Genomic DNA, 72,089 nt, shown 5'->3' with positions numbered 1-72,089 from the left:
AAAGAAAGAAAATCCCTAACCCAGTAAATCATACTAACAATCCTCTATACATATATGTTACATTATAATATATTGCTCCAATATGAGCATGTTGCACAGATGGTCTTTGTGTGCCACTGGACGGATAACTTCGAAATCATTATGCAAGATGACTTCGCTTGTCTCCCTGTTCTTGGTTGGCCATGTCTTAGAAGGAGTCCATGTCTTAGAAGGAGCTACAGTTAAACAAGACAGTGACTGTGTCTGAGAGCATGTGTGTATATGTGCAGGCTTGAAACCTCTATGGGACAGGTCTTGCATGGGGCTTTGTATATCTGTCATTGATAATACCAGAGTGTCCTACCAGATATTTCCTAGTGAAGCTCTGAATTTATCTGTAGTGACAGGATGGAGAATACTTTATTCTTCCAACCAAGCAGCATTAAATAATTCCCAGCTCTACAATTCCCGTGTGCTTGGTCTCAAGGGGAGAAATGAAAGCTTTCTCTGTAACTCCCCTCATCAGCTCAAGATCTGCCAATGGCTTTGGCTGGTGCAGAATCCTCTGTTTAGTTGCTTGACAGAAGCATCTTCTTAATTGGGTTAATGAGGGGATCAGCAGTAAGGAAGAGGACAGAAAGATGGAGAGAGTCCAGTGTGGCTAATAAAAGATTCAAAATTTGAAGAAGCACACTATCACACGGCGACCAAGCTACTAAGTAAGCAGTTTTGTCTGACTATATCGAGAATAAGGGAGGAATTCATTTCCCAACAAATGTATTATTAAAAGAGCAAGTTTTTTTTCTTCCTTATAACAGGATACAATATTGTGTCTATGGTTAGTATCCTTCAGGCTGCTGTCTCTGGCCTTGACAAAAGAATCAGGAATTTAAGAAACTGGTATGTAAACAGAAAAGTGGGTTGGGCTTTAAATATTTTACTGAAAAAAAAAATTGAATAAAGGGATACTTTGTTACCAGACAATGTATACCTCTGGAAAAAAAAATAAAGCTGCAGATGAAATGCTTAAGCAAGAGGAATATATTCTGCCTTCTTTCTTCTTAGATGGACTACTTACATTCTAGGGTGTGGAGCTAAAGAAAGTTTTGCAATGAAGGAATGAAACCAATCAGCCTTTAGGTCTCACACTTCTGCAGTCATGGACAACACATCAGACAATTGTCTGGGTTCTGAAAACAATTAAAAAAAACAAAAAACACCAAAAACATTTATGAGATGATTATGGTAAGGTTTTATACAAGATTGCTAAAGTCTTCTGAATTCTGATGTAAGACCATCAGAACCTTAAGATTTCAGTAAGATTTTGTTATTATCAAGTGAAAGTTTGCAAAAATTTATTAACCTGATGGGGGCAGCATGCCTCTTGGGGGAAGGGGGTCTGGCATGCATTCTATACTTGCTGATTTCTTAATTAACTAATTAAATTATTTATTTATTTATCCCATTTCTTCACCACTCATCTCACCTAGGTGATGCTTAGCTGTTTATTTTATTACATTGCTATTATATTTCTAATAATAAGTGCTCTCTTAATGATTCACAAAATAGAGTTTAAAAGTCATATAATACAGATAGTCCTCGACTTACATCCACAGTTGAGCCGAAAATTTCTGTTGGTAAGTGAAACATTTGTTAAGTGAGTTTTGTCCGATCTTACAACCTTTCTTATTACAATTGTTAAGGGAATCACTGCAATTGATTCACCGCAACCCGCTTGTGAATCTGGCTTCCCTATTTACTTTGCTTGTCAAAAGTCTGCAAAAGGTGATCACATGACCTTGGGGCACAGCAATGGTCATAAGTATGAACCAGTTGCCAAGCATCTGAATTTTGATCACATGATCATGGGGATGCTACAAAGGTTGTAACTATGAAAAAATGGTCATAAGTCACTTTTTTCAGTGTGTTGTAACTTTGAATGGTCACTAAATAAACTATTGTAAGGAGGACTCCTGTACTATATGAACATATAATAAAAGATACTATAGAATCCTAAAGCAATTACACCTTCTGTAATGTAAACCCATAGTAAAAGCTACAGGAATTGAAAAAGTCAACCGGGTGACTTTGTTTCACCTGTGTCATGCTCTTCTCATAATCTGGGACATACTTCTGAATACTCCAGCTGAAAATTCTAGGTAATGGTGTACCAAACATACTTGGGAAGCTTCAAGTTGGAAAAGCCTGACTAAAAACACAAAAAATATGCAGAAGGACAGGAACATGACTTTTGATTCAATGTATGTTGAGATGATGATTATGACATCTACATTTTAAAAGAAAACTAGTCTCAACTTTTCTTCAGGGAAAAGGTGTGATTTTATTTTTAAATATTTTGAAAGCCAGCTGTATTATCAGTAAGATGGAAGATATAAAGAATGGATGAAATGATTTAAAAAGTGTCAATGCTTAAAACAGATCTATCTTTCAGAAAAGTAAGTATATTCTTTTAATTCACCTTATCTATACACTCTAATTGTTCATCATATCAAAAAAAGACTTTGGGCAGTTTCCTTGTGTTATCTTACTATCTTTCTCAGAGATTCTTTCTTTTTGTGGGCAGACCAATCCATTCTAATCTCCCATTAATTTATCCATAAATTCTTTATAAAATATTGCTTTATCTTCATTTTGTGCATAAATCAAATCGTGAGAACTTTTACCACCATGTACAAGATGAACATTTAATTATAACTGAAATAAGGATTTATGAAATTTGAATGAGTCTATGTAGAGAGGAACTAAACAAAGTTAATTAAAAGTAAAACTGTATTTTTTTCATTTTCATCAGAACTATTGTTTTAAAAGAGAGAGAGTTACATGTGGCTTAAATTTAACTTGGGATAAATAGAAATGCAAATCCCCCTGTAGTCAGTCCTTTGTTTGTTGTAATTTGGTTGTAGGAATAGAATAGATCAGAGGTGAGTTTCAGCAGGTTCTGACCAGTTCTGGAGAACTGGAGTGGAAACTTTTGAGTAGTTCGGAGAACCGGTAGTAAAAATTCTGACTGGCCTTATTCTCTGCCTCCTGAGTCCCAGCTGATTGGGAGGAAATGGGAATTTTGCAGTATCCTTTCCCTGGAGTGGGGTGGGAATGGAGATTTTACAGTATCCTTCCCCTGCCACGCCCACCAAGCCACGCCCATCAAGCCAAGCTATACCCATAGAACCGGTAGTAAAAAAATTTGAAACCCACCACTGGAATAGATGCGTGGCCACAGCGGAATGTTTTCTCTTCTCAATAATAGAAAAGAGAGTTCTAATAGAGAGAGCATATTAGCTCTGTCATCCATTAGCTTTCCTAAATCCAGCATGAATATTAATAATTAGATGTTTCTCTGGGGGGGGCAGGGTTGTTGGTAAGAAATATATGTATAATGAATGAATAAAGGAAATAAAAGGATGAAAAAGAAACAAAAGTGTTTGTTTAACTAGGAAGTGAAAAAACTTACTATAATTTCTAATATCCTATAGAATTATTGATAAGTAATTTGGTATATCTTAACTATTAACCTCTAGTGCCTCATATTATTCTCATTTCTAGTACTTCATATTTTTTTGTCAGATTAGTTGGCTATATGTGTTAGTATTTGCATTCTTCTGGAACTGTTTTAACTTTTTATAATCATTAACTGTTCAATGTGTGCATGGGGTTGCGTGCATGCTAAGACATGTGCATATGATATTTCATCACCATAACAGTAAGCATTGTGAGTGTTTTGAAATCCATGTGAAATCCAGTCTCTGGCTTGCTCTTTGTACTCTCTTGCTCTGCAATGAAGTTTGGCTGAACTTTTCGTGCCGATAATCCTGTCCATAGCCTCTCTCCAGACATATCTCTGTCTTTAACAATTCTCTTACTCAGGGCAATTTGGAATTTGGTATGGCTCTTGTTAGACATTGGTATTTACTTTGTCACTTAAGGGGTGGGGAATCCCATTCTAAGTTTTCTACACAATGCATAAGTAAATTATTCTCTTGCTATTGGCGTCAGTTGTCTCTACATATTGTTGAAAAAACAGTAGTTTAGACTTTTTTATCTAGTACATTTAATTCTATATATTACCATTTCAGGAAGCACATTAAATGCATTTCAAGTCCTAGCCCTTCTTATTAATTTCAGTACTCAATGAATCTGTGTTGCTTTATAGAATTCTATAAACATTATAGTTTTCAAATTCTGAACAAAGTGAATTTCTAAAACCCATCACTGAATTAGAAATTAAGTTAGTTTGGCTGTCTGGTGGCCTTAGTTTTATATTATTAACACTATCAACAGTAAATCTAATAACAATTGGTAAGCTAAGCAAACAAGAGACTAATTGTCATAGTGCAATTTAGTTTATCCTTCCTTTGAAAATGGATGTAGGAAACCAGTTAGGATTCTAAACCTATATAACCAACTTCTATTTTCATTTCCAGACTTTTAAGGGAGATACCACGTCATGACTTTTTCAAACAGTTTCTTGGCTACCTTAAAATGTGTACTAACTTCTTGGATTCTGTTTTCCTACAGTGCCATTCCACAGGGTCAGCTGAGTAAATAGATTGGTACAACACTAGCTCTGCAATTGAGTTTAATTGCTTTGGCTAACATACTCAAAGTTTAAATAGCTGCTATTATTTTTTGAGCTAAGGATTAGTAAAATTATTCAGGATTAAACACTGAACAAGCTTAATAAAGTCTGGGTTTATTAAAACGATGTAATTGGAACTTGAGATAATCACAGATCTGACCATTTTCAACCTCTGGCCATGGAGACTCCCTTGAAGGCTGCCTTGTCTTCCTAGTGGAAAGGTAGGAAATTAATCTAAAAACCTAGCTACAGGTATTTCTCAATTTATGATGTACCCTCAAAAGGTATCTTCAACCCTGTTCCAAAGTTTCAACTCTCCCAACCCTTCAGTCACATGGCTACATTTTAAGTGCTTGGCATCTGGTTATATTTATGGCAATTTGCAGCGTCCCATGTTCACATGACTGCAATTTAGGATTGTTTTGCCAAAAATCAGTGTTTACTTCCAATTTTCATAATGAAGAATAGGTTCACTTAACTCTAGCATTTGCTTAATGACCATCACAAAAAAGGTCGTAAAATGGGTTAGTCATATGGGTGACCTGCGTTACGACCAACACGATTTAAAACTGTAATGGGATGGCTCCTTTACAGTCGTAAGTCACAGACTACCTGTAAACATAGAAAATATTATCTATTCCTGAATAGATTGGTGGTTTTTCTCATTGATTAAACAGTTTATGTGAATATTTGTATTCAGAATAGATAAAAGTGGCATCTTTCTTCCATTATTCCATTTCAGAAAGGCATTAAACAAAACAATGTTCTAATGTTTTTATTTAAATTTAAGAACATGGTGCAAATTCTAACTAAAAGAGACCATCTGCCTGGTTTGGTGAATTAGTTCTGTTATCTGTAGAAGATGTTTTAATTCTTTCACTAAAACCTATTGGGAACATTACAAGCTTTAGCTACTTATTATAAAGGGAAAACTGTGTTGATAAATTATTACAAGGTGATGATAACTGTGTTTTCAAAGAATTTTACTGAATTTATACATAACTGATAATTACCTGAGCATATCAGATAGAAGTCCATTAACTATCTGTAAATCCCATTTAATATAATTGGTTCTGGAAAACTTAAATAAATGTGTTCAAAATTGTACTTCAGGATGTTTGACAGTCACACTAGATTTTTTAAAACTGGTAGGAGTGATTTTATCTCAACCATAATGTGTTTTTGAGGCTACATTATTTAGCCTCAAATGGTTTTTATCGTGTTCAGATTTGTGTGTTTGTGTGATTGTGTGTGCATGTCTTGATTTGGACCTATCAGAAATAATGTAGAATAGCAATAGCTAAAGCACTTAGACTTATATACCGCTTCACAATGCTTTACAGCCCTCTCTAAGCAGTTTACAGAGTCAGCATTTTGCCCCCAATAATCTGGGTCCTCATTTTATCGACCTCGGAAGGATATAAAGCGAGTCAACCTTGAGTCTGGTGAGATTTGAACTGCCAAATTGCAGGCAGTCAGTAGTCTGCAGAAGTAGCTTGCACTACTGCATTCTAACCACTATACCACCAGAGCTCATAATCAGCTTTGATATTCTTTAGAATTCTTGTATCAAATGTCGGTACACAAGATTGGTACTTGTGTAATGATGGCTATTTTTCTGAATTAGGGGGCATTAAAGTTGAAAAGAGTATATTTCCTAGAGGTTCCATTTCTTCCTATGATGCCCCTTGTGTAGATCCTCAGGTGGCTTGCTGAAGCCATCTGGAAATTTGGGAAGTCATGCTGCAATCTCAGACCCTTAAACTTTTCCTTTGCTTGTGTTAGTACCATAAAAGCTAAAACTTGAATTCAGATTGAAATAGTTGCTGCACTTAGTATAAATAAGTAATAATAACAATCTATTTTTCCTCTGTTCTGAAAACACAAAGCTTTCATATTTCATTATACATATTATACATATTCTTTGACAGAGTATAGTTGAAAGTAAAGCTAAAGATCAATGTAGGAAAAAAGAAGGGAGGGAGGGAGGGAGGGAGGGAGGGAGGGAGGAAGGAAGGAAGGAAGGAAGGAAGGAAGGAAGGAAGGAAGGAAGGAAGGAAGGAAGGAAGGCAGGCTAGTTTATGCAGTACTATATTTCTTAGCAACTACACAGAATGAAACCCTTATTATTCATAATCCATCTTGAGGTTACAAAAAACAACAACAACCCAAACAAACCACCCTACAGTTGCCAGAATGTTTTTGGAAAATCTTAATGTGGAAATGTGCTAAGTCATCTACTGTCATACTTACTGGCAAGATCATAACAGAATTTCCTGAATCCTCAAGTCAACACAGACTCTAGGTTCATAGCTGGCTTCAAGCTCACAGCAGCACAGCTAGATAAGAAACTTTATTACTAGGAAGAAGCCATTGAAACATTTGATTATCCTCTGTCAACAATTCCTTTTTATAGCCACTGAAGGTTCATCCTAGACTTCTTTGTCCTACCACTCCCATTGTATAATAAACTAACGTCTAATAAACTTTTTGTTCTATGGTTTTTGGCCTTGAAGTTGGATGAATATTCTTTGTTGCCACAATTGACTTATAAAAACATAGAAAACTGATGGACCCAGATTTTTTTCTTGGTTGGTTGTTTTTTATTTATTTTTAATTATTTATTTTTTTATTATTACTTTTTTATTTTTGTTAATTTATTTTACATTTTTTGTCGGATGATAGACATGGGTTTATCCTAGGTATAAACTCAGTAACAGGTAGTCCTCGACTTACAAACACAATTGATTCCAAAATTTCTGTTGCTAAGAGAGCTTTGCCCTATTTTATAACCTTTCTTGCGACAGTTGTTAAGTGAATCACTACAATTGTTAAGTTAGTAACACGGTTGTTAAGTGAATCTGGGCTCACCATTGACTCAGATTGTTAGAAGATTACAAAAGCAATCATCATAAATATGAGTTAGTTGCAAAGTGCCTGAATTTTGATCATGTGACTATGGGGATGCGGAAACATTCTGTAAGTATGAAAAATGGACATAAGTCACTTTTCTTAGTGCCATTGTAACTTGGAACAGTTCTAATTATGACCTTTTTGGCTGTATTGCCATTATTTAGTTTTCCAGTCAGATAAGCAGGTAATATGTCTGTCTGTCATCTGCACCTCTATAACTGTCTAGTTTGGTTCTGCAACCCAACCAGACAGACACAAACTTCAGATGATAATTAGAACTGCAGAAAAAACAATTGCTACCAACCTGCCTTCCACTGAGGACCTGTATACTGCACGAGTCAAAAAGAGGGCTGTGAAAATATTTACAGACCCCTCACATCCTGGACATAAACTGTTTCAACTCCGACCCTCAAAACGACGTTATAGAGCACTGCACACAGAACAACTAGACACAAGAACAGTTTTTTCCTGAACACCATCACTCTGCTAAACAAATAATTCCCTCAACACTGTCAAACTATTCACTAAGTCTGCATTACTATTACTATTAATCTCCTCATCGTTCCTATCACCCATCTCTTCCCACTTACGATTGCATGACTGTAACTTTGTTGCTTGTATCCTTATTATTTATATTGATTGTTTCCTAGTATGATTTGATTGCTTATCTGTTCCCTATGACTATCATTAAGTGTTGTACTTTATGATTCTTGATGAATGTATATTGTCTTTTTATGTACACTGAGAGCATATGCACCAAAGACAAATTCCTTGTGTGTCCAATCACACTTGGCCAATAAAGAATTCTATTCTATTCTATTCTATTCTATTCTATTCTATTCTATTCTATTCTATTCTATTCTATTCGTATGAAAAGATTGTAGAGGGTTAAGATTAAAAATTCATAAATGAGTTTAGCCCAGTGAATATTGTGAATCACTGCAGATCTTGCCGAGAGACCACCTTGCATGCTTCCAGCTTCTTTATTTATTATATTTTGATTCTTTCCTGATTTGGAGATGATCCCAGAATCATGTATGGCAGCAGTCTTTGGAGTTATTCTGTATAAACAACTCTGTAAACAGATAATTTTTTGCCTTGCAATAATTTCTAAGAACTATGTTTTTACTTTTGGCAAATACTATCAATTGAACTTTAACAATTTAAATGACTCTTGTGACTATTCTGAGTAAGTTAATGTTTTAAATGGACATTTGGAATTCTGTCCTTCCTTTCCATAGCTTCCATTTGACCAGGCACAGTTGACTGAAATTTTATCTAACTTTAATTAAAAAGTTTATGGAAGAGAGAAAGGAAGAAATTATTTTATTAAGATGATTAGGAATTTACAGGCATTTTGAAGGGAAAAAAGTGGAGATTGAGGATAATGAGATAATAAGGATAATGAGACTTGTGAGGAGATAATGCTGAATTTTCTGGTATTTACAAACCAAAAGATTTTAATTCTTATGATTGGGGGGAAAATCCAATTTTTGATGAACCCTTAACTTGATTTTGTCCTGCCTTTTTCTTTACGATGCATAGGTATTTTGTTATGTGGTTTTAAAAGAATTTCATGAAGATAAATGTGCAGAATTCCTAACAAGCTAAACAATTTTATTCCCATCTCTTGGAACCAAAAAGAGAAGGGAGGTACAGAATGAAATTGTATTATCAGTATTTGAATGTTGATGGGGAAGTAGGCCAAAATTCTTCAGATGTTCTGAAAATACATTTCAACAACAGAGCCTACTTTAAGAAATGTGTGAGATTTTTATTATACAAGGTAAAAGTGCTACATGGGATGGTTGGTATCCAACCTGACTAGGGAATAGTTTCTATGCCTTTATTCTGATTTGAGGAAAGAGTGCTTGTAATGTCAGACTTTTTTAGTTTAAAAAAAAATATCTCTCTGGCTGAGAATAAATTCATTAAAAATAGATAATACAGAGAAACAATCTGAATGTTTTCTTTGCTATGCTACACTTCTATTACTGTATTATGGAGAGAGGATGTAGCTTTTTAAAATAGGTTTTAGCACCACTGAAAGTTAAGTGTGTTAAGCTTTCAATCTTCTTTCTAACTGCTTATGAATTCTTTGTAGTTAATTTTATATAGTGTTTGTTTGTGATATAATAAACATGATGTTGTTGATAATAAATATAGTGTATTGAAGCACTTCTAGCTTCTCATTCCTGGAAACAATGAGTGAGAACTTGTGAACCAATATGTATCCAATAAAAATGAAAGGGAGTAAATTGGCTTTAGTCTACAAGAAAATACTTTCTCAATGCATATATGTATCTTCTCACTGATTTCTTATCAGTTTTTACTCACAATAATCTCATATGCTCATCTATTTGTTATAAATATGTACTGGATTGCATATGTGGAAACGAGATGCCACTGAAATGCTGAAGTCATCTTGTAAATATTAGTTTAATGCAGAAATAGTTTTGTGGAACTGAACGGTTCAACTCTTCATAAAAATACATTCACATATGCTTCTTTCTTACAAATGTGGCTGAACAATTTCTACCTTATGAGCAACCAACATAAGGTGTGTATTGACTAGAGATCCACCTGGATTATAATATTTTCTACAACCAAAGAAATTAATAATTGTGAATTAAATCCTAATGTTTTTACTTTATAGTGACATAGAGAGTGGTTTGTAAAACCTAAGATTAAAACTGGAAGTAGCCTCTGAATTGCAACAGTTACAGACGTCGGTTTCTATATTTTAGTTTTCTTCTCCAAAGAAAGCAAACAGTATAAATATCATTGAAAGTAGAAGTGATAGTCTTTTGACAGCTGCTGAAGAAAACCATTGGTTTAGCCACATATGACATAATAGAAAGCTGCCTGGCCTAGGGTGGTTAATTAAGAACAAAATAATTGGGATGTGAGTAACCAAAAGTAACTAGTGACAAATTCTAAGAAGGATTAGTATATGCTTGTACCTTCTATGTGCAGGTTTCTAGTACAGCAGGTCTGTTCAGAATGATTTGATCCAAAGTATATAGTAATTATTTAAAATGACGTATCAGTGAGATAGCCCATAGAAGAACACTATTTGTAAAACATGACTCACCATATTGGAACGGAAATACTTTCAAGTCTTCACACTTTACCACTGTCACAACTCACAGAATTTCCTGCTATGAATCAGGTTTTGCATATGTGCTGGAGAAGTGGGGGAGGGAAGAGGAGAAAGAGGATCAAAATTGAACAAGATCCAGAAAACTGTTGCAATAATTAGAAAGAAACATGCAACTTTAGAATATTACTAGTGAAATGTCTAGCTTTGTTTGAGACAGAAGCTGATATTTCTGTTGAGATCTAGTATTTCATAGTGTAATGGTTGATGGTATATCTTTTGTTACTGGAAGTTGATAGATATCTGCCTTGGATCAACAGTTGCTATGTAGAGATTAGAAGGTTGTATAATGTTAAGTCTTCACTTTGTGTTAATGTAACTATTGTCTCCATTTTTAAACTTACTCTTTGAATCCACTTTTTTTTTCTAAACCCAATGTCCATCCAAATATTTCTGTAGTGTGATTGTTTTCCAATAAACATTATTTTGAAAGTATCTTGGAAGTTATAATTTGGTAATGTGCTTCAGATGGACTAGGACTCTGGAGATTGACTGCCATTGCTGGATTTAAATTTGATATTGTGTTTTATGTTGGTGAAAATCACCTCTCTTCTTTTACCTGTGATCTCTGACTGAGGAAAGAAGCACAGATAGTGGCAGCAATACTAATCAAAGTAATCAGTGCTGTATTCAGCCATGGCTGCCCTGGTTAAGTGAGGCCTTATATCATAGTGTCCATTAAAGCATGGTATTACACGCAAGTGACATGAATTATGTGATCTGTATCATTTGTTAGCACAGTCAAGGATGTTAAAATACCATGATATATATTTCCCCAAAGATCAGAATCGTGCAAGAATACTAATTCCAATGGTACTGGATTCTGAAGACGCAACATAGGAAGAGTATTAATGCTTACGAATGAAGGCGAATATATATGTCTCTGGATAATGTTGCAAGATCCAATTTGGGTCAGTCATAGGGACCAGAGGAACTTTTCCCTAGCTCAAGAATAGTTCTCTGAAGATGGGTTGCAGCATGAGTCCAAAAACTCAGAAGACAAAACCGCTGATCCCTGTGACCGACCCAGATTGGATGCTGCAGTATTAATGCTTCTTAATGTTTAACAATGGAGAAGGCTCGTGAAAAAACTGCTAGGAGCCAAAAACAAAACAAAACAAAGAATCACCAACCCAGAGTTCTCAATCAAAGCACAAATGAACAGTCTCAAATTATCTACTTCAGACACCTTATGTGAAGATCTAACTCTCTGGAAAATGTCTTAATGTTGAGAAAGCAGGAAAGAAAGAGAAGAAGCAGATAACCATCAGCAAGGTGAATGGACTCAATTATGGTGGTAAGCAGTACATCTTTGGAAAATCTGAAAGACCAGGTTAGAACAGATTATCATGGAGAAAATCTAAGTGGTCGAAAAGACTCAGTAATGACTTGATATTATAACTCAATCAATCAATCAATCAATCAATCAATCAATCAATCAATCAATCATTGTGTCATGATACAAAGTTGTTTCCCTCACCCCCCTACCCCCCCATGGGTGCTTGTTGAAGCAAGCATATTAGAAACATTAAAAACAAATTCTTGATACAAGAATCCTGCTGCAAGATCAGTTCTGCAAAATTTCGTTCATTATTTCTCACACTGTACAGGAAAGTGTGATGATTCACCAAGTTTCCTGTCTCAGTAGAAATTATTCATACTTATGATTTCTGTTACCCCGGATACACTTTTTGCACAAAAAGCACTGCACCCTTTAATTTGCTGTAATGAAATTCTTTGGTTATTTTTCTATTATTAATCAGATAATTTTGTACATTAATCAAGCAATCAATATTTTTCAATAACATTATTTATGTTTATCTGTAATTATTTAATATCGATTGGAAAATATGTAAGATAATGCTTGTTACTATTGTTACAGTTAATAAAACTCTTTTGTAATAAACACAGTAAACACAAACATTATATTACAGATCCCATTTAGATAGAAACTCCTTTATCTAAAGCTATTTTATTTCTATTTATTCATAGAAAAGGTCAGAATGCTTACCTACCTTTCATAGGATTTTGAAATGTTTTCAAAATGTTACCGTATATTTTGGTGTATAAGATGTACTTCCCCCCTCAGACATGGGTGGAAATGACTGTGTGTCCTATACAGCGAATGTTACCGAAGCCCCGCCTACCCGCCAGCCTCCACCCTTTGGCCTCTGCTTCCCAGCAAACAACCTCCTTGCAGCAAACAACAAACAGCCTAGACAGCTTCAGCACAGCCTGATTTAGCACAAGCAGCTGATTGGCGGTTGGATCAGCCTCCAGGAATACCACCTATCAGCTGTTCCAGGGATTGATCAGCTGGAGGGATTGCCACTGCCTGTTGCTGTCGTCGCCCCCGATCGCTGCTGTCACCTAGCGCCACCTCTGCACATCCCATTTTTGGCCTCCGCGTGCCCAAATTTTTGGCCTCCACGCGTCCAGTTTTTGGCCTGTTCCAGGCGGCGAGGATAGGCAGCAGTGGCAGCCTGGAATGGGCCAAAAATGAGATGCGTGGAGGCCGAAAATGGGGCATGCCATAGGCAGCAGCAGCGATGGGCGACGACGGCGACAGGTGATGGCAATACCCGCAGCCTGGAACAGCTGATAGGCGGTATTCCAGGAGACCGATCCAATTGCCAATCAACTGCTTGTTTTCTGTTTGCTGCAAGGCTGTAAATTGCTGGGAGGCAGAGGCAGATTTTTTCCCCCTTGTTTTCCTTCCCAAAAGCTAGGTGCGTCTTATACTTCAGAGCATCTTATATTCTGAAAAATACAGTAATAATCAAAATGAGCTAAAATCAGATTCTGTTAATTCACTACAGATCTTTTTAAAAAGTTTTTCAAATAACTGAATTTAATTTTTTGCTCTTTGCAGATTGTTTGCAAAATGGAAAATCCTGATTCCAGCATGCAATCCTTCACATCTACACACACACACACACACACACATATACATACACACGGGGTACAGGATTAGTTAGAGTTAGATACTTCAGTGGCATATTCAGCTGATCTTACTCTTGATAAATGCATAGAAAAATTCTCACTCAGTTAATCCAGAGATTTGTTCTTTGCTGATATGAATTGCAGGAAAGTATGGGTCCCTTCCTAGGGAATCTGTTAATTAGCCTGTCATAGCTAAGAAGATTAGTATAATTAGTTACTATTCTTTTGTTTGGTCTCTGTGCTTATCTTGCATGCGTTTACATTTTGAATAAAAATTTAATTTACTGCATCTCTTACACATCATGACCTTCTGTTTATTGCACAGATACATATTATGACAACTAAGGAAAAAAGCAATGTGTTCTAAATTGAGATATAAATCATGAAATGCAAGCAACAAATATTTCAATGCTACAAGAGCTTCTAGAGACATTGTAGGAGAACAGTCTGGTTGCACATTTTTATAGTAAAAATATTTATGAAAAAGTACAAGCTTTCATGAACTAGTTGCTAGACTTCAAAATAATAGATTAAGCTTGAGATAATTGGCATTGGTTGCAGTTTTGGATGATGTTTGGCATGAGTGAGATTGGGAGTTGTGCATCCATCCTTGTCTTACTTGACCTCTCAGTGGCTTTTGATATGATCAACCATGGAATCCTTTTGGATCAACTCAGAGGATTGGGGGGGTGAGCCAGTGTTGTGCTGATTCACCTCTTTTCTCCAGAATCCATTCTCACAAATTTCAGTTGGTGCTGATTGGGGAAGAAAGACTATGCCCTTGACCCTACGGCATGGGGTGCAATAGGGATCATTGCTCTCTCTGTTCTTATTCAACCAATATCTATTGAAGGCCACTGGGTGAGGTCGTCCATTGCCAATGGGTGAGGTATGGATAGGATAGGATAGGATAGGATAGGATAGGATAGGATAGGATAGGATAGGATAGGATTGGAATAGGAATAGGAGGAGTAGGAGTAGGAGTAGGAGTAGGAGTAGGAATAGACTAGACTAGACTAGACTAGACTAGACTAGACTAGAATAGCTTTATTGGCCAATTGTGATTGGACACACAACAAATTTGTCTCCAGTGCATAAGCTCACAATATACATATAAATCTCAAATAATAGGTCATAGATCATAAATCATACTTACAATCATTAATCATCAGTTACAAACAATTGATAAATCATAAGGAACCAATTGGAGAAGATAGTAGGAAAGATGAGAAAATAGGACAAATTAGAGAGTTCTATGTTCAGCAGAGTGATGGCACAGTGGGGGGGGGGCAGATATCTTTGTGTCTAGTTGTTTTAGTATGCAATGCTCTATAGCAGCATCTTGAGGGGAGAAGTTGAAATAGATTATGTCCAGGATGTGAGTGGTCTGTAGATATTTTCTGTCCCCTTTCTTGTTTGTGCAGCATACAAGATTTTCAATGGAAGGCAGGCTGGTTGCAATTGTTTTATCTGAGGTCCTGACTATCCGTTGAAGTATGTACCTGTCCTGTTTGGTTACTGTGCCAAATCAGAGTTATTGAGGTACAAATGACAGATTCAATAATTCTTCTGTAGAACTGAACCAGCAGATCCTTAGGCAATCTGAACTTTCTGAGTTTATGCAGGAAAAACATTATTTGTGTGCCTTTTTAATGATGGGTCTAATGTTAGGTGTGCATTTCAAGTCCTTGGAGATAATAGAATGTAGAAACTTGAAGGTCTCTACTGTTGATACTTTGTTATTTAACATTGTAAGAGGTAGTAGAATAGAAGAGCTTCTTCTAAAACCTACTATCAACTCTACCATTTTAAGAGTTCAGCTCCAGATTGTTCCGACTACACTACAGGGCCAGTTGATCTACCTCTCCTCTATGTGCAGACTCATCATTGTCTCAGATGAGACCAATGACTGTTGTATCATCTACAAACTTCAGTATTTTAACAGAGGGATTTCTTCCAGTTTTTCTTTTGTGTACCTTTTATTTTTTGTTTGAATGTTTAATAAAATTACTATTAAAAAGAGAATTTCAGGATTCATTGTGGATTTACTGAGCAGATATAGAGTTGCTTTGATGTTTGGCATCTGTTGCAAACATAAGGATTCATTTCTCATATACTGGGCTCAATCAGTTAATCCTCCTGAGCTGGATCAGATCAGCCAGAAACAGCAGGGCATGAGAAAATGTGTAGCTGCACGCACCATCCTGTTCACATCATCAGATTCATGCTGAAACTGATCTTACTAAAGTGGACCAAATAGGCATTTTTATGTATTCATCAATGGAGGCACCTGGCTCTGCATCAAGACATGCCATTTTATCACTGCAAGTATTTTACACACACTTTACAGATATGTCACAGCATCTTTAAGGCTCCATCATCTCATTTATTGGGGAAGCTGTTGAAGTCCCTGAGCCACATAAGCTCTGCTGAGTGATTTTTCAATAATGAAAAGAAAGACTATTACCTTTATTACCACTGGATAAGCACAACAATATACTCTAAGCCGTGTTCAATCTTCTTCATAATGAGATTTAAATAATTTTTCCAAATCTTATTTTAGAAGTGAGGAATAAAATATAGTATCCATTTATAAATGTTTATCTGTAGTGCGATCATCAAAATACAAATAAAGAACCATACAAGCCTTACCAAACAATTAACAATTGTTTCCAGATTTAGTTTAGCAGAAAGTGAGATTAGGATAAAATATTTAACCATAACAAAACCAACCAACCTTGGAACAGCAGTTAAGACCATTGTTTGGAAATGAATAACTTACTTTTAATTTACAAAACGCTGCATTCAAAACAGTCAATACTAGCCTGTGGAATTTTCTCTCTCTCTGTTACCAGGCTAACAGAATCTATTAAGTCCACCATAATTATTCGTGTTTTAAATACTTCATTACTTCATTAGTTGAATAGTCTGGAATGTATATAATGAATTTCCTGGCTGTCTACATGATTCTGCACTACTTTTGTTTTTGCAGTAACTTGTTTGTTGCTGACTTTAAGTATTTAATTACCTCCTGCCTAGTCAAGCTGCTTGAATTCTTCTCAGTTGTTTATCAGTGATAGTAAAGGACAGGTAAACGGAAACACGTTCTGCTACACATAACAAACCAATAGCTGAGGTTTGTATGAATCCTAGGGAAAATCAATGGCTAGGTAAAAGTGTATCTTTCATTTCTGTTTATAAAGGATTATTTTAAGGTATGGCTACTTAAACTGTAAGGAGAAATATACTAGAATTTTTCTACCAGCATATAAACAGAAAGACTGAATCTGAAAGTCTGTTTGCTACTGAATCAGGAAGAAATTACTGCATTTTAGAAAAAGTTCAGTCTCCTACAGAATTTTTCTAACAGAGGATGGCAATTATAATATTTGAAAAAATTATGAAACAAAAATATAATGGTAAAATTATGAGTAAAGTATGGAAAGGGTTTGCTTTGCCCCATTTTTCCCCAACTTTCTAATCTAAACCACAAGTCTAATATTCCTGGTTTGTGTCTCATTCAACTGACATTGCTTGTGACTGTTCTCAATTAGGTTCCATGCATAGACAATGATGGCCACATCTGTTTCCATCCTGTGAGCTGTCCAGAATCATTGACAGCATACAGGTTTAATAAATAAACTATTTATTAAAGTTTAATAAACTACTATAAGCTGAAACTGAAGGATGAATTAAATAAAAGAGGTAATAGAATGCTACATGCAACAAAGCTCTTGGAAGGCACAATACATAAAAAACAGCAATCTAGAAAATTTTAAAAAATGGACTAACAAAGCTAGAATCAAGAAACAAGCACAGAATTTGAATGTTTTATTTAAGACATCTTTAAAAAAAAAACATTACATGTTTGGTTATTTGACACAAATAGATGCATAATAATGGACCTGGGAATCATGAGAGTTGAAGTCCATTTCAATTTACAGAAGAAAAATGAGATTTAAATGTAAAAAAAAAAAAGTATTTCTTAATGTTGCAGGGTCCATTTGTCTTTGAATTGCACTCACCTACCTCTTATAGAGAAGCTATCAAAACATGATGGGAGAAGTGTTATCAGCCAATTTGTTGCAGGATCTCACACTAATTAGGGCTAAGGGGGCATGACTGCCCAAGCTTTCCATTATAAAGGGAACACTAGAATCTGGATCTTTTTGTTCCTAGCAGGCACCTCCCCAAAAAATAGAAAAAAAGGTTATTTACTTAATGTAGCATATAGAAATGGCCTTGCAGATATCTGTGTCTTACCAGAGAGATGGAAACATATAAACATATTATATTAACAAAAACAGTTCACATATTCATATATAGGTGTAAAGATCTGAAAGTACTGTCTCTGGTTGGCACTGAAATAAAGATTTGTAGTTCTGGGGAAACAAAAGGCAAAATGGAGATAAAATGGTTTCACACTTTGTGCTAAGCCATGATTTGTTGATCTAGTGGCTAGGCTCACATATCAAAACCTGAAATCAATTGCATTATAGTCCAATGTATAATATAATCCAACAAACATCCAACAAAAAAAAGTGAAGAGTACACTAATCTCAACAGTGTTCTGAATTATAACAATATGGAGTTCTACACATAAGTGAAGTTTGACATTGTTGATGAGATTCCATTAAAAATACATTTTTATTTTAACTTCATTTCTAAAAATAGAGGCAACATATCTCAACTCACTGAGTTGGCTAGAGTGGGGAACCAAGCCTCCTCAGTCAAAGTATTCAACTCTACATTTGTGGTAATGCACTAGCCGTTTCCAACAACTACATTTTTTTTGCTTTTATATTCTACGGTTTTATATTCTATGATTAGAGCTCACAGGCATTTCCAATTGGATGGATGTACAAACCTATACAATAAAGTTAATCCTAATCTTTCACATTATGATAAAAGTTTTTTTTCTTTCCTTCAGCTTGAAATGAGAATAAAGTGTTTACATAAAAAATCTGGAAATAAAAAAGAGTAAATTAATTTTGTTATTTATATTTACATGTTTAATACATAAGCATTACTGTAGTGGTGCAGCATAAATCTGAAGCAATTCAAGGACAAATAATTCAGGAAATAACAGATAAAATGTAACTGCTTATTTTTATAATTGTCTTATAGTATATAAAAGGCATATTATGCTATCAATATACATATTATAACTTAATTTATTCCACATTAAAGAACCCTAAACTAATTTTCAGAACAGAATCAGAAAAATATTACCTGTATAATAGCTAATTGCATAATACTGTTGGAAGAAACATCCTTCTAGGTTCTGCTCCAAGTGGGGAAAACAGACACTGGGAGACTGCTTGGAAAGATGGTTTAATGGTGGACAGGATCACATGGCTTGAGTTCCTGAACAGAAAAGGGCTGATACAGTAAATCTTCGGGTTTTTATGCTCTCTCTGGCTCTGCATTTCTTGGGGCCACGAAAGAGTATCCTGATTGGTTGTCAGACTCCCAGGGGGTGGGAGTCTTGCTGGCTGATGCAATCTTCCCAGGTGCCATGTGGTGAGCCTCGTCTAGATGGGTCCCATTGTGTTAGTTTCTGTTGCTATTGTGTTGCAAATGTCCTTTGACAAAGGATTGGGTTTCTGCCTCTGTCCCATTAACAAAGGGTGGGGGGGCAGGAAGGTGGGAGTTGCTTCTCCCAGGGAACATGCTTCTCCCAGAGAAATATAATATTCTGCCTTTTTCATATTTCCTAAAATATTTCACTCTTCCAGGAGAGGGGTGGGTGCTAACTTCCTACAATACTTACATAGTCTTTTACAGCTAACATCTGTTTTCCCTTCTCTGAAAATATTACTTTAGGAGGATTGACGCTCTATGCTCTAATCCAGGGATAAGAAAGGAAGCATCAAACTGAAGAACTGACCCAGAATACAGCAAAGTATTCTGAGATTTGGTTGACGTTTTTTGTTTTCAACAAAAAGAGTAGGTAAGTAATTCTGAGCAGACTTTTAAAAGAACTTACAATAAGTTTGAAATATACCTGAATAGGAGACACAAAATCTGTTTAGACATGACTGTTTTAATACTAAGATTAGTTTCTTTAGTGTTTTCTACTAGGAAAATCAAGGGTACATCTTAGAACACATTCATTCTTAAGTACCAGTCTTTGGTCATTGACTGTAATAAACTTGACTTGACTCTTAAGTACCATAATTGGTTATTTGCTCAGCCAGTTACTATTCATTATTCATACCTTCAGCTGTATCTTGAATTTTCCCAACTCTGCTACTAATCATGAAAAAAGCAACACTGCTCTTTGACTAAATTCTCTATGTTTAGGGCAGAGCTCAAACTAATCATAAAACATTAAACACCAATCCCATTGTAATGTTTTCATATATTTGGACTCTTCAAGTAATCTCATGGAGGAAATCTTGTTGAAACATCCTTGAATCATATTCACAGTAATGGCTTCAGTCCATGGATCCATAACATCCGTAGGGCTTTTCCTTGTTTCCCTAGAAACAATGTCAATGAAAGCCACATGTAGGTTCTGTCACATCACATACTTGCTGTTGTATATTATCCATATCCCCTCTGCCAGCCTTGATTCTAATACATACTGCTGCTTCTAAATAAGGCCAAAAAAGCAAAATACACTCTTGTGGGGAAAGATAAAGTTGGCAAAATCACAGAGTCTTACTCAAGTGGCTATTTCCTTTGTAAACATAAGTAAAGGAAAAAGATAAAGTACCAATTATTGTAACCTTGGAACATGTGGGTAACTATCATTTACAAATCAGGATTTTTAATAACGAAACAACTTGAAAAGTCAAGGTCAGCATATTTTAATATAAAATAGAACTCATTATCTTTGAAATAATTAATATAGCTCTGAATTGAGCAAAAACAAATCTGCAGATACTTTATGTAAATAATATTGTAATTTGAAGTTTCAGTGAAAACAAATTCACAGTTACCAGGTTTACTGGCAAACCTGTTCATAGTCTTGATGGTATAAACCTGCAGTATGACAAAAAGGTTATCTTTGGAATAGTTAATTTATCTATTAAACACGCTTTCTCCAAACACAAGACTTTAACAAAAGTAGATGAATTTCTGTCATAAATGAGAACTTGAATCATGATATATTCCCCAATGAAATCTTTGTATGTACTGTACATAGCTAAGGCACGAGGATCAAATCTCTTCTAATAGATCACTGAAGTCACATGAAATTTATAAATAATGAAGTATCCGAAGCCACAATACAATAAATTACAAAGGAAATACATTTGCAGCAAAGCCATAGATAGAATAATTTAAAAGGAACTTCTTAGTGTTCCTTTAATTAGAGCTTTTCCTTATTAATAAGTATGCTTAAGGGTAAATGTGCATTTTATATATTCATACTATCTTGGCATACTATTCAGTCTTTAATAATGTAATAATATCCATATATCTTTAAAAAAATAGATTTATTTAATGGGTGCTATTTCCACAGTTTTTCAGTTTTAGTGATACATTATTAATATAAAACAATACATTGTTTTGAGAGTAGTACTCTTCTTTGCCCACTAGCACTGTGAGGGAAAATTTTTCACTCCCACTTAGCTGTAGCTGCATGAAGAAATTTCACAACTTAATTTATATTCCAATCCTCTGGTATCTTCTTGCAAAGGCATGCAGAAATAAAAATTAAATGAAAAAATTAAAATGAGGCATACTTACTTCAACTGGGAACTTCAAAAGAATTCCTTTAAAGCTGGTTGAACTTGCTGTTTCTCACATACAGCTTTTTCTTTCAACCTGTATTTTACCTGTCAAATTACAGTATATGAAAAAAATGTCAATGATTAATTAACTGTCCAATGGTTATTAAGCCTTGTCAGCATGATGGCAGTAAAAAATCCTACTTTGGGTCTAACTACCAAGCAATGGTATAAAGGTAGCTGATGAAAAAAAACAAACAAACCTGGAGACAGAAGTATGTTGATACTTTCAGTTAAGAGTCGTTTGTGATAAGATCTTTGTAATGATTGGTTTCCTCTTGAACAAACAAATATTTGTGAAACTGATAGAATGAAGAAAACACAACAGATAAAGCCTCTGGCTCTTGGATATAATTTGATTAATTCAAATTGCAGTTGGGCAGGATGTGATGAGCATTAACTGCAAATAAAAGCTTGGTGCTTTATTTAAAGGATTTTTTTTTCTAATTTTGGATTTCTGAACAAATAAGAATTCTCATTAACATAAAATGAATGCATTTAATAGCTCTATTTCATTCAGTTAAATAAATCCAATTGGGTTTAGAAGCACTGAGATGGCTGCCAAACTAGCATATTTAATTTTAAGATGGTTATTTTTTTATACTTGGGATAGTCTGATCAATTTTCATCTGCTTTTAATCAATGCTCAAATTTATTACTTGGGATAATTTAAAAAAAATCTGCTTTCCCTGTACAGCAGTTCCAGAGTTTGAAATGGCATGAACATTGATTTGTTTCTACTTTTTTGACTGGATAAAGTCATTTTGCCCAAATTACTACTTTGGGGGAAGGGTTTGCGCTGACAAATGACAGGTACAAAAAAAAGTCCTGGTTTTCTTCTTCACTGCATTTTTTCTAATGACAAGTTCAGAAAAAGGAATTCTTATCTTGATTTCTCTTTATTATGGCTACTGCACTGAGATAATGAATTTGCTAATCTAATAAGAACATGAATGTTGAAAGATTCTGCCTAACGAAGAAACAAATATTAACTTCAAGACAAACTGCATGGGTGTTAGCAGGTGAAGTACCGGCAGATAGGGAAAGAACTTAGACCAGCTAGAGTGCCTCCCAGAAATACAATGTGCTTTGAATACGTACTTTGAATAGTTTTCTTTGATAAAGCAATCAATACAATGTTTTTTACTTGAGTTCTCTTTATCTAATTTACAACTTGTATGGAGAACAGATCACATATTATGTTATGTTTATGCAGAAATATAGAGAATTCAAAAGTTCACAAATTTTTAAACACTACTCTGCATTTAACTGATCATTTTAAAAAGTAAGTGCCCACTTCTCTACTCTTATTAACATTAAAATCCAGAGTTTTCAAGCATTGAACTCAGAAGAAGTAGGCGGAATCTCTTTTTTTAAACTATCAATTATTTAGACTTCTTTTTGGAAGTTAAAATGATATGGTACAACTAATCTTTGATGGATGAATGAATCTATTTTTGTTTTTTTCATTCTGAACTGGAGGAATATGCCTTTTTGAATTATATGGAACTTGCAATAAGAGAAGTAAATGAAATACAGGTAATTGTTAATTGAGGTAATTAAAACATTCTCAAAAAAAGACAGTCCCAAAAGTATTGATATTAAATTTATAACCAACTTCCTGACCATTTATAGCTGATAAATTAACACATTTCCAAAAGCAGAACACTTTTTTAGAGTTAAATTTCAATTTATGAAAGTATATTCTGAATGAATTATTTAGTTTTCAGCTCAAAAGTTGGATACATGCTATTGCTGAAGGTTTTATGGGTATCTTAAATAATTCTGTAAAGAATTTCATCTTTATTTGAATAATGGTATTTTGGGTTTATGTTCCATTATTTTCTAAATATACAAAGTGATCTTTGCTTATTGAGTCTAATTGAACCAAAACTCCTTCATTAAAGTGAAGTGGATATTAAGTTGAAAAACAATGTGACTATGCCACTTAGCAATGGCAATGCTAGCAGTATCAGTTGTTATGATTAAACAAAGACCACATGGGTCGTTAATTGAAGACTTCATATGACCACAATTTAGGACATCCTGTCACCTTCCCCATTGGCATTGCTTATGAGAACCTGGCACAGAAAGTGGCAAATTGCGATGATATGACTATGGGAAGCTGCAACATCCTAAGTATGAGGTCTGGTTATAACTTTCACTTGTTCAGTGCTGTGCTAAGTTTGCATGATCACTGAACAAATGGTCATTAAACAAAGACCCTCTGTGTTTCTGTTATTTAGGTTTACTTTTTCCTGAGATATAGACAGCAGTATCTATGTGAAGTGGGGAGAAAACTCCAAAAAAGATGCTTTCAGATCTACTGGTCATAGTATTATCACATTTAAAGTCTACATTTACTGTTGTTTTAAGAGTAAAATAGCTCTAATCAATGGATTGAGAGCCAGTTTTTTTTTTTGAAGAAAGTTTTTTATTATATATTGTAAATGTACATTCTCTTATCCATAATTAATCCCACATATACATATATTTTCTAAAGAAAAAAAATTAAATTATATTCGGGGTTGCTCTTCTACCCTTTCTTCTCTCTTATTTTACAACAATCCTTTTTCTCCTTCTTCTTTCTTTCCCTTCCCTGCCTTCTTCTATCCTCTTCTACTTTCTTCTTTCCTCCTCTCCTTCCTCTTCTCTCCTTCCCCTTCCTTTCCCCTCCTTCTCCCTTCTTTCCCCCCTTTCTAACCTTCTCTCCTACTCTTTTTCCTCTCCCTTTCTTCCTCTCAATAGGTTCTTTTTTTTTTTTTTTTTTTTTTTTTATTGCAAAAGTTTTACAATTACATTTTCACCCCTTTTTTCACCCCCCCACCTCCCTCCCCAAACTTCCCATCCACCCTAACCCTCCCTAACCCTCCCCCCCAGACTTCCCTATTACATACTCATAACTAATAACACTAATATATAAACCTGAACCCATCCCTCCCCCTATATAATTTTTCCTCTTTGTCTCTTTACATAAAAATATTTCTAATACATTATTTTCAAATAAAAGCTATTTGATACTTTCTGGTTTGGTATTTGTTCTGAACATATTCTATCCACCTTTTCCATTCCCATTCGTAAGTCTCTTGTGAACAATCTTTTAGATACGCTGAAATCTTCGCCATCTCTGCAAAGCTGGCCATCTTCAAAGTCCATTCCTCGATAGTAGGCAAAGCTTCATTCTTCCAATATTTACCTATCAACAATCTAGCTGCTGTTATCATATACAATATTAGTTTTATTTCACCCCGTGTAAAACCCTTAACTATACCCAATAAAAACAATTGTGGAGAAAATTGAATTTTTTTCTTCAAAACATTCTGCATGACCCACCAAATTTTTATCCAAAAAGCCTTAACTTTCCTACAGGTCCACCAAACATGATAATATGTAGCATCTACACAATCACATCTCCAACATTTTGGCTGAACATTAGGGTACATACATGACAACTTTTTAGGATCTAAATGCCATCTATAAAACATTTTATAAAAATTTTCTCTCAGGTTTTGCGACTGTGTAAATTTAACATTCTGAACCCAAATTTTTTCCCAAGTTTCCAGCATCACTGGTTCTTCAAAATTCTGTGCCCACTTAATCATACAATCTTTAACTAATTCCGTTTCTGAATCTCTTTCTAACAAAACATTATACAGCCTTTTAATATGCATTGGACCTTTCTCTCTTATATGTCTAACCAATTCTTCCTCATGCAACATAATACCAGTTTTTTGGTCCTCTTTCCATCTCATTTGTAATTGATTATATTGTAACCAGGTTAAATTAATCCCTTCGTCCAACAGTGTCTGCAATGTCTTCAGCTGCCATCTGCCCGCATCTGTAAAAAGAACCTCTTTGTATAAAAACCCCCCGAGTGACATTATATTTGTATTCCACAAGGTATGACCAAGATCCAGCCATAGCGGTATTTTATAATCCCATTTGAGTCGGTGCTTCTTCCAAACTCTCATCAAAGAATCTCTGAGTATATGACTTTTAAATACTTTATCAACTTTATCATCATAAAATAAATAAGCATGCCATCCAAATTCAAGATCAAAACTTTCTGCATTCAATATTCCAGCCTTTTTATTTCCAAACCAGTCACTTGTTAAAGTTAAAGCTGCTGCATCATAATATAACTGTAGGTTTGGGAGTTTAAGGCCTCCTCTTTCTGGAACATCTTGCATAATTTTCAATTTCACTCTCGGCTTTTTCTCGTTCCAGACAAACTTATTCACACCAGACTGCCAGACTTTCAGTTGTTTATCACTTTTAAGCACCGGAATCATTTGAAACAAAAACAGAAATCTTGGCAAAATATTCATCTTAACTGCTGCTATTCTTCCAAGTAAAGACAGTTGCAGCTTTTTCCAGATCTCCATGTCTTTCTGAACCTCTCGCCACAACACCTCGTAATTATTTTGAAACAATTTCATATTTGATTCTGCAACCTGAATTCCAAGATATTTTACCTTAGGTACAATTTCAAAACCTGCCCTCCTTTCAAGCTCATGTTTACGATCTTGTGTCATATTCTTAACTATCATTTTAGTCTTTTTTGAGTTCAGTTTAAAACCTGAAACTCTACCATAGTCTTGTATAATGTCGTTCATCAGGATTATTGATTCCATTGGTTGTGATAGGGTAACAACCAGATCATCTGCAAATGCCTTTATTCTATAATCCTCTTGCCTTATCACTATACCTTTCAAGATTTTTGAGTCCCGTATTATATTTAGCAAGACTTCCAATGTTAATATAAATAAAAGTGGGGACAACGGACATCCCTGTCTTGTTCCTTTTTCAATTTTAAACTCTGTCGTCAAACTTCCATTAATAATAATCTGTGCTTTTTGCTCTTGATAAATTGCTGAAATCGCCTGTATAAATTGGTCCCCAAAGCCCATCTTTTTTAAAGTCTTTAGTAGAAAGTTCCAATCCACTCTATCAAAGGCTTTCTCCGCATCCAAGAAAACCAGCACTGCAGAAATCTGTTTATTCTTATCAAGATATTCCAATAAGTCTATTACTTGCCTTACATTATCCTTCATATATCTGCCCTCAATAAATCCCGCTTGGTCCTCATGAATCACTTTTTGAATTACTGGCATCAACCTGTTGGCTAATACCTTCGCATAAATTTTATAGTCTGTATTCAAAAGAGATATTGGTCTGTAGTTCTCTGGTTTTTTAGGACCAACTTGTTCCTTTGGTATCAAAGATATATAAGCAGTTGTCCAAGATGGGGGTATTTTACCCCCTTGTTGAATATTACAAAATAAATCTCTAAGTTGTTCCACCATTTCAGCTTGTAAAGTTTTGTAATACACTGCTGTCAAACCATCCGTGCCAGGCGCTTTAGCTGTTTTTAGCTGCTTAATTGCTGCTATTATCTCCTCCACTGTTATAGGGTAATTCATTCTTTCCTTTTGTTGATCAGTAATTTTTGTAATTCTCTTATCCTTTAAATATTTTTCTATAAGTCCATTCTGCACCTCTTCTTTGGCATATAATTTAGTATAATAATCCACAAAAGCTTCTTTAATTAATTTTTGTTGAAAAATTTCTTTCCCTCCAATGTCAATACTATCAATAGTCCGTATACTTTGTTTTTTCCTCAGTGTGTAAGCCAACCATCTGCCCGGTTTATTAGCATTGCAAAATGTATTATGCTTTGCGTATTGTAAACTTGTTGCAACTTGTTCCGCCATAAGCATTTGAAATTGGTCTTTCAAAAGTTTTATAGCACTTCTTATTCTTTCATCTGTTGGGTTTTTAATAAGTAACTGTTCCTTATTCTTTATTTCCATTTCCAACTCAGATCTTTTCTTTTGTCGGAACAGTCTGTGTTTAGAATTCATGTAGATAAGTACCCCTCTCATATAAGCTTTACTAGCGTCCCAAACAATTTCAATTGGGGTACCTTTATTCAAATTTATTTCAAAAAATTCTTTCAAATGCTTTTTAAGTTCTATTGTATTTTTTTCATATCTAAACAAGTTCTCATTTAATCTCCAAGAACGTCTCTCAACCTTATCCATCTCAATTTCTATCCATACAGGGCTATGGTCAGTCAAAGTTCTTGGAAAAATCTTTGTTCTTTTTGTCTTAATAAGTAAATCATTTGACAACAGAATAAAATCAATCCTAGAAAAGGATCTATGTCTATCGGAAAAAAAAGTGTAATCCAATTCATTCGGATTATGTATTCTCCAAACATCTTTTAGTTCCATATCTTCTTTCATGTCAAAAAAAGTCTGCGGTAGTCTAATTCTAGACTTTGCCAAGCTCTTTTTATCTAATTTAGAATCAATTACTCCATTCCAGTCTCCCATAAATAAAATAGATCTATAGTCCCATTGCAATATTTTAGTATGTAACATCTTGTAAAAACAATCCTGTTGTTGGTTAGGAGCATAAATTCCAATCAAAAGAATTTGACCATTTGCTGTAAGCAATTCAATTGCTACAAACCTACCATCTTGATCTACTTCTATAATTTTTGCTGTTAATTTTTTATTTACATAAATAACCACACCATTCTTTTTCTGCGAAGTTGAAGATATATAATGCACTCCTAATTTTGAATTTATCAAATATTTCTGATCTTGAGTTGTAATATGTGTTTCTTGTAAGCAAATTATATCATTATTAAATTGTTTCAAATATGTAAATATTTTCTTCCTTTTCTGTGCTGAATTCAACCCATTAACATTCCAAGATAGACACTTAAGGATCATCGGCCTGTTTCTGGAGCGCAGAGCAAAATATTTGAAGTTCATCCAAAAGCTTCGATCTTGCTCTTCCCATAGCTCCACTCTCTTGTGGGGTACTCTTAGCTGCCATCTTGTCTTGTCTTTCCTGTTGTTGTTGTTGCTTTTGTTTAAGTAGCTTGGATTGAGCTCTAGTTATACGTTGATCTTTAACTTCAGTCAGCTGAATCAAATCCAAAATTGGAGAAGAATCCAGCAAGGGCTCACTCAAAAAACCTCCTTCTGCACCTTGCACATTTTCTAATTCTTGCTTGGGCTGTTCTTCCGACTGCCTCTCTTCACTCTCCTTAATCTCCAAAACTGTAGATGTACGTGGAGATGGTGTTCTTTCCTTAAGAATAGTACTATAAAAATGTTGTGCCTTCTCCACGGTATTCAATCGATATCCTTCTCCCTTATATCTAAAAATTATCCCAGCTGGTGCATCCCACCGGAAGGGTATCTGTAAGTCTTTCAGTTCCTTAACAAGAAAACCAAACTCTTTTCTAGCTTTCAGCATTTTAGGAGGTAATTCTTTAAAAACTACAAGTCGTGAGCCCCCCACTTCTACAGAGGTGTGAAAAGATTTTTGGAGGATTTCATTTCTAATTTCTCTCTCAGTAAAGTATATGACCACATCTCTAGGCAATTGTCTTTGTCTGGCCACCCAAGAGTTGACTCTGTAAATTTTATCTATTTTGTGAAATACCAAATCAGGGTTAACTTGTAAGATCTTAGCCAGGGCTTCAGAGCAAACTTGTCTCAAATCCTGTCTCTCCTCCTCTCGAATTCCCCGAAGCCGTATGGCAAATTCCATCGCCCGGAATTGTATCATGACAATCTCATCTTCAATTCTCTGCATTTTATTATCAGCTTCTTCAATTTTATAGTCATTATCTTTCATCCTAACATTAACTTCTAATTTGAGTTCTTCAACTTTAAAATCAACTTTCCCAATAAAATTTGCCAGGCCAGACGCCACTTCTGATATTTTTTTGGTCACCATATTTTGATTCTGCTTCACCATATCTTTAACTTCATTAATTTCCTGCAGAAATTCCTCATGTGATTTTTGAAGTTTATGATCTATTTCCTGTTGAGATTCTTGAAATTTTTCATCCAAAGTTTTAGCAATAAAGTCTTTTAAATCTCCCACATCAAGTTCTTTTTTCTGAGTTTGTAGTTGTTGAGCAGGGGGAAGTTGCGTTTGATGTTTGTGTGTGGGGGATCCCCCCCCTGATGCCTTCCCTTCCTGCTTCTTTGAAGCCATTGTGCCACGTAGGCTAATTTTTCTAGAGAGGAAAGTTCTTTTTCCTTTCCCTCTTCCACAAAAGCTTCTAAAAAAGTCCCCCAAATTTAGTCAAATAAAACTGAAGTAAAGCAAAGTCAAATTTTAGCAAAAAGAAATGTTTTCCTTTAGGTAAGACAACTTTGTAGCAACTTTTCAACTTTGTAGCAAAGCAGAGAGGCTTCACAAATTCACTTTCACTAGCTCGTTAACTCAAGCGCTGGACGCCATATTTTTTCCAAATCACTTTCACTCGCTCACTTTCTCTTGATTTAAAAAGTCAATAAAGCACTAATACTTGCAATTTTCAGGTTTCTGGATTCAAGTTGGTATTTCCGCTATTTGTTAGAATTAGTTCCTCTCACTTTAAGAGTTTGCTGCTGTCGGCTTGTTCTGCTGAAGGCAGAATCGTCCCACGCCGCCCGGAGTCTCCGCAGGTTGGAAGGGAGCCGCTCCTGTTTTCACCCCCAGAAACAATTCCCTGGGGGGGTTACAGGGGCTCAACCTGTGCCCTGCTGTCTCTGCTCCTGCAATCTTCAAGATTTCGGAGTTTTCGAGCCGCTCCTCGTTCGCGGGGCGGCTCTACAGGCGGCGGGGCTGGCGGTCTTAGAAAATCACCGCCGTCGCCGAAGCTCGCAAACCGGAAGTCGATTGAGAGCCAGTTTGATATAGTAGTTAGTGTAGTAGTAGTAGTAGTAGTAGTAGTAGTAGTAGTAGTAGTAGTAAGGCACAAGGCTAGAAAGCAGGAGAGTGTGACTCCTCATCCTGCCTTGGGCATGAAGCAAGCTGGCTGACTTTGGGCCAGTTGCTCTCTTTCAGTCCTAGAAGGAAGCAGTGGCAAACCACTTCCAAAAATCTTGTCAAAAAAGATGCCCAAGCAGTCACCAAAAGTCAGTATTAGCTGACACAATAAATCATGGATCCATGGATCAGAATTATGATATTGTCCAATGCATAAGGTTTTGGGTTTGTTCTCAGCATCATTAAGTGCCTTAACATTTATCAAGCGTACTTGGGACTGCTCAGTCCTACTGCAGAAATGATTTTTCCCTTTGATCTGACAGGAGATCTGTTTACTGCCACAGCTTTGTTTCATCTTTCTTTCTACCAAGAGCAAATCACTAGATATTAAACATTTGTTCTTGGAAAAAGAAAACTGAATCTGTCTTAACTAATTTCAGGTTACAATGACATGTAAACTAAGAAAAAATATTCTTTTAATCATTAATTTAGAGAAAAGCATATGGCAATGATCCTTTGACAATCTTTTAATGGATCTTAAAAATACATTTTACACTTGGATTTTTATTTACTGTCAAGTCAAAGCTAACTATAATTGCCAATATTTGTGTTTATTCTTTGAGGAAATATTGTAAGAACTCAGCCAGTTATAGTTATTCAGTAGATCATAATTAGGCAGATAATGACTTAGTGTTACTTTGCTGCTCTGTACTTTGCTACCCTTATATTTCTCAGATTTAGATAACAAGGCATGTTGGTCTGGAACATCACCAGTCTTTTCTATATGCAGTAGGAGGTAGGTTACTCTTTTAAATAATATACTTAAGAATACTTTGTACTGTTCCTGAGCTTGAAAATAGATTATTTGAACGTAAATGCTTAGCATTTCAAGGATGCAAACAAATGTTCACTGTATAGTAACTTTATGAATGACTATGAGAGTTCAGTGAGACTTCCATCCAAGTGTGCAATATCTGAAGTGTCAAAGTAGCTGGAAGATATCCAGTAGTGCAATTATGCATATGATATGAATATCATAATATAATGATATGAATATCAGTTTATGAATATCATAAACTGAATTATCAGTAGCAGCCTATCAATCCATGGGAACCCTTTCTCAAGTTTTTCTGTCTGTCAATCTATATAGATATGGATATAGAGATTATACACACTAAATATAATTAGCAGGTTAAAAGATCTGATAAAATGAGAATGATAAAACAATGAGGTAGCATCGGCATTTCCAAATCAATTTATCCTTTTGGAGTGATTTAATTTAATTTAACAGATTTAGAAATGTATTCTCCACTAATCTGCACTGCTAGTAAAATTCATTAACTTATATACAGTATAGTCACAGTCTATTTTTAAAATCCAGGAATAGTTGTATACATTTCAGCTTTATCATATTAACTTGAAATATTTTTGATAATGAAATCATGAATGCTACTCTACAATAAAATCATACAAATATGTATAAGAGCCTTGGTAGCGCAGCAGACTAAAGTGCTGTTAAGTAATACCAGCTGCCTGCAATTACTGCAAGTTCAAATCTCACCAGGCTCAAGGTTGACTCAGCCTTCCATCCTTTTGAGGTAGGTAAAATGAGGACCCGGATTGTGGGGGCAATAAACTGACTTTGTATAAAAAAGAACACCGCTTGGGGGGGCTGAAAACCCTACTAAGCAGGTGTATACAAAAGTATGAAGGCTATTGCTTAATGCATTGTAAGCCGCCCTGAGTCTCCAGAGAAGGGCAGCATATAAATTGAACCAATAAATAAATAAATAAATAAACATCAGCTATTTCATCTCAATTTATGAATCTGACATTCTGGAGTTTATTACAGGCATTTTTACCTATGAGTAAGGTCTATTGAACACAATATTGGTGGGCCACTTTCATGGCTTTTTGAAAGAGTTTTAAGACTTGACTCATCTGTAAACTTCCCTAATCCAGCTGCTAGAACTTGCAGATGGCAATCATATTTCATAGACCTCTAGAGAAACGATAGAACTGTGGTACTAACAGTCATACAATATTAAGAGAATTTTCTTTTTCTTTAATCTTAATATTTATTTGCTCCATATCTATTTGTCTGTCTGTTTTATTTATATAGCCACCCATATAAACAAGTCACAACAAGCGACTCTAGGTAGTGTATATATTGTCTGCATCTTTTCAGATAAATGTTTGCCGATTTAGTATATCTCCATAGGTAGTTCATGAGAAAAAATGAAGGTGTTAATACAGTACTATACCTGCTGCCTTGAGCTCCTACAGAAAAGGTTGAATATAAATGTAACAAATAAATAAAAATTGAAAGAATTTTTTAGTTTTAAATCAATACAGTATATTGTTCCATGTATACAATGTAAAAATGTGTAAAAACTTTGCCCAATTGGACTATTGCAATGCACCCTACATGAGGCTACCCTTGAAAAGTATATAGAAGCAGCTGTGCAAGCCATATTGGTGCCCAAAGGGCACATATAACACCTTTGCTCTGCGAACTGCGGAGGGTGCCAGTTTGCATCCAGGTCCAATTTATAGGTGTTAGTTAGGTGTATAGCTATAAAGTCCTACATGGCATAGTACCAGGCTACCTATATAACTGGCTTCGCCCCATTACAGCAGCCTACACTGCTGTATACTGTATACTGTAGACCCTGTCTGGTGGGGCGCCTAGGAAGAGAGCCTTCTCTACCACTGCCTGCACTTTATGGAATATTCTGGCCCCAGAGATGAGGAAAGCCCTCAATCTGTTGCCCTTCCACAAAGCGGTCAAAATTTGCCTCTGTGCCTTGTATGGAGGAAACTAAGGCCAACACAACTGTGGGGTTGGCTGGCCCAATGTGACTCCCTCCACCTGTATTAACAACTGCTAACTCCCCCATCATGGAGTCTTTCACCATTTGAAATTTTATATTATTTTCATAACTTTAAAACTTTTAAATCTTAAATTATGATTTTAATCTTAATTTTATTGATTATATTCTACACTGCCCAAAATCCTTCTGTGAGGAAGATCGGTGATTAAGAAATATGAAATATAAATAAATGTTACTGATTAGAGATAGATTAGATAGATAAACACGATTCAAAGTGCACTAACAATGTCTCCTCAAATGGTGACGTAACGTTACAACCAAATTGCCAAGCTTGGAGCTCAGAACAACAGTTAAGATAGATAGACAGACAGACAGACAGACAGATGTTACTGGGATATTTTGCTACAATAAAGCCCACAATTGTTGCTGTCGATAAAACTGTAAACAATGTAGTTGTATCAGAACAATACAATGCAAACAAACATACCTCTACCTCTATACAGGGATATCAAACTTGCGGCCTGGATGCATCATGTGTTGGTCACGCCCACCCCTGGTTTAGTGAAGGGGAAAAAGTTGCAATACATCACGTGACAATGTGTCGTCGCGAGTTTGACACATCTGTGGTAAAGGATCACAAACCACATAGTTGGAAAGAGATCAGAGTAGCAAACAGGTTGTTCATTTGATTTGTTTTTCTGAGACTGAAGAAACTACAGCAGTGATGGTTAACCTTTTTGGTGCCGAGTGCCCAAAGTGCATGTGCGTGCGAATGCAGGAGCATGTGCACGAACCCCCAAAATGCAATGTGAGCATCCTCCATGCATGCGCGCATGTCCCACGTGCATATGCCCCATTTTGGCTTCCAGGTTGGTGCAGGCGGCTTTCCAGGCCCAAAATGGGGCGTGGGGGGTGCACACACACAAAACCCCAAATTGCAATGCGAGCGCCCTGAGCGCATGCACGCGCCCTCTAATGCACCCCAACCCCATGCATGTGTGGCAGAGACCTGAAGACCAGCTGGCTGGTGGGAAGCGTGCACGCTTGCACCGTGGAGCTGGGCTGGGGCAATGGCTGGCATGCCTGTAGAGAGGGCTCTGCATACCACCTGTGGCACGCCTGCTATCACGGAACTACAGTAAGGGCAACTCCTTCCTGTTACTAAAAATACATGGACTGTTGATGAAATCACCAGGCATTAAACACAACATCACCTATATTCAGACATGAAGTGATCTTTGTAAATTTTGTTTTTAGGCAAGAATAGGGTTAAATAAAAAAGGACAGAATACACAATTAAAAACATCAAATCTCATACCTATATGGTTATCCTCAGTGCTAACAGAACAGCCATAAACATGCTTACTACTACAGAGGCAAAGACCCACTCTGCTCCGTAAGTTTTGGTCCACAGAAATAAAATTTGAGATTGTTGTTCCTGTTTCCTTAAGAAGAACCGTGGATTTTGTACGCAGGCAGGCCCCAATCTCTGCAAATTAAACCAAGGGTTTTTCCTCAATGCCTTATCTTTTTGCAGCAGCAAAGAGTAATGCACCTTAGTTTGAAGGAAACTCTTTGCCAAGTTGTAAAGGTCAAGGAGTGGCAGTTTATTCTGAGTCAGGATATTCCCCGGGACCTGTTTTTGAGTGCTAAAGGTGATTCTGAGAAAACTATAAAACGCTGTGTAAGCGTTGAGTCGGAGGTCAGCGCTTAATGAAACACGGGTCCTGAGCAAAGTAATTTGGAAGGATATTTGCCCTTGGGTGCTGCCGAGAGTGACATGGGGAAACAAAGTAGGGAGCCGGGAGCCCCCCCCCTTCTCTTTTTAGGCAGCTTGGCTCTCTGCTTCTGACCAAAGGCTCTCCAAATTCTCTCGCCCCCAACAGCTACGTGCGGAAAGCAGCGTCGCCCTCCTTGAGGCCTCTTGAAAAGCTCGTTTCCCGCGTCTCCTCCGAGGCGCCTCTCTCCAATGGGAACTAAACCCACTGCGGAAAGGGGGGGCAAGGAGAAGCGACTGCTCCCGTCACCCTTTCACTCTTTCAGTCTCCGGGACCAACGAAGCCCGCCCTTTTACGGCTGAGCTCCGCCCTCTTCGGCCCGTTATAGAGCGTGAGGGGGCGGGAGCGCCTGAAAGTCCAGGGCTGGTGAGCGCCTGGGGGGAGAGAAGCGCCGCGTGTCTGGGTGGCTGCGTGCAACAGGTATGGTTTGGCTTGGCTGGGCTGGTTTAGCCGGCCAAGCCGGCGGGCGGACGGACTGACCGACCCACCGGTCTACAGGGAGAGATTCTCCTAGTAGTTTCCCTGGAGCCAGTTCCACGTGGCGGCAGAAGACCAGAAGGAAGCCCCAAAGGCGGTGGGGATTTCTCCCACGAGAGACATAGGAGCCCCTTTTTGGCTCTCCGGAGAGTAGAACAATGAAGGGAGATGGAGCAGGATGGAGAAATAAAGGGAGAGGGCCGAAAAGGGAGGGGGATGCCGGCAAGGGCCGTGGGAGGCGCGTGTCGCCCCCCCCGCCGCCGTTTAAATAAATAAATTGCCGATCTCCCGGCGATTTACTAATAAGGTCAGCAGGCCCGGGATGGGCGGCCATCGTGCCACGAGGGGCCCGTTGGACTCATTCCTTTAAGGATGATCGTGAGATGCTTTTTAACGGCTGGGTGTTTGGGTTTGGGCCATTCGGTAATTAATAATGATCCTAATCGTGATCATTGTGGGGAAGATCGGATCCGTCGTCTTGTTTTTAAATCCATGTTGGAGGCGGAGGAAGGAGGATTGATGGGGTGAACGAATGAATGCTCGTTTCAAAAAGCTTCGGTTGTGTGTGGGTTTCGTCAGCGCACGAGCCTTGTGGGTTTGCAAGCCGTTTAAGTTACAGGCTCCGCGATTTCCTTCCTTGCACGTGTGCCTCTCAGTATTTAAATAATTCATTTCCCCTTATAAAGGTGCCGGATGATTTGTCAGTTTTTCTTTATACTGGAATTGTTTTGTGTTACTGTATTGTTCTGAAGTATTCTAGGATCCCATTCGTCCAATGCATCCCTTAGAGGTTTTATGGATAATGCAGACATCTTAAATGCAGCTTAAAGTGCTTTGCAGAAATTTGCTAAATGAGCTGCTGTCATCTTACTAACATTAAGGTAATACGAGACAATAAATGGAAGTAATGTATCTATCCGGCTGATGAGCAGTGTGTGTGAAGCGCACTAAAGTCTAGCCAGTGTTTACATAGTGTGGAATGTAGAGGTATAATGGTACTTGCGATAAGGAGTGAATGAAATTCTTAATAGGTACCAGAACAGTTCACAAAATTTGGTACAAACAAAGCAAAAACATTGCTTTTTGAATTCATTCTGTCTAATTTTAGAAAAAGAACAAAATTGATGGCAGTAAATCTATGTCTTTTTCTTGGGGGAGGACCTAAGTATTACAAAATGGATGGGGGAAAAATAACTCTTACTGTTTACTGTCTTTTTAACAATGAGCTTTAAAGGGTGCTGATATACAAGATGCTGAAACGAACTTAAGTATATGAACAATTATCCTCTTATTTTCTTTAATTCTAAATATGCTCTTTAGTTAAAACTGAATAAATAACATTTCATTCTAAGCTTCCTGAGACTTTTTTTCAAATCAAGACTTTCAGTTACAGTTCTGAGTACATTGCAACAAACTAATATTTGAATTGCAAGCACTGAAATAGATTTCCAAAATAGATATGTAGATAATTTGCCTAATCTGGAGTCTATGTAAGCCTCAGTTCTATATAATGAAACTACTATGTATTTCTACAATTTCCATGTTATTATTTTCCGAAATGTTTTTAGCAAGGTATCAAAAGATAAATTTGCAATTGTATGAGAACTTTCATCTTTTAAGTATTAGATTGGGTTTCTAATTCTATCACTCTTCCTTGTCTTACTGGGGAAAGGAAAAAAAGTTTCTTTGAATTATTTCATTGTGTATTGTTAATGCAGGTGTGCACTTTTGTGCTATGATGATTATCTAACGACTTTGTTTATTTTTAGAACCATCACTTATTATGTGTGACTTGGTTGTGGCTACAGTTGAGTTGAAATTCTTCTATAAAAATAACTGATCAGTTACAAATAGAATGAATTATGAAATGTCACTAGAAAAAAGTTGCTGGGAATACAATGAATAAAATTTGCTTTTTGTCAATGTTAAATTTTAATAGTAATAGTCATTATAGACTATATTCTAGGGCAAGGGGTATTTAGCTATTCAGTACTTATTTTAAAAATTATACAAATGTGCTAGTATATTTTGCATTCACGGGTTTTTTTTATTAAATTTATATACTGCCCTACTCCCGAAGGACTCAGGGCGGTGAACAGGCACAAAATAAAATACATAGATACAAAAGGTTTTTTTTGTTTTTTTTTTAAATTTTGATTTATATGCCACTCTTCTCCGGAGACTCAGGGCGGCTTACAGTGCGTTAAGCAATAGCCTTCATACTTTTGTATATTTTATACAAAGTTGGCTTATTGCCCCCACAAACTGGGTCCTCAATTTACCTACCTTAGAAAGGATGGAAGGCTGAGTCAACCTTGAGCCTGGCAAGATTCGAACTCACTTTAATTGCAGATAGCTGGTGTTAAATTGCAGTGCCTTGTCTGCAGAGCTATCCAGGCTCCTAAAAAGTTAGAGACATAATTAAAACCAGATTAAATAATTTAGCCCAAGACAATTAAAAATCCCAATAATTTAAAACAGATTAAAATTTCGATTTAAAAGAATTTTAAAACGGGGGAGAAAATTAGGCCAGGCTGACTTGCTGGAATAGGAGGGTCTTAAGAGCATGGCAGAAAGTGCGCAGATCCGGGATCCTCCGTATCTCTGGGGGGAGCTCGTTCCAGATAGTGGGTGCCCCCACAGAAAAGGCCCTCCCCCTGGGGGCCGCCAGTCGACATTGTTTGGCTGATGGCACCCGAAGGAGCCCCTCTCTATGAGAGCGTACCAGCCGGTGGGAGGCTGTTTGTGGTAGTAGGTGGTCCCGTAAATAACCAGGTCCTAAGCCATGGAGCGCTCTAAAGGTGGAGCACGTAATATGTTTACTTATAAGTTTTTTTCTTTCAGCAGATCTTGACTAGATTTTTCTTCTATAATGGCGGAGGATTTAATTGGAGGAAAACTATATAGTAGCATGACAAAATTAAATACTGCAAAATAAATTTCCTTATGTTGAAGCTTATATTTGGAAATTTGCTGATTCAACAAAATAACTACATATTGTAAATCGTCACTGACTTTAGCCACTTAAGAAATGGCATGTATTTTTCTTTTTCATGCATCGTTGCTCCGACATTCTTTACTCTTGGGACATCTTCACTTCGATTGGATTTCACTGAGTGCTCATCACACTTTTTCTCCCTCTGCAGCCTAGTTCTGCCTCCTCCCTCTGCGCATTTTTCTTTCTCCATATGTATTACTGAATGCTTTCTGTGCACTTTCTGTGATCAAGAACATATTGGAAGATATGAGGAGTTGCAATCCCATTTCTAGTTGATTAGGAAGGAAATAAAGTTTTCAAATATGAAAACAATGAAGTATTAAAATTGCGTAATGCTTGAATCTGGTAATTTTTACAGATTTCAGATATCTATACTATTAGGTTACACTATTTAGTGTCATTTATGTAATATGGACAATATTTTGGGGAAGAATGATGAAACTGGTAAAGAAAAAAAAAGCAGCTTTACTTTACTTAAGCTTTTATAATCTTTCTTCTACTGTCCCAGTACTGTTTATAACTTTGTGGCTACAAATGTGCCTCTGCCAAAAAATATTTCAGTTTTTACTTTAGCTCGAGTCCAGTCCAGTACTTTTTTGCATGTTTACTTAGAAGAATTATGTAAAACTACATTTTAACAGAACTTGTTTACATGGAAAGACCCAGTTGCATTTTAATTTGTAGCCAGTTTTGATTGATGATAGAAAGCTAAGTAGTCTCCTAGTCCACTAGGTTACTGCTTGGCTGGGAAACCACCAGAAAATCCGAAGGCTGTAGTCTAAATTGGGAAGTAAAAAAAAAAAAAATGGGAGGGGGGAAGAATGGACAAACTACTTATAAATTCTCAAGAAAACTAAATGGTGTATCTATGAAATCATCAGATACCAATTTGCTTCAAAGAAGAGATATAAATACCCTGTTTCCCCCAAAATAAGACATCCCATGATAATAAGCCCAATCAGGCTTTTGAGCACATGACAATAAGGCCAAGCACTTATTTCAGGCTTCAAAAAAAATATAAGACAGGGTCTTATTTTGGGGGAAACACGGGTATTAGACTGCACTTTTAGAGAGTATATGCAAATCAGGTGTAGCTTTTAGTAATGAGGCATGCTCATTCAAGCTAACTCAAGATAGGATTGAATCTGAATTGCATGTTACTTTGGATTTTTGAATCATATCCTTTAAGGATGTGTATGCTTTTGTATGTGAAATAGCAGGAATTAAAAAAAAACCTATTTCTGAATTTATTTGCATTATTGTTGGTAATACCATGAAAACTTTAATACCCTAACAATTATTTTTCAATATTTGGCAAAGCTATTTGAAGTTCGTGATAAAAAAGGGTGTTGACTGCATTTGTTGTTCTTCTCATTATAATTTCTCAGCTTTTGTTCCATATTGCCCCAGGAAAAAAGATTACTGCATATTTTCTGTATGTGTACAGAAAATTTGTGTGTGCACTTTCCATCTCAGAGTCATATTTTTAATTTTGCATTCCACACATCATAATGCTGCATATCTTCAGTTATACTAATTCATCGAGTATATATTACTTGACTTACAACCAAGAATTTATGTTGCTAAATGAGAAATTTGTTAAGTGAGTTTTGCCCCATTTTATGACTTTCATTGCAACATTTGTTAAATGAATCACTGCAATTGTTAAATCAGTGACATGGTTGTTAAGTGAATCTGCCTTCCCTATTGAATATTTGCTGGTCAGAAGGTGCAAAAAATGATCATGTGAACCCCAAGACACTGCATATCATAAATATGAACCAGTTGTCAAGCATCCAAATGTAAATTATGAGGATGGTGCAATGGTCATAAAATGGTCATAGGTCACTTTTTTTTAGTGTGGTTGTAACTTCAAATGGTCACTAAATGAACTCTTGCAAGCCAAGGACTACCTGTAATAGTTTAGTTGTGATAGCTACCGGTAATAGCTATGGATTAGTGGAAACAACGCCAATGGTCCCCAACCTTTTGGGCACCAGGGATTAATTCTGTGGAGAAGGGTTTTTCCCGCAAACCAGAAGGGGCGTGGTTGTGTCTGCTGCCTGCATTCCACAAATGGGGCTTTGCTTGTTTGCATGGCCCAGTTGCTGGCATGCCCGGGCCTGGTGTTAGGCCATGGACTGGGAGTTGGGGACCCCTGCTCTATGCAAAACATTACTAGAAAACTTTAATGAGATGCCAAGAGAGTAGTAACTAGAAAGAATTTGGATCAGACTTAAAAGGGAATGTTCATTGCTCTATATTAAGATGCCTCTTTTTCTGAAGAAAAAAAAAAATCAGGAAGTGTACTCCCAAACACAGACAATCTGTACAGAACTTAACGTGTCGGAGATACATGAATATGTCATCATTTTCTTGGCTAGTATGAGTGCAAGGGCTGAAAAGAGAACGAGAGATTAACTTTCATGCTGCTTTTCTGGTAATTTTTTCCCCAAACATTTGGCAATTGACATTTTGAGAATCAGTTCAAAAAGCCACTTGGGTCTTTTATAATTTGCACTAATGTAGAAGAATACTGTAATAAGTATTTAGATCAGAAAGACAGTTTAGGAAATTTAAGAACTTGATTTGAATAGTTCCTTTGCAATGGCAATACATTGAAAAAGATGTTGGGACAGTGAAGAAAGAACTGAACAATTTCTTTTCCTATTCACTTCTACTTGGACTGCTGTTGTGCTCTTATTTCTGAGCCAATGTGCAAAGGATACACTGAATGTTTAAGATTAAGTACTTAAACATTGAATTTTGTCTTCTTCAAAGACAATTCAATTCAAATCTGCTCGGTGGTTGGGAGGGACCTGCATTCTGTTATTAGGACTGCGTTCTAAAAATGCTATATAATCCTGCTCAAGATTTCCATGCTGAATGCTTCTGTTCTACTTGCTTCCTGTTCCTCAATCTCATCTCATGTTTCATAGCTAATTTGTTTGAGGGTTGTAAGGAATGTTTGTGAATAAGTAATAGCACAAGTCTAGATCATAGAATCATGTTAAGTGAGCAAGGTTCCTTGTTTCGTAAGTTATTTTGCAGTGTAGGCTTGACAAATCATTGAATCCTGCTATTAAAATCCTTTTTTATATATTTGCCTGTTTTCCATTTCTATGCATATTATTTTATTTAAGTACACTCATATTGTATACTGTTGACAATATTTAGGCTATATCCCACAATGTAGTAACTACTGTATTTAGAAGATGGTCTACTAATTTGCTAATATTCTGAATTTGAGACAAAATATCATTTTGTGCATTTTACTTCCCAAAGAAGACTACCGTAAGTTTCTGTTTGGAAAGCCTATTCTCTCATGCTACCAAAATTACTGTAACGTTCGAAGTTACTGTATATCAAAAGTTAGTTAATTAAAATAGGATAAAGAGAGTCAGTCTGGTCTGGTGGTTGAGGAACCAGCCTAGAAAACCAGAGACTGTGAGTTCTAGTCCCACGTTACCCATGAAAGCCAGCTGGGTGACCATGGCCAATCACTTTCTCCCAGCCCAACTCACCTCACAGGGTGGTTGTAGGGAAAACGGAGAAAGAAGTTGTGTTGAATATGTTTGCTGCCTTGATTTATTGTAAAAAACAGTAAATATGAGATACATATTAAATAACTCAATACAGCAACTGATAGTATCCATTTGAAATTTATCCATATCAAATACTGGTTTAAATAATAACAGCATGGGATGTAATAGAGAATATGTATCTGAAAAAATACATTTAAGGTATTGTAACAGAATTTCCAATAAAAAGGTTAAAACAGAGCATGAATAAAAGCACTCATCATTTCCAGCCTGACAGACATCTCAGAGTAAGATTGTTTTGATATTATAAAATGCCAGGAGGGTGGGAGCTGCACATACTTCCATGGAGAGAAAATTCTGTGTGAATTTTGTTTTATTTTTAAAACAAAATTATTTTACAGCTTGTCTATCTATCCCAAGCTTGTATATTTGTATGAAAAATACATGTGAGTCTCAAAACTTATATTTTGCTGTGTAATGGTAAAAATAATGTAGAATCATCCAGTGCTATCTCTTAAATTGTTTCTACTTATCTGCTATAATGATTGCATAGCTTGGTTTTAATTAGAACTGACAGAGTTTATCTCTCAAGTAGCAGAATCAGCATATGGCATTCACATTCTATTCTTTCAGACAAATGTCCTGTAGTTTACAGATGATAAAACAGAATATCAACATAGGTTTAATCAACAAGATTTCTCTATTCAACAAGGTCTAAATTCTAATAGTTCAAACTGAACACTGGTTCAATTCATTATTTGACATAGTTTGTCAGTTCCAGAATTATTTATTCTTGAATATCCTAGAATTTACCAAATCACTCATTTAATTGGTCATTCATTTTGGTTTTAAGAAACTTTGAAATTTAATTCATATGACTTCAGCATTCTTTATAATGTGGCCTAAATCAGTTTGTTTGCTGCTCCAAACATACTGCATGTTTATACTTTATTTTATTTATAAGATGCATTTAGATCCTGCAGTTACTGTTAAAGCAACTTTCTTCAAACTAGATGATCTTCAGATGAATGGACTTGGACTCAGAATTTTCAGAAAATGCAAGACTAATTGAAAATTGAAAATTCTGAGAGTTGGCCATAGCTATGTAAGTCCCGCCTATGTACATCTTTGCTCAAATCATGAATTCTCAATTGCCTGTCCCAACTTCTGTGCTGTTCAGCATTTTTGGCAGTAATTTGGATGAGGTTGAAGGGATGTTTACACATTTGTTGGTGACACTAAACTGGAAGAGGCTACCTAGTGAATAGACTTAAAACTTTCGAGGCATAATTCATTCCACATTCGAGGAATAATGTGTGCAGAAATGAATAAAATAGAATTTAACAAGAAATGTAAAGATCTATATCTGGCGGGGAAAAATGTAAGATGGAAATACATAGGAATGGAGAGAAAATCCTGGTAGAGATAAGCTTTTTTTATTTTTGTTTCATTTTAGAAAAGTGTGTTGGCATTTATTCTTATTAAGAATTTTCTTCTTTAAGTACTTAAATAAAAAGTATTACTTACTTTCCAGCTTTTTTTCCCCAACTGATCCAATTATCAGAAGTCTTGAATGTTTTTTTTTTGTTTTTTTTTGTTTTAGTATTTAATAGAAAGCAAAGTGGCACAGTTCCATTTGGAAAGTGCACATGGACTGATAAAAGACATTTTAAGAATTCTGATCTTTGGTATAAACTAGTTTTGGTTAGCAGAACTTGGTAATTAGTTTGTTAATAGAAAAACTGTTTTACAATAGGAAGGTAAATTTGTTACTAAATAATGTGTTTTAAATATGGTTTGCAGTAGGTCTGATACTGCTGAATTGGTATATTGTAAACAGTTAGTGTAATGTCATAGTGCAATTCCTACCATTAAGCTGTCTACCCAATTTGGACATTAAACTGACTCCATTGGATTTTATAGCTTGAGATAAAACAAAATGTGCCTATTTATATCCTTAAATCCTTTGTAAGAAAAAAATAGACATCTTCTAACACAAATTCTTTGTAACTCTTGGACTGCTGAAATGGAATAAGGATAAAGGATTTAAGCTTGCTGATTTATTCTCATTCATTTATGTAATACACCTCTCAGAGGATCTAGTAACAATGTATGACACAATGAAAATATACTAGTATTGCATAGGAAGTACCAATCACTTAATTAAAAAGAACACACTGCTCACAAAACATAACTCTTTCCTCCTTATAGTATGACAACCAGTGGTGAAATTCTCTGCGGATTGCCACCGGTTTGCTGCCTGTGCATGCGTGCTACATGCCAAACGTGCTATGTGTGAGCATGCTCAGTGCTCACCAAAAGCACCCTACATGTGTGCATGCACAATGCGCACCAAATTCATGCTTTGCGCAGAAAAAGTAAGCTTGAGAAGGGAAGTAGAACAGCGAGGGGGGGAAACAGCTGTGCCACCTGATTTAGCTTTGCTAGAAAGCAGGATTTCCTGCTTTCTAGCGAATATAAACTGCGTGGCACAGCTGATAGTTGGAAATACCAGTTCAGATGAACCGGTAGCTTTTCTTAACTACCCGTTTGCCTGAACTGGTAGTTTTTATCACTACCGGTTCACCTGAAACGGAGCGAACCAGTAGCATTTCACCCCTGATGACAACATATAATAAATGAATAAACTGATTAGTATTTGTCACAAATAATATGATGACAAATATGAAATGTAAATGGGCCCTGACTTTGCAGTAAAACATGAGGAGGGACTTAGGACAATAAACTTGATTCCCCCCCCTCGCTGTTCTACTTATTTATTTATTTATTTATTTTAGTTGTAACCTGGGTATAGATATTCAAGGTTCAAAATGTTCCCTCATTATACCCAGAAATGAGAAATTGCACATATCAATTTGTAACATACTGGGATTTTGAGGGTTAAGATTTCTCCTGTCTCTTCTCTTCCTTCACTGAAACAACCTCAACTTAATGATTCCGTGTTCTCAGGGATGCTTTTTTGTATGATCCTAGCCAGGAATAGGCAGGTGATATCAAAGTAAGTTTACATGAAAAATCATCATTAATAGTGAGAAAAAGAAGCTGAGAGATTGTGAGGAGGCCAAGAAAGAAATATAAGGAGCTCTTAGATATAAACAGTCTGAGTTTCAGAAATCCTGGCAGGAAGAGGTTCAAAACTTTAAAAGGGACTCCACCTTAAAGAGCTCATAATAAAATAGATCTGGATATTCCTATTGAAATATATAGAGTCATAGGGCTGGAAGGGACTTTGAAGTGTTTTTAGTCCAACCACACCTGTCCAAGACCAACTGCATATCCATCTGGTAAATAGTACTGTCTATCCCACATCTTACCAAGAAATAAGCTGTGGTTTTATTAAATGCATTATTGAAATCTAAGTATAATATATCTACAGCATTTCATTGATCTACTAATTTAGTCACTTTATCAAAGAAGGCAATAAGTTTTGTTTAGCATGACCTGTTTTTAACAAAATCATGCTGGCTTCTATTAATCACCTTGTTCATTTCTAGGTGCTCACAAATCTGCTACTTGATTGCCTTTTCCAGGATTTTCCCAGATACTGATGTCAAGCTGATTGGTCTATAATTTCCTGGGTCCATTTTTCTTTAATTCCAGTCATGGGTTCCATCCCACCAAGTTTCAGTAATAGTAACAATATCATACCTGCCCCTCATGTATGAGGACTTCGTTCTCTCTCTTTGTTCCCTGTACATTGAGCATTTAGGCATCTCAGCCCTTAATGGCTGATCTTATTTGTTACATTTCCTGTTTGGTATCTGAATGCCCTTTCCTTTTTACCACTTCCTTTCTTGTCAGATTTATTTTTTGGGAGATTATGCTTTGGGTTGATTCTAGAAATTTTTACAGGTTATGATGATCATAGCACTGAACTTATGCATTTAGTATCACTTCCACCACAGAATATGCTATAGTGGTTCCACCAATAACAGACAATGCAAGGTCATCCAATATCTGCATAGACAGTTGGCACAGACAGTTTGGAACACGGAGTGCTACTCAGGGATCATATGAGCACAGAACCTAGTCTAATGGGGTAGGCAGCTTATTTCCAAATCAGGTTTGGGCAAGGAAAGGAGCATGGTCCTGTTCCAAGTCAGTTCTGCCTGTCAGCCATCTGGAAATTATGACAGTGTGACTAGCCTGGAAAACACTGTCAGAGTGCAGACTTGCAGGACAGATGTTGTAACAAATTCCCGTATAAATCATTAGGGAAGTTCAAGGAGCCTTCAGAGGGAGACCAAACACAGGAGGGAAAAACAGCTACCCATATTGGTAAAATGCATACATTTTAGTTCCTAAAACAGCAAACTGCTTAAGTCACCAGTATCTGCTCCAGTTACAGTGCTTCATACATTCAGTGATTTTCAGAGTTTAACAGCAAGTGAAGTTCTTTTTCTAATTTCAAGACAGCTATAGCAGTTAGGAACAATTCCTTATGACACTGGTTGAAAAGATTGCTCTTTTGTACGGCCACATTTTCCAACACTATGCAAGGTGATGAGCAAGATAAGCTGCTCAACACCCAGATAATTCAAATTGTGCATTCTGTGAAGGTGACACCCATGGCATTTTCCAAAACATCCTGTCTCAGAATATCATATTATTTTCATACTTACTATAGCTGTATTGGCAACCTAATACAGGTTGCCAATATCGATTTATGATCACAATTGAGTTCAAAAATTCTGTTGCCAAATGAGATATTTGTTAAGTGAACTTTGCCCCGTTTTACAAACTTTCTTGGCATAGTTGTTAAGTGAATCAGTACAGTTGTTAAGGTAATAACACAATTGTTAAGTGAATCTGCTTTCCCCATTGATGTTGCTTGTCACAGGCTTGCAGAAGGTGATCACATGACCCTGGTACACTGCAACCATCATAAACATGAATCAGTTGCCAAGCATCTGAATTTTGATCACATGACCATGGGGATGCTGCAATGGTCATAAATCACTTTTTTCACTGCCATTGTAACTTTAAACAGTCACTAAATGAATTGTAAGTTGAGGACTACCTGTAGAGCAATTCCAGTGCATGGATTTTCCAGGTTCAATGTCAGAGACCATTTAACCACCATCTGGCATCACTTGACATGTCTTTGAATGGTAATAAAAGCAGAATTGTGGCACTAACAGCTGGTAGTCTACCCTATGCTTGTAGTCCTCAGGTTATGACCTGAATTGGGACCAGAATTTCCATCACCAAGCAGTGCATTTAGGAAGCACAATATCACATTACTGCATTGCTTAGCAACAGAAATCTCAGCAGTCCTAGGTCATTAAGATAGCATCCCATGTGACTGCTATGTAGGAAGAGTTGGGAGTCCCAAGCAAACAGGGCTATAGGTGAGAGATGGGTACCATAGATAGGTATTGGGCAAGCAGGCAGAAAAGCAGTGGGGGTAACTTGCAACCCCCGCTGGATTCCCATTGGCTTTGCCTGTGGAAAGCCAGCAGAGAAGGTCACAAATAGCAATCCCATAACTGGGGGACACTGCAACCATTGTAATTATAAATTGATTTCCAAGCCCCTGAATTGCAATCATATGACAACAGAGATGCTACAGTAGCCGCAGTTTCTCAAACCATTTGTAAGCCCCACTTATTCAACAATATTATAACTTTGAATGGTCACTGAACAAGTGGTCTAGTGCAGCCTCAATTGTACAGTCTGTATTATTAAGGCTGCATAAGGCAGTTGATTTTTGGACATTAGAAACAATTCAGACCTGCTGCAGGGGTACTGATTTGTTAGTATCACACTCATTGGCAATGATTCACAGTCTGGCGTAACTTCAAATAGTCACTAAATGACAAGCCGTATTGTGGAGGATTGCCTGTACTAAAAGACTTCAAAAGGAAACTAGTGAATCTACTGATGATATATATTTATTATACTGCCTTTTGATTTACACTTACATTCTGGAAAAAAAGTTCACTTAATTGTGCTTCTCTAAGTTGAAGTGGAGCATTAATTTTGCATTTCCTATTGCTACCTCTTATCATAATCTTATCTTATCAAACACTTGGCTTTAGTTAGTTTGCTCCTGGCATGTATGGAATCAGATTTTCAAACTCTAAAAGGGTGAGGGAGTTAAACAACCATATCTCCCTCACTCCTTTAGAGTTTGAAAATTTGATTTTCAAGTGCAGCATTCCAGGGTTTTGTTCAGCCTTTATCTTTTTGATTGGGAAAAGCTGAGGGAAGAACAGAGCTGGGATGCAAGTCAATTCTTGGCATTACTTGTGAAGAGTCCTGGCATGAATAGGAGAGATTTTGTGGATTTATGCATCCCAGGATAATACAGTGCCAGGAAAGAAGTCTGGGGAACGAACTTTTCTCTGATTCTGTTTTATGCCTAAGTGTTAAACAGATAGCAACAAAAACACAATGTAAATTTGCTACACAATTATTTTTGTTTAAACTTCTAAGATTTGAATCTGCCATTTACAAGAAATTAAAGAAACGCTACAACAAATTTTTAGGTGCAGACTCGCTAGGAGTGTTAACTGTACATAGTCACTGAGAGTCAGACACCAAGTATTATTTTTCTTATGGTTTGTTACATTGTCAGCCAAATTTTTAGACTGGATTTGGCATTTTTATCCAGCTATCAGATCAATAACATCGTTATTACCGATGTTTTCCCCAAAATAAGACCTGGTTTTATTTTCTTTTGGGGCCCAAAATAAGCACTAGGGCTTATTTTTAGGAAGTATTGCCCCCCCCATTGACAGTAGACCCACTTCTGCTTGCTCACAACTGCAACAGCGCAGGAAGCCAAGCGACATGCTGGTGCTACATTGGTGAGGCAGGGGGTGGAATTGCTCCGCACGTCCTCCACCGGCTTACTTCAGGGCCCTACAGCCAGGCCATTCACACCCCAACACAGCGGCAACAGCACACCACTCAGCCTCCATTGCAGCTGCGAGCAAGCAGAAGAAGGGGGCGGAAACCATGTGGGCTCCTGCTGCACAAAGCTGCCGGTGCTCCATGAGGCACTTGTGGGGGCATGGATGGCCTGGCTGTGGGGGCCCTGAGATAAGCTGGTGCGTGGGGCGGCCCCTCCCCCGGTGGCCACAGCACCATGAGCAACCAGATGAAATGGGTGGGTAGCCAGCTGCGTAGGCTGATTTGGGGGGGGTAGGGCTTATATTAAGTGCATGTGTAAAACATTCTAGGGCTTATTTTCAGATCTTATTTTGGGGGAAACGATATTAACAAGAGTTTTTGTGATGCTGCAAGTTTCTGCCTCCTATCTTGAGGAACTTTAATTACTGAAAACGGCTAGATTGTTTAAAATAAGCCATAGTTTAATGCAATCTAAACATGCTAGACTATTTCTAGACATTGCTAGACATTGTGCAAGCCCAAAATCAAAGAAACCACATGCATTTTTAGCATGCAAGTTATATTTATCCACTCATACTTTAAAGCTTTTTTTTCGTAGTCATTATAATTATTAATGACAATTTATTCAGACTACAAAGAGAAACCAGGCTTAAACAGAAGCACAATTATTCTAACTATTCTTAGCCAAGATGAGAAAGAGTAAAATATGTAAGTGCCAAAATGTGTTATAGTTCCTCCACATTGAATTAAACTATGCTTTAACATGAAGAACAAATGTATCCATGCTTTTCCTCAACACGTTGATTAAGAGCTGTTCAGGCTGCCACCAGATTACATATTTCTCTTTCTCTGAATAGAATTCATTCAGCCGTCTTCTTTCTCTGCCAATATCTTATCTCTGGCAACTAATTTTCAGTCTAGTAAGGAATAGAATTTTTGCTGCATCATTTTGATTAATCATTGTTAATTACTATATACTGTATATGTATAACATGTTTTAATTCCTACACATAGCTGACAGTTGTAAATTCAACTGCCAAGCACGTCTGACACGTAGCAGCAGTGTTTTCCAGTCACGTGGAAATTGCACAATCGACTTTGAAGCAACTTTGTATGTGTATCAGGCTGATTAAACTTAGGACTTTCGTTTTCATTTTATATTTGAAAAGAATATGATTCCCCCCCCCCAAATTAAGCAAAAAGATAGTAAAAAATATGTCTGGTATAAAATATATGTAGTCATCTAATTTAAATTTAAATTGATTGGTTCAAGAACTAATCTTGATATGTATTATACAGTAGCAGTTTGCATAGTTTGTGCACAGTTTGCACGATTTCTGATATTCTAATTTTATCTAGTGCTTAGAGACAATGCTATATTGCTGTAAATTCCAGAACCCAAAAGCCAAATTACGGATACATATTACATCAATGTGCTGCTTCTGGAATTGTTTTCTTTTTACTGAATTAGCAGAATTTGGTCATGGCTGTCTTATCTCACTGTTTTGTCCATGAGAATAAATGACTGATCAGAATGACTGATTAAAAGTCAGGAGAGACAAAATCAGCATCTTCACCTGAAGAATGAAATGTAGTTGGTATACAGAAATTCTAAATGATTATTTCTAGCTAATGCAGAAATCTTACGGCTATTAGAGAAAGTAAGAAATATTCTTATTCAAATTAAATAAATAATTATCAATTAATATGCTACTCCACTGTTCGGAAAGAAACTTTTTATCATATGATTTGGTATGAAAGACTTGAGCATTAAGTAAATTAAATTAGAGGGGCTGCTTATGTGACATTCCAAATCCAGATTACCTTTTTAGGAAGAGTTCCTAAGTGGGAGGATTTTATTTCAGCTAAATCTTGTGGAGAATGAAATGGACAGTTCTTACATTGTGCAGCTGCTGCACTGATTTTACCTGTCTATTGTAACAATAACGATAGTTTATATATGGTGTTGACCACAGGGTGGCTGATTGTAAATTGAAGAAGGCAGAGAGAGTAATCATCCTCATCCTTTTATTGTAAAGAGTCTTCTTTAAAACTTCTGCCCCAGTCTCAAAAATCCTAGTGCTAGAAATATATGTATGTACTCTTTAATGCATAGGTGTCAAACTCGGCACGTCATGTCACCATCACATAACATATCGTGATGTTTTTTCCCTTCACAGAGCTGGGGTGGGCTTGGCCTGCACGTATCTGGCCTGCGAGTCGCCAGTTTGACACACCTGCTAACATATTTAGCTTTGCTTTATAGAAGTTTGGTAACATTCATTTCAATATAGAGTAGCAATAACTGCAAGGTTTATATAATGTATCAATATTAAATATTTCTTAAAAGTATGTATATATGTGTGTGTCTGTGTTACGTTTCTATTTTTCAAGAGAGTATACCCTTAACATATGTGCTCACCAACTCCAAAAGTCAGTGGATACTTGAGTCAGGAATATGCTTACCCATGAAAGAAGATAGATCATTGGACACTAGTTTTTTTAAGTCTTAAAAATGCCATGGGTCTCCAGATGCATTGTTGGATTAGTTAAGGTTGGAATTTGGTTCTTTTTAATAACTATTTTATATATACAAGTTATTTGGGGAACATTATTTTAATTTGATTCATTTTTCAAGTTAATGATTCCCAAATAGTTTGTATATATATATATAAAAGTTCTTAAAGAGAACCAAATTCAAGCTATGAGTAATTATTATTATATTTGAAGTATGTATTGTACAATGGTGCTAGTGAGAAATCAGTGTATATCCAAATTGCCAGTGTTTCCAGAGGAGCATCTATTTCGTGAAAGCATTCGAAGTTATTATGGAAAGGATAATTTGATGTGCATTCCAGTCGTAGTTGAAGAGATAGGAATGATTTGAATTTGACATGTAGCTTTGGTTCATGGATGCCTGAAAAAGAAACAAAAAAACAGTTAAAATTATAATACAAATTAATTGGTCTGAAATATAACAGGATTTTTTTGTTTTAATTTGGCATTGAGATAGGTTAAGTTCAATTATCTAATCAAGTGATGGCTAACCTTTTCTGGACCAAGTGCCCAAAGCGTGTGGGTGTGCACACAAATGCGTGCGTCCTAACCCCCAAAATACAATGCGTGCATGGTCCCTGTTCATTTCTCCCACTCCCGCGCATGCCCGTGTGGCCCTGTGCATATGCGTGTGGTCCCCCACACACACCCTGACCCGTGCATGCGCACGCGGCCCCCTGCATGTACCCCTTGCATGTGCACGCGGTCCCCATGCACGTGCCTTGCCCCCCATGCATGCGTGGCACAGACTTGAAGACCAGCTGGCCAGCAGGAGGCGTGCGTGCATGCACAGTGAAGCTGAACTGGGGCTATGGCTCGTGTGCCATCAGAGAGGGCCCTGCGTGCCACAGGTTTGCCAATCTTTGATATTTTAAACATACACAGTATCTCAATTTATTTTCTGAACTTTGAGGATACTGTTGATAGAAACAGATCAAGTAGGGACAACACTAAATATTCTTAACTGCTTAAAAAGAGGAGGGAAATGAAATTTATAAGCCCAGGAGGAATTAGTCTTACTTGCTCTTATAATAACTTTATATCCCAGTCTTATCTAAAACTTGGTGATACAAATAGCCTTAACAGTATGGTCTTAACAGAATATGGTCTTAATGATATTGGAGACAAAATTCAACAATGTTTCCCTAATGCTTATTGACATATTTTCTGAAAGAAATACTGTCATTTTTCTTTATAGATCTTTAAATACCTGTTGAATTACTTCAGTCAAGATGCCGGCAGCAATTGGAGGCCCAGTAGGATACACGCCACCTGAAGGAGGATGGGGTTGGGCTGTGGTTGTTGGTGCCTTTATTTCTATTGGATTTTCATATGCATTCCCCAAGTCCATTACAGTATTCTTTAAGGAGATTGAAATCATCTTTGACGCATCAAGCAGCAAAGTTTCCTGGATCTCTTCTATTATGTTGGCAGTTATGTACGCAGGGGGTAAGTTTGCAAACCAAATGAATGGTATTTTTACTGTGCAGTTTCAATAATAATGTCCTGCTTTGATTGGAGAAAAATGTTATTAATAGATCTGTAGGTAAATTTAAATATTCCTGTAGTACCCAGTGTGGGGGAAAATAGGCCAATCTATTTAATTTGCAGAAATATAAATACTACATTTCCAATGAATTATTATTTGAATGGTTTTTAATTTGTAGTCTCTGCTGCAGGCCTGTACAACTTGTTTAAGGGAAAGGGCCACATTAATAAATTGTAAATCATTGTAGGCCTCAAAAAATGTACATCAATCAGCCGTTCCTTGGCTAACAGAACAAAAGAAGTGCTAGAATGAGGGATTGTGGCTCCAAGTTTGCTACTTAAAAAAAACACCCAGGTCTCGTACTGCTGCATGGTGGGCAAGTCTCTAAGGTTTCCTTTGACATAATCTTTTAGACGACTGATCTTAAGTACTTAAAAGTTAGTGCATGATTTGCTTCAATAAGGAAGGAAAATAAATGTTCTGCTTTGCTAATTACAGGCAAATACATAGTAAATAAATAAGCAAGATTAAATAAATTAAAAAGAAGAATTTTGGTACTAGGAAATACGGTCTCAAGGATCCAAGCTCTGGACTGATACCAGTAGGAAAGAAGCAACACGCTTGAAGGCAAACTGGGTTTATTCAGCCGGACTCAGGCACGCAATGAGTTCATTCAGCAACAAAATAGAGTCAGCAAAGTGGTGAGCAAAGTCTGTTTGACGCAAAATCAGCGCTGGGAGCATCCGCCTCCCAGTGCCCGTAAATAGGCAAGCCACACCTTCCCACTGTGCAGGCCTCACCCTTGTGGCTCTCACTTGCCAAAGCTCCGGCCCAGCTGATCGTCGGGCCTAATCAGCTGCTTGGCGCTTCCTGGCTTAGCCATGTCTCCGGGCCTCACAGCTAACTCCACTGTTTCCTCTGCCACCACGAGGCCACCCAACTGATTGTTCGTGCCATGCTTGCGCGCTACAGCTGGGTCTTCCTGAGACACCCCTTCACTGGTGCATTCTTGCGTCACCCATGTTCCTGCCCTCCCGCTGTGACAAGCCCTGGGCCTCGCAGCTTGACGTATGGTCTATAATAATCACATACTTATTTATACACTGCTTTTTTGTAACTGGAAGTATATGTTATCAACATATTTGCTATCATTTTTGCTAATACTGTGTTCTATAACTACTTAAGTTAATATATACTCTAATTTTCCCCTTCTATTTTCCAGAGTACTGCTCCTGCAGTCCATAGCTGGGTTTCTTCATCATCAGATCCTTTTGACTGGGTGATATTTTTAGATACATCTCTCCTCGCCCTGTGGCCACGCCCCCTGCTCCCATAATGCACCAGTCTTTTCACTCAGTCACTGAAGACTGGTGTGTTTTTCTCTCCTCGTTATCCTTGTAGGGTTTTAGCTTTATAGCGTTTAGGCCTTTATTTATTTTTGTTTAGTTTTTTCTCTCGGTGAGAGCCGGTATTAATAGGAGGCTGCAGGGAGTGACAATTGAGTCTGGGGCGCCAGTCCGTTTCTCCCCAGGGCTTCTGACGGCCGTCAGACCGCAGCCTGGGGTTTCCGACCCTTCGGGGCGGGTCCCTGCTTCTAATTAAAGCCGCTGGTGTGAGCGCAGGGGTTGCGGATTGCCGCGATCACCCCCACACCCGTTCCTGTGATCTGCTCGTATCGGCTCTCTTAGAAGCGGCTCCGGAGCCTTGTATGGTTTGCCCTGCAAGCTCTGACGTTTTCCCTTTGGCGCTGGCTGGCTAGAGCGACGGTTACCGCAGTCAGATCTAATCTCCTGCTGAGCGTGCTGCGCCGACGAGATTCTTCAATCGTCAGTCTCTGGAGCGCCGGGCGAGCCCTTTCGGCGGGCGGTGAGAGAGCGAGGCGTCCGACCTTCGGGCGGCGTCTTTTGAAGTTTGGAATTGCCGGTCTGTGTGCGAGGCGCTCTGATTGCCTTCAAAGCACGCCCTGAGCTAACCGCTATCAGCCCACGCGGTCCCGTGCACCGCGGCCGCCATTTTGGGGGCGGTTGTCGTTCCGGCGGCCATTTTGTGTAAAGCTCTCGGCAGGTCGCTCCCCTCCCTTGGCGGCAGATCTTTGCCTTCCCTCTCGCCCACGTTGACTGCGGGACCTTAGTTTGGCCATCTCTGCCTCATCGCTGTCCCTGTGGGCTGGGACCTGAGGCTTGCCTTGCTGCCCTAGGCCTCCTTATTGGCCTTCTTCTTGGGGCCTTTCTGGACCTTTCTACTGCGCCTTTGCTGCCCCATCATACAAGGCCACTGGTGTTATTGTATATAGTTCCTGGAATTTTACAGTTATTGTTTTATAGTACAAAAAAAAAAAAAAAAAAAAAATCAAAAAAATCAAAAAAATCATAAAGACACTAATTTAAAAAAAAAAAAAAAAAAAGGAGAGGGAAAGAAGGGAGGCATCTGTATATATAGATACCTTGACTCACACTCTTGAGATGGCTGACTCTTACCTGTCCTCCGACTCAGAACGGGAGCCCAGTCCGCCAAGGGCACCGTCTAAACATAAATCAAAATCGAGGGGCAGGTCTACTGTCGCTCCTACTGGTTCTCGCCAGCACAGGCCTTCAGCAGCGGCGGAGAAAGACGCCCAGCGCCGACACAGAGCGCTCGAGAGGCAGTACGATAGGGCCAGACTGGCCTCTTCGGCCTCTGTCTTTGCTACCAACCAACACCTATCTCTACAACATGGCTCTTCATTGACATCTGAGGCCGTCCCGGATCTCGGTGAGGATCGTGACACCTCCACCTCACAGGCTGCGACTGCTCTGGCCCATGCTAAGAGGGCCTCTGTCTCCTTACCTGACGTTTCAACCGTGGGCCTTGCGGAGCCCCATGCTCCGTCTTCCCGTCGGGCAGAAGCAACGTTTACCCCGACTGCTGCTGGACTTCGGGGCCCGGAGGGTCAGCTGTTGGCTCCCCAGGTGGATTTGCAAGCAGCGTTGTCTACTGCTCTGTCCTCCATTTTGGCTGCAGGACTTCACCAATCTGTTCTTCAACAACCCCTTCCAGCTCAGCCTTGTACGTTTCACTCATCGGCTCCCGGTCGTTCCAGATCTCCATCCCGGTTGGCTCACATCTCTTCTGATGACTCTGAGCAGGAGGGAGAGCTTCCTGAGGAATTAGAATTCTCGGAAGATGAAGGCCTTGCACCGGACACTCCTGCCTTTTCCGGCTTGTTCCGGCCTTCGTTGTTTAAATCTCTGCTGCATAAAGCTAGGCAGGTCACCAATATGGAAGTCCCGTCTGCTGAACCTTCTACTTCCTCGGCCCCTCATGAGGCCTTGTTTTCGTCATCCAAGCCGGGCAAGGACTTTATTCCTTGTCCCCAACTCTTTGCTGATGTTCTACAGTCCCCCTGGTCTCAACCGGGCTCTCAGATGGGTCCCACCAGCCTGGACAAAAAACTGTATTGTGGGGCTCCGGAATTGGACTCCTTACTATCTTTACCTGTGGTTGACCATCCGATTGCCAGCCTCGCCTCTTCTTCGCTTTTGTCCTCGGATGCTTTGGACGTTCTTAAATCAGAGGACAGGAAGTCTGAACTCTCCTTTCGTAAGGAGCATCAATCTCTTGCTTGGACAATTAAGACGGCGACTGCTACGTCGTTCTTTAATAGAGCCACATTGCTTTGGCTGAGGCAACTTCAAGAGAAACTACCGCCAGAAGACACACGTCTTCATCAGGATATAAATAAAATTGTTGCTGCCACCGAATATTCGGCGGATGCCTCGTTAAATTCGGTGAAGTTTGCCTCGAGAGCCTTGGCCTCGTCTGTGACATCCCGTAGACTGTTTTGGCTCAGAAATTGGAGAGCTGACGCCAAAGCAAAGTGGAAATTGGCGGCGGCTCCTTTTAAGGCCCCGAACCTCTTTGGTCCTGCCCTGGATCCTGTCCTGGTCGAGGACAAGGATAAAAGAAAGGTGATGCCCGCGTCTTCGTACCGCAGACCGGAACGGCGCTATGCACCCTATTCTCAACGTCAGCCCTTTCGGGGCTCGTCGGGGTCAGGGGGCCCCTACTCACAACGCAGTTACTTTCCGGGGACAGACCGCTATTCGGACAGACAACGGTTTCGGGACAGGTCCAGAACCAGTAGCTCCAGACGCCCTTTCCGTGGAGCCGGCTTCCGCCAGCCCCGTCGAGGCAAATGACTACAGTTTGCAGAATCCCATTGGCGGGAGACTTCAATTTTTCAGCCACCAATGGGAACGCTCCACCAAGGAGGACTGGATTCTTCGGACAGTATCTCAAGGCCTGGCCATCGAGTTTATGGGACGCCCTCCGGTTCGCTACGTCCGCTGTCCGACTCACCTGTCCCCCGACAAGGCGGCTCTTTTGCGGAAGGAGGTCCTCCACCTGCTCCTTATCCATGCAATAGAACCTGTTCCATTGGATCAGCGGGGCAAGGGATTCTATTCGACTCTCTTTCTGGTCCCCAAACACTCGGGGGGTTGCAGGGCCATTCTAAATCTGAAGCAGCTGAATCTGTCGGTCCGCTACCGCAGATTCAAGATGCACTCCTTGGGATCCATCCTTGCTGCAGTACGACGGGGCGATCTTCTCCAGTCTGTCGATCTCAAGGAGGCGTATCTGCACGTTCCGGTCCTCCCGGCCCATCGCCAGTATCTGCGCTTCCAACTTGGGGAGGACCATTATCAATACTGTGCAATGCCCTTCGGCTTGTCATCTGCCCCAAGGACTTTCACAAAACTGGTAGCGGTGGTGGCGGCTGCCCTCCGGGTGTTACCTGTGAGGGTCCTATGCTATTTGGACGACGTTCTGGTCCTGTCGTCCTCCAGAAGCCAAGCACCTCGGGACCTGGCCCGTGTCATCGACTCTTTTCAGGACCACGGGTTTTCGATCAACTTCCCAAAGAGTCATCTGCACCCGACCACGGTTCTACAACACTTGGGGGCGGTGATCGACTCAGTTCGGGGCCAGGTCTCCCTATCCCCGGACAGGGCGGAGAGCATTCGCAACCTGATTCGGCTCATCCGGTCCAAACGGTCTGTTCCTCTTCTACATCTGTCCCAGTTGTTGGGGAAAATGGTCTCATGCTTCTCGATAGTCCCATGGGCGCGCAGACACACGAGGCCATTGCAGTGGTTCCTGCTGCCCTTTCAGCGCACGGGTCGCAGCGATTCTCTCCACAAAGTTTCTCTTCCTCCTCAGGTTTCCATGTCCCTCAACTGGTGGACGGGTCCCAACCTTCTTCTCGGCACTCAATTTCTGCTCCCGGATCGGCTGACATTGACTTCAGATGCCAGTCTCCTGGGCTGGGGGGCCCATCTCAACGATCAGATGGTGCAGGGTCGCTGGTCGCCTTTGGAACAGACGTTGAGCATCAACATCTTGGAGTTGAGAGCGATTCGCCTAGCTCTCTGTCATTTTCAGTCCCTGCTGCGGGGCCAGCACGTTCTTGTCCTTACGGACAATATCTCCGCCAAGGCCCATATAAACAAGGAAGGGGGCACGAGGTCAAGGGACCTGATGCTGGAAGCAGAGAAGTTGTTTTCTTGGGCCGAGGGTCATGTTCTGTCTCTGAGGGCCGATCACATCTCGGGCGTGGACAATGTCAGAGCGGATTGGCTCAGCAGGCAATTGATAGACCAGTCAGAGTGGCAACTGGATCCCGAGATATTTCAGGAAGCCGTCAACATCTTCGGCCTGCCTGTCGTGGACCTCTTTGCCAGTCCGGCGAACGCCCAGCTTCCCAGGTTCGTGACACGTTATCCAACTCAGATGGCGGAAGACCACAACGCTCTACGGTGCTGCTGGCCTCCCGGTCTCTTGTACGCCTTTCCGCCACTTCCGTTGATTCCTCAAGTCATTCGGAAGCTATTGGAGGAACGTGCGGAAATTCTGCTGGTGGCTCCCAGTTGGCCTCGTCGGCCGTGGTATGCCGACCTGGTAGCTCTGTCCATACTTCCACCGTGGGAGATTCCACCGAACCGTCTCTCTCTACGCCAAGGGGCGGTCTTCCACCCAGATCCCGGGTGGCTCCAATTGGCCGTTTGGCGTTTGAGCGGGTCATCCTGCGCAAGGACCGTCTCCCCGACTCTGTCATAGCCACTATACAGGCGTCTCGCAGACCTTCGACATCGCGCATATACGAGGCCTCGTGGCGGGCATTCTGCGTCTGGTGTGCTGACAACTTGGTAGACCCTACGTCGGCTCAGGTCGTTGACATCCTCTGCTTCTTACAGGCTGGCCTGGACAAGGGCTTATCACCGTCTACCCTTCGTCGACAGACCGCTGCCTTGTCCACTGTCGTTCGCTGTCCACCTTATTCGTCTCTGTCTCAGCACCCCCAACTCAGAGAATTCTTGCATGGGGCTATGAACTTACGTCCGCCTCCAGTTCGTCGATATCCGACCTGGGACCTTTCCCTTGTTCTTCAAGCGCTGATGAGTCCCCCTTTCGAACCGCTGGGCTCTGTGTCTCTTAAGTACTTGTCCTATAAAGTCGCCTTCCTTTTGGCGATCACATCCGCGAGACGGATATCCGAACTCTCAGCTCTGTCGATCCGGAACGACTTGTGTATTTTCCACGCTAATACTGTTATTCTTCGCCTGGATCCGGCTTTTTTGCCGAAAGTGAACTCATATTTTCATCGCGCTCAGGAATTAATCCTTCCCGACTTCTGCCCGTCGCCCAAGCACCAACGTGAGAAGGATTGGCACACCCTTGACGTGCGCAGGGCCCTCCGGCGTTATATTCGCAGGACTGAGTCATTCAGGAAAACGGAGGCCCTTTTGATATCCTTCCATCCAAGATCCTTAGGCCAGAAGATATCTCCGTCGACTGTGGGCAGATGGATTAAGGCCTGTATCTCCACTGCTTATGAGCGTCAGGCCAGGCAGGTCCCAGCCGGGATTTTGCCTCACTCTACCCGTAGTGCGGCAACGTCAGCTGCTTGGGCCACTCAGGCATCCGTTTCTGACATTTGCCGGGCTGCCACCTGGTCCTCGGTGACACCTTTTATCAGACATTATAGGGTGGATTCATTTGCCTCGGCTGAGGCTTCCTTTGGCCGTCGTGTCCTGCAGAGTGTGCTAGCGAGGCAGGACTCCGGGGGCCCTTAGTTTCCCACCCTTGTTTTTTTCTGAGCTTGGGTATATCCCAGCTATGGACTGCAGGAGCAGTACTCTGGAAAACGAACATTGTCTTACCTGAATGTTCCTTTTCGGAGTACTGCGACTGCAGTCCATCCCCTCCCTTGGATTTTTCATTTCTCTATTATTGGACGACTGGTGTCTATGCCAGGTCGGACTCGTTAGGGTTGTCGACCGGTTGGTTTTTTTGCTTGGACTATTTTAAGTGGTCGCGCCTTCGTTCAAAGACTGGTGCATTATGGGAGCAGGGGGCGTGGCCACAGGGCGAGGAGAGATGTATCTAAAAATATCACCCAGTCAAAAGGATCTGATGATGAAGAAACCCAGCTATGGACTGCAGTCGCAGTACTCCGAAAAGGAACATTCAGGTAAGACAATGTTCGTTCTAATATGAGAATTCATTAAAGTTATCTAAAATTAAATCTGTGTTTTTGATAATGTACAAGGTGTGTTAAATTCCGGGCCATTGTTTTATTACTTTTTTAGTGATTTAAATTAAATGAATAATAAATTAATAATAAAGTTTTACCCAGGAGCTGAAGGAAATTAAGGATGTACAAAATGTCACTATAAAATCATGCTGTGTATATGGAAATGGACCGTTAAAATCCACATTTACATATCTATTTTTATGATTGTTTTTGTCCTATTTATTTACAGGACTTGAGGCAATTTAAAAACTAAATAGACATAACCCTTCATGCTTTCAAAACAGGCCTGAATTCTTTTGACTTCACTGCTGCTGAAATATGGTGAACAGCCGGCTTTTACTTTGCATGTATCTCAAAAATAAGTAACCATGCTGCATTGCATATGAAATTTTTGTTTGGAAGAGAATAGTCTTTGTCCTTATTCAACTGTTGAGGCAATCAGCATATTTTCCTGCTTCATGGTGGCAACAAGAACATGAACTCTAACAGCCTTGTCATTGTTTGATTTTAATAGTTTAGAAAATTCAGTCCATAAATAATCACTTGCACAATACAGATAGAATCAGTAATGTAAAAAATAAAGACCAGCAGTGTTCATTTTTAAAAACAAAGTTGAAAAATCTGTTCAACTTTACTAATGAACTATTTTTCCCCCCAATTTTCGAGTAGTTCTTGGGTACTTTTGATTGCCATTGGTGGGGCTTCCCTGGTCAAATGTCACACAAACAAAAATAAAGTGGCCAAAAATGCGTAATTATCCAGATTAAAAGGACATAAGTCAGTATTCAGGACATGTGTTTCTAGTTGCATTTAAACAAGCTCTAGAGTTTGTAGAATGTTTTTCTCAGTTGGTGTTTAATTACTTTATTTTAGATTTAAACTCTTAAAAGAAATATTTTAAATATTGAATGTAAATTAATCAGTCCCAAACTTTTGGGTGGTGATTAAAGGACTATACAAATTGTACATAACAGAGTTAAGGTAAGAATTCATTTAAGCTTTTATTATACAATAGCTATTACCTAGTTTTGAATTAAATAATAAGTAATACTAAAACAATGTTGGCTACAAACTATTAAGCCCATCATGACACAGGGTTAGATTATTTGTGCGAACATCTGTCTCTGATTATTTTTGCTTGTCTCAGAATATCCAGCATGTATATTAATGGTTTCCATAAAATCAGGAAGCTGAGTCTTCTTTGTTGAACACCACTCTCTGTGACATTTATATGGCCCTAGTCCTGTGGCCTTTTGCAATATCTTGGAAATTTGGCTCAAGGATTGAGCCGGAGTTTCATTTTGTAATGGTATAGAAAATAATTGTGGCCTCATGTTTTTTGTGTGTGTATTTTGTAGCCTATTTTAACTCAATGCTAGTAGCCCAGTGTTACAATTTTTGAGTTATGTGACTATATACAAGTAGTCCTCAACTTATGACCACAATTGAGCCCAAAATTTATGTTGCTAAGTAAGAAATTTGTTAAGTGAGTCTTGCCCCTTTTTACAACTTTTTTTGCCATGTTTGTTAAGTCACTGCAGCTATTACATTAGTAACCTGGTTGTTAAATAAAACTGGTTTCCCCATTGACTTTGCTTGTGAGAAGGTTGCAAAAGATGATCACATGACCCTGGAACACTGCAACCATCGTAAACGTGAGTCAGTTGTCAAGCATCTGAATGTAAATCATATGACCATGGGGCTGCTGCAACAGTCATAAGTCTGAAAAATGGTCATAAGTCACTTTTTTCAGTGCTGTTGTAACTCTGAACGATCACTAAGTGATTTGTTGTAGGTTGAGGACTATCTGTACATTCATTAATAAATAAATACTGCCATTATTAAACACTCTAGAAACCATATCTGTTCTTAGCTGTATGCTAAAACAATCTAGTTGTTAAACAATCAGCCGTTACCCTTTATTGTTGGTGATACAAATTAAATGTAACATCTGTTCAATTGGAAGTTGTATCTGTCCTGTGTCTTGCTCCAAATTACAAACATCTGCCTTCCGTATGTGATGTTAACAAATATGATATAACTCTCGAAGCTGAATTGTGTAGTATTTCTCATGTATTGGTCAATCATTTAAAAAACTAGTACCGTAGCAACAAAGCAAATGAGGTGTGTGATTTAGCCCTGGGTTCCCCACAAACACGCATTGTATTGCAGACGAGAAGCAGCCCCCTTTACCAGTTGTGCTGTGTTCTCGTGACAGTTGGTTTTCCACACTGGACTGCATAGTCCAGCTAAGTGAGGCCCACCAAGGCTTCTCAGTGCTAATAAGATGTGTGCGCTAAACAAATTATTCCAAAGCAGAAATATTCACAATACATTAAGAAATTTGTAAACAGAAACAATCATCTACTTTTATAGATAGATTTGCAAAATTTAATTTTAACTGTTAACATACCAGGAAGAATTTAAAAGTTAAATGATCAAAACTTTTGAGTGTATTTTTGGCTTGCATATTTCCACCTGGTTCTCCCCCCACCCTCCCACCCCGATCTTTTGATATTGTTATATTAACACAGTAGTGCATATTCATTGTACAACTGATAAAACATACTTTAGGCTAAATTAGAATACAATTTGGAGTGTTCTTTTTTATTTTACTCATCTCTCAGTTGTAATTACCTCTTCTAGGAGAGTTAACAAAGATACAGATGTTTTACCAAAATTTAAAGAAAAATAAACCAAAATATTCAAATATAAGGAAATCAGAATCATTTGCAATCAGCTACCACACCATACCCACACCCAAGCCTATTCAGTTGCATTATTATTTTCTCTAGGTCAAACCATTCACTTTTCAATTTAGGCTAACCAGAAGACAAGCTATGATATAATCTGAGGAGCAACTTTTAGGGGTTTTAAATGGAAATACCTAATTCTGCAATATTTGCTCTCTGTTTCTTATATACTGTAGTGTTCATAGTCTTCAGAAGTCTCTTGTTTTACTTTGCATGCATTACTCTAAAGATTGGGAAATACATTGATGTAACCTATTGCCTGAATAATTATTTCTTCTAGGCCCAATCAGCAGCATCCTGGTGAACAAATATGGCAGCCGTCCAGTCATGATTGCCGGGGGCTGCCTGTCAGGCTGTGGTCTGATCGCTGCCTCTTTCTGTAATACTGTGGAAGAGTTGTACTTCTGTGTTGGTGTTGTGGGTGGTAAGTGAATATATCTATAAAATGTAGATATATGTAATTGTATAATTTTCAGAGATATAAATGTAGATAAGTTTTTTAGAGAACAGGAATGCAATTCTCTATTGGAAAACACTAATCTGGAATATTAAGTAAAGGCCAATATTTCCTTTCCAGGATCAAAACTCTTGAGCTGGTGAACTAGAATTTCCATGTCTACTTTTTTTTTTTCAGAGAAGGATATTAATCATTATTCATCATTTGAATGTTAGTCAAAAGCACATTTACAATATCGCTCATCCCATTCATCCAAGTAGTTGGGAAACAGTCAAATATCATAAGAGCTATTTCAGTTTTTCTTAATTTGCCCATGCAGTTTCTGAATACAAACAGGTGATGGCATTTCTCTGAGATGTCTTTTCCATCTTTGGCATCTTTCTCAAAATAACCTGCCTGGAGGAATTTGTTATCTCTGTGGTATCTCTATATCTGCCCAAACTTCTTTTGTTGCTTATTGGCATATAAATCATTTTATGACTGTTTTTTATAATGGTAATAAAGTGAGGCACTGCAGTCACTAAGCAAATTACATCATTAAACAAATCCATTCTCCTGAGTATATTGTAATCACCTGTTGTAAGTCAAGGACTACCTTCATTGATTTATTTCTGACTTTGAATTGGTTTTCATAAGTGCTTTTTCAAAAAAGGTTTATGTACTTTATATCAGGCCTGTCAAAGTGGCGGCCCACAGACAGGATACAGGCCACACCCACCCCAGCTCCGCAAAGGCAAAAAAATATCGCGATATGTCATAATCCAGTCTGTGACGCGATTGTTTGACAATCTGTCAAAGCACAGGAGTTTGACACCTGTGCTTTATGTATTTAATGTTGTTCACTTTTAAAACGTGAAATATATCTGTGCAGATTTCAGTAAGTGGGGAATGAAATGTTGCCATTCTGTAGGGAAGGGGTTCAGTGTTTCTAGTAGTAAATTCCCCAGCTGGGAAAAGTTTGACGTGGTCCTGAGCTAGTATTCCACAATATGTTATTCTCCTGACCAGGACATTTATAACCAGAAACCACCAAATCAGCCTGGAAACAACATAGTCCAGTAGAAGTTCAAAACAGTTAAGTGTAGGAACATTTCATTCCAGAATTCTCTGAAGTCATTGAATTTTGCACATTCATACTGAAAACAAAGAGTCTTGGTATAAAAAATGTGTCAGATGTCACTGAACTATTCCTAAGTATTTAGTGTGTGTATTTTGCATTCTGTATCCCAAAGTCTTTTGAATGTGTTAAGGGAGTTGTATTACTTTCTATCACTTAGTAGCTTAATATGATGGATATAGTGTGCATGCCACAGTATCGATAAGAACATAAACTGATTTTAGAACACAGGATTCGTAAGGGCTGCATTTGTGTGTGTTAATAATTTTAATATAATTATATTTCTACCCCCAGGTCTGGGCCTTGCATTTAATTTAAACCCAGCTTTGACCATGATTGGCAAGTATTTCTATAAGAAGCGTCCTTTGGCTAATGGATTAGCCATGGCTGGTAGCCCTGTATTCCTGTCTACGCTGGCTCCTCTGAACCAATATTTCTACAGTATTTTTGGATGGAGAGGGAGCTTTTTAATTCTTGGAGGCCTTTTGTTGAACTGCTGTGTGGCTGGGTCATTGATGAGACCAATAGGACCTAAGCCTGATCAAGTAAAAAAAGAAATTAATAAGGAAGCATTGCAGGAGCTGGGCAAAGAGACAAGAAAAGAAGCAGGAGATGTTAATACAGATCTTATTGCTGGCAAAAATAAAAAGCAAAAGACTACAGCCTTCCAAACAATTAACAAGTTTTTGGATTTGTCACTCTTCACACATCGTGGCTTCTTGCTTTACCTGTTTGGTAATGTGTTCATGTTTTTTGGACTATTCACACCATTAGTGTTTCTCAGCAACTATGGAAAGAGCAAGGGTTTCTCTAAAGAATCTTCAGCTCTCCTGTTATCTATTCTGGCTTTTGTAGACATGGTTGCCAGACCATCCATGGGTTTGGTGGCAAATACCAAGTGGATTAGACCTAGAGTCCAATATTTTTTTGCTGTGTCTATTATCTACAATGGAGTGTGCCATCTTTTGGCTCCTTTATCTACTAGTTATACTGGCTTTTGTATCTACGCTGGATTTTTTGGATTTGCTTTTGGCTGGCTGAGCTCTGTCTTGTTTGAAACACTGATGGACTTAGTTGGGACTCAGCGATTCTCCAGTGCCGTTGGTTTGGTGACTATCGTGGAATGTTGTCCAGTCCTTTTGGGACCACCTCTTTTAGGTAAAATATGTATTTCACCCTTGGGATGGGGAAGAAAGAGACTGTATTGGCATTTTGATGACCTATGAATCTGACCTGAGATAAGTAGGAGAAAAATAACTTATGTTGCCGTTGACAAAACCATCAGGATTCATTTTATAATCCTACTTTACTTCTTAAACTCTTAAGTTATAAGCCTCTGGATGTGAGGATAGTTGCAACCACATAATATATTTTATCCTTTTTCAGCTCTTGTCCAAGGATCCCCCCTTTTATCTGCATAGATGATACTGAATTACAACAGTAGCTGCCATTGTATCACTTTTTCTCTTCAACTGAGCTGGACTAAAAATAACTTTGCCAAAATTGCCCTTTAACTATATAACATTGGCAAGGAGACTGAGCTTGTCTTGGCCCTGTGGACATATTTGCCTACCCACAGACCCACAAACTTCACTGCTTTGATGGGCACATTCTGATCACCATTGCAGGATTTGGTAGGCTCAGTGGTAAAAGATAAATCTAAGAGAGGCATTATTTCTAAATAGAAATAAGTCAACATGAAGGCTAGAACAAACTTTGATTTTTACAGTCATTTCTCTGCTGGTCATACTAACTCATTTCTAAAAGAAGGATAATTAATTAAAACATTATTGTTGTTCTTTGCATTCCTTTCAGTATTGCACTAATTAAAATATACATATCTGTGTCTCTTGAAATATGTTTGCACATTGCTGTTGGAATGTTCCTACCCAGATACATTAGTGTCCCTTATGGATCGCTATTATTTTCTTCTGACTCTTCTATCCCTCAAGAGTTGGGATCCTTGCTTTGCCTTGGGGATGTGTCTGTGGGAATTCTTTGAAGTGTCTTATGCATAAAGTTTCTGGGAAGAAAGACATAGCCAGGACTGGTTGCAGTTGAACTTGGCAACTGTAAGTTGACATAGCATGCAAGGTGGACATAGAATTTCCTGGCAATCCTGTTTTGAAAAGGATCATTCTTAAATTTACTAAAATAGTGCCAAGGGCAACTTCCAGTAGCATCTAGTATACTGGTAAGTTTGGTTCATGAGAGTAGGGTGTGTTACACAAATTCACCACAGTATTTGAGAATCCCTATGTTATACAGATATCTAGAAAGAGTCTGGTAATGAGAGGAAACTCTTTAGCACTGAAGTTAATTCTTGGCATTTGTGACCATTAATTATTCACTATTACAAAATAGCCTTATAACCTATTTCCCTCCCTCCTCTGCTTTTGCCTTTTAGGTAAACTCAATGATATATATGGTGACTACAAATACACTTATTGGGCATGTGGCATCATCCTTATTTTCTCTGGGATCTTCCTATTTATTGGGATGGGCATCAATTACCGGCTAGTAGCAAAAGAGCAGAAGGCAATGGACAAGCAGATTGCGGAAGGAAAAGAAGAAGAAACCAATATTGATGAAGCTGAAAAACAAAAGGAGTCCAACGAAATGGTTAATCTACCTCCAAAAACCACAGACGATGGTTTAAAAGAAGACAGTCGTGTGTGAGAGACTCATAAACCCAGAAGGTTTTGTAGTAATTAAAAAAATACTGACATGTTCGAGGGAACTGCTGGTCTTAATGAACAGTGGTGGAAAATGATATAAATCAAGCTTTTTTAAAAATACAAAACCTGATACTGCAGATAGTATTTTTATCAACACCTGACAAGTAACAGGTCAGTCGGCAGTGCTAGCATTATAGTAGGTTTCTTTTGGGGGTGGGGGGTGGGAATGTGTACTCTGCTTCTCTCTTTTATCAGCAATGCGAATGTACTAATATGTGCCTTAGAGCTTCCATGTCTAGGCTATTTTAGCAAAGCCTTAACACTGTTCTGTAAATTGTTGTTGGTTGGGTTTTTTTTTGGCTACCTAGGCATATTATTCATAAATGATACCTGACTTGCTTTATTAGTAGGGATCAAAGTTGGGTGGTAAGCAAAAAACATTTCCTATGCTCCTTACTGCCAGTCTCATGGTAGGTGTACAAATATCTTGGACAAAAAGGCTGGTGGATTCTTTTTATTTAAAAAAAAAAACAAAACAGTATAGCAGACCTAATGTTTCTGGATACCAGATTCTACTTGATTGTGTTTCTGATAACTTCTAAAAACTTACCCAACTTGTTGGGCTTCTTTGAATAAAATATGTGAATATTTTCATACCGTCTTCACTTGACTTTCTCTGGAGAGGAAATTGCTTTTTAATTTACCATTACTTTTTGGTTTGTTACATGCTTTGAAGAGGTACCATTATCCTGAATTGAAACTGGGATCAATGTAAGAGCACATGCAATTATTGAACAAAGCTAAAGATACAGTGTTTTCATTAACTGTTTAAGCTTTGAAGTAAGAAATTCTAAGGATATTGCCAAACATGCTTACTTAGAATTAAATTAATATTTCTTATATTTAGGTAATGATAAATTTGCACTATTAGCATGGATAGTGATACTGATATCTAACTTTATCAATTATGCTACTTCCAAAGGGATATATTTTTGTTTTATGCTATGGCTTTTTTTAAAAAATACTTTTCAATTGGTGGGGGGGTTGGGGCAATATTTCTCCTTATTTTGTATAGTGTAAGTACCAAGAGAATATTGTCTTAAACACAGCTATAGTGCCAGAACAGATAACATTTTATTAATCTGTGCTCAGGATAGATAAAACATTCAGTCTTTCATGCTTTTCATGTTGACTTACTCTGAGTGGATTATATTTTAATATGATATATAGCTGCTCAACTGTGTGTTTTTTAACTTTGTACAAAGTAGAAACTGTGTGTTTCTTGTATTGAAAAATATCACACTTCAAGGACAGGTGGAAAACAGCTTTCTGGTCACAAGCCAGGCCTGCAGAAAATCAATCAAAAGTTTAGATTATATAAACTATGTTTGCATAGTTCACCCATTATATGTGACTAGTTCTTTTCCTATTTCAGTTATTCATATAGTAATTAAAAATGTATGGGAGCAAGTCTGGGAGATTATTGGTTTAAATGATCTATTTGTCACGTAAAATATTATTCTACAAATGTCATAATATAATTTCTTAATTTCCTGAAAGCTGGAAAAATTATTGATAGAAGTATTCCTTTCACTTGCAAACTGGTGCTTGCTCTAGTGAATGTAGTGTTTGATGTCACTACTGAAGTGAAAAACAATACGCTGCTAGAATCCTACTTTTAATAAGGCAAAATATTTAATATTTCAGTAGTCCAATGGGGAATATATGACAAGTAAAATTTCATTTCTGATTATATATGTGATAGTATGATATGCTCTTGATTGTCCTATACTACTAAATCTCATTTGCTACTGCTTAAACAGTGGACAAAAACTAGCAAAATCTGTGTTCTATAGTTCTAAAATATGACAAGAAAAATAGATAGTAAACTGCCAGGACAAGGCAGTGCATAGAAATACTAGTAATGAATAATGTCATTACTAGTGACATAGTTGCATGCTTATTCCATTTAAGATTCAATCTGCATGATTTGTAGCATATTTGTTTTAAAACCTGAATATAGACTGATATAAATCAAACTGCAATTAGTGTAATTTTATTATTCCTTACAATGTTTTAGTACAGAGAGACAATCATAAAATGGTGTCTGGCTTCCCAACTGAAGGTTATTCTTCAACAAAAGCTTTTAAAGTGAATGCAGGTTCTCTTCAGTGTTTCAGGTATTTGGCTTTGAATAACATTGCACAAAACATTCTTTTGTGTACATTTGTGTAAATTAATTTAGCAATATTCTAAGAATGTAGACATTCCAGGTTATGGACTACATTGCTATATTCATGTGGCTGTGCAAACTAATAACATTTCCAGTTCTCTTTGCAGAAGGTGTGGCCAGTGATTTCCTTTAAGAATCCCCAAACAGGAATTTTATCACATTCCCACATGTTCTTATAGTAGAACAAGAAAAAACATTTGTTTGATGTAAAGGCAGTACCTGTGAGATCTAGAAATATCTTTCTAGCATGTAAAATGGTATGTGATTGAGTTGCTCAAGTGTATTGAAGCTAGTCGAGTGTAAAACAACAACAACCAAAAAGCGCACAATGCATATGCAGGATAGTTCAGGATAGTTCTTGGTAGTTCTGGAAATAAATAATGACTAATACTAAGAATTAGTATTTAGTATTAGTCTAAGAACAGACCAAGAATTTTTCACTCCCCATAAAAACACTATGTAGACATGCCTACCTTTAAGTACTAATCATAACATGATACTCTACTCCCTTTCCACTAACTGAAATTAGTAGATTGAAATATTATTTAATAAGTTTGATCCCTAATGTTTCTCTATGTGTGATACACGTTTATTTTGTATAAACCAAATTAAAAATAAATTACTTTTCCATGAGACACTTGCTTTGTTAAGCCTCCTATTTGCTGAAATTCAAGTCTGCTTCATGAAATTAACTGGTAGCTAAAAGTTTATGTAAATAAAGTGGAACAAATTGGATTTCATGTTTTCTGTCCTTTTCCCCTAATATGAAGAATCTCACAAGTAAAGTTGCCCTTAATGAACAGAGTTTGTGGAAGTCCCTTGATAGTATTAAAAATGCACTGTGAAATATTTTGTTGTCTTGGCTGCTGAGTTTATTAGAAATTTTTTATATCCAAAATGAAACACAAAAGAAGCCTATCAGGCTGTTTTCATACTTCTAAGTTTGTACATTCAGTAGAATATTTTCATATATATGTTATTGTACTCTGTTAAAATGTGACATTACAAAACCTTGTGTCTCATGTTTAACCTTGTCAACGTATCAAGAATGCATAACTGGTTCAGTTTGCAATAAACTAACATTGAAAAGCTTCTAGTTTGAGCCATATTCTTGTAAGTAGCCATGATGATAACTAATACAGTGTACTTGGTCTCTGGTCTTTATTTTACTTGGTGAATTAAAAAAATATCATAGCCATCTTGGAAACACATTAAATTTGGGGGGGAGGGATAGATATAATACAGTAGATGATACTGTATTTCAGGGAACATGCTGAAATTCTTTTTGCTTTAAATGTTTAATTAAGTATCACTGAAAGGAATAATAAATCTCAAAAGTTAGAAAATAATTAAATAGGTTTTCAAAAGGTTCAGCTGTCAAGATCTAAGTAGGATAAAAGAATATATGCTGCCATTATCTTAATTCCATAGTATTTAGCAGGTAACAGTTTGTCTGGTATTTGTTTACAGGTGAATAAAAATATAGAATATGAATACTGTATTTTTCAGACTATAAGACACAACCCTCCCCCCCCCCCCCGCCAAAGTGGATGGAAATGTCTGTGCATCTTATAGAGCGAATGTTGCCAAAGCCCCGCCCACCCATTGGCCCCCATCCTTCGGCCTCTGCCTCCCATCAGTGTGCCTTCTTGCAGCAAACAGCCTGGTCAGCACAACCTGATTTAGCACGAGCAGCTGTTTGGCAGTTGGATCTGCCTCCTGGAATACTGCTGATCAGCTGTTCCAGGGTGCGGGGATCGCCGCCCATCACCACTATTGCTGCCCATTGCTGCCACCACCTATTGCCGCCTCCGTGTGCCCCGTTTTTAGCGTCTATGTGATCCCCACTGCCTGGAACGGGTTGAAAATGGGATGCGCAGAGGCCCTCGGAGGCGGAAATAGGTGGCAGTGATGGGCAGCATTCCCTGCAGCCTGGAACACCTGATCGGCGGTATTCTGGGAGGCAGATCCATCTGCCAATCAGCTGCTCATGCTAAATCAGGCCGTGCTGAAGCTGACCAAGCTGTTTGTGGCAAGGAAGCAAACTGCTAGGAGGCAGATGCAGATTCCTTTTTTATTGCTTTCCTCCCCAAAAGCTAGGTGTGGCTTATGGTCCGCAGGGTCTTATAGTCCATAAAATATGGTAATTTATTTAAATAATTGTCCGCATGGTGAAATATTCTTAAAATGTACTAGATTAAAATGTTTAGTGAAATGTTTAGGAAAATGAATAATTGACATGTTTAAAATTATCAAAGGATTTTTTTATTCCATCAAAAAGTCTTAAGAAAGATTGGAAATAGCATACATTTCACTTGCTTATGTGTTTGTGTTTGTCTACTTGTAAATAGCTTTTTTACGCCTAGAAATTGAGGTCTACATTTGCAGACCAAAATGTAACATTCAAAAGCTAAAAATCTATTACCAAATATATATAAATACCACAGTTTTTTCTGAACAGATTCATGTAGCTAGATAAATAACCCTTTCAAGTGCTCTTTATGTCTTAAAAGAGCCTTGATAGTACAGGGGTTTAGTGCACCCTGTTATTAACACAGCTGCCTGCAATTTCTGCTGGTTCGAATCTCTCCAAGGCTCAAGGTTGACTCA

At 37.9% G+C, this 72,089-nt stretch overlaps 1 protein-coding gene across 3 annotated transcripts; it reads left to right on the top strand.

Moving 5' to 3' along the window:
• Positions 1-35,089: 35,089 nt before the first annotated feature.
• Positions 35,090-67,438, top strand: SLC16A1 (solute carrier family 16 member 1). Of its 3 annotated transcripts, none has more exons than XM_070939841.1 (5): positions 35,090-35,147; positions 52,378-52,628; positions 63,275-63,418; positions 64,863-65,726; positions 66,976-67,438. In XM_070939841.1, the coding sequence occupies exons 2-5, from the start codon at positions 52,412-52,414 to the stop codon at positions 67,245-67,247; spliced, it is 1,497 nt and encodes a 498-aa protein (XP_070795942.1). In that variant the 5' UTR covers positions 35,090-35,147; positions 52,378-52,411; the 3' UTR covers positions 67,248-67,438. The 3 variants fall into 3 exon arrangements, with proteins under 3 accessions (XP_070795942.1, XP_070795943.1, XP_070795944.1); XM_070939842.1 differs by lacking the exon at positions 35,090-35,147 and adding an exon at positions 35,231-35,301; XM_070939843.1 differs by lacking the exon at positions 35,090-35,147 and adding an exon at positions 51,896-52,030.
• The last annotated feature ends 4,651 nt before the right edge of the window (positions 67,439-72,089 follow it).

This window comes from Pituophis catenifer, unplaced genomic scaffold (assembly GCF_029215685.1).
Source record: "Pituophis catenifer annectens isolate HBS135680 unplaced genomic scaffold, rPitCat1.0.hap2 SCAF_3, whole genome shotgun sequence".
In the NCBI taxonomy this organism is placed as follows: Eukaryota; Metazoa; Chordata; class Lepidosauria; order Squamata; family Colubridae; genus Pituophis; species Pituophis catenifer.
The sequence above is the reverse complement of the archived record's forward strand: the minus strand, read 5'-3'. Positions and strand labels throughout refer to the sequence as shown.

Excerpts from the sequence above, each read along its gene's own strand:
- SLC16A1 (XM_070939841.1), top strand. The coding sequence starts at position 52,412 with ATGCCGGCAGCAATTGGAGGCCCAGTAGGATACACGCCACCTGAAGGA. Across the intron at positions 52,629-63,274 it reads GGCAGTTATGTACGCAGGGG|GCCCAATCAGCAGCATCCTG; the intron begins GTAAGTTTGCAA and ends TATTTCTTCTAG. Across the intron at positions 65,727-66,975 it reads TTTGGGACCACCTCTTTTAG|GTAAACTCAATGATATATAT; the intron begins GTAAAATATGTA and ends TTTGCCTTTTAG.